General features: G+C 43.2%; 2 protein-coding genes and 1 non-coding gene across 6 annotated transcripts; 1 reads left to right on the plus strand and 2 right to left on the minus strand.

Moving 5' to 3' along the window:
• The first annotated feature begins 20,034 nt into the window (after positions 1-20,034).
• On the plus strand, positions 20,035-36,641 carry TADA1 (transcriptional adaptor 1). Its single transcript, XM_025430499.3, has 8 exons — positions 20,035-20,329; positions 24,560-24,651; positions 24,939-25,004; positions 29,307-29,404; positions 31,050-31,259; positions 32,730-32,881; positions 34,834-34,996; positions 35,441-36,641. Exons 1-8 carry the CDS (start codon positions 20,256-20,258, stop codon positions 35,591-35,593), a joined length of 1,008 nt encoding a protein of 335 aa, XP_025286284.1. The 5' UTR covers positions 20,035-20,255; the 3' UTR covers positions 35,594-36,641.
• A 1,741-nt stretch (positions 36,642-38,382) lies between these two features.
• Positions 38,383-53,300, minus strand: POGK (pogo transposable element derived with KRAB domain). Of its 4 annotated transcripts, none has more exons than XM_035719388.2 (6): positions 53,133-53,300; positions 51,908-51,974; positions 51,513-51,646; positions 44,753-44,851; positions 41,991-43,482; positions 38,383-40,252 (listed from the first exon to the last, which is right to left on the minus strand). In XM_035719388.2, exons 2-5 carry the CDS (start codon positions 51,970-51,972, stop codon positions 42,011-42,013), a joined length of 1,770 nt encoding a protein of 589 aa, XP_035575281.1. In that variant the 5' UTR covers positions 51,973-51,974; positions 53,133-53,300; the 3' UTR covers positions 38,383-40,252; positions 41,991-42,010. The 4 variants fall into 4 exon arrangements, with proteins under 4 accessions (XP_035575281.1, XP_025286281.1, XP_025286283.1 ...); XM_025430496.3 differs by lacking the exon at positions 51,908-51,974 and adding an exon at positions 45,805-45,931 and having other exon boundaries at positions 53,133-53,298; XM_025430498.3 differs by lacking the exons at positions 51,908-51,974; positions 53,133-53,300 and adding exons at positions 45,805-45,931; positions 52,951-53,006.
• Positions 50,367-50,501, minus strand: LOC112648986 (small nucleolar RNA SNORA52). The gene has a single exon (XR_003129421.1). It is a non-coding gene; the product is annotated as a small nucleolar RNA SNORA52 (small nucleolar RNA).
• Positions 53,301-71,448: the final 18,148 nt, after the last annotated feature.

Raw genomic sequence — 71,448 nt, forward strand, 5'->3', positions numbered from 1 at the left:
CTGAGCAGTGCTTCTCAAACTTTATTGTGCATTTGAATCACCTAGTGATCTTGTTAAAAATTCAGATCCTGGGGAATGCCTGGCTGGTTCAGTCAGTGGAGCCTGTGACTCTTGATCTCAGGGTTGTGAGTTTGAGCTCCATGTTGGGTGTAGAGATTACTTCAAAATAAAAGCTTTCAAAATTTTTTCAGATTCTGATTCAATAGGTCTTTATAGGACCTGAGGCCCCACATTTCTAACAAAGCTCCCAGGTAATGTTGATGCTTTGAAAGGTCCAAAGCAGCAAAGGAATAGAGCTAATTCTTGCATCATCCTTTGACTTAAGTGGTGAACTTTGAAACTCCTATAGATCTGTTTGGATTACACTTTTATGGAGTTGTCCCAAAATAACTCTTTCTCTTTCCCTAGACCACTTGTCAATATTCATAGTAGTGCCAGAGCAAGGAGAAAGGGGTATGAGTAGGGAAAAGCTAGTATAAGTGTAGATAGATAGGATGTGAAAAATGCTAACAAACAAAAGAAATAAATATTTGGCATCCACTGAAAAACCAAAAATGAAGAAATATTTAATTTTCTGAAATCCAGCTTCTTCTACAGACAAATGCTTGAGAAGACATCAAAAAGGTTCATGACTCATCTTGAACATACTAACTCCTGTCAGCTTATAAAATGAATTTTTTTTTTTTATTTATTTATGATAGTCACAGAGAGAGAGAGACAGAAAGAGAGAGAAGCAGGCTCCATGCACTGGGAGCCTGATGTGGGATTCGATCCCGGGTCTCCAGGATCACGCCCTGGGCCAAAGGCAGGCGCCAAACCGCTGCGCCACCCAGGGATCCCATAAAATGAATTTAAATTAGATAACCTCCTCAGTTACAATTTGTACATAATCACACGATCAAAAGAATTTGGTTAGCATATAAGTGTCTGAATTCCCTCAGACTGTAAATTCCTTGAAGATAGCAACCATGTCTTTTCATCTTTATATCTTTAACACTAAGCACCTATTAGGTGCTCAAATATTTGTTTGGAAAAAAATATAAATGCCTTTGGCGTTTAAAATAATGAACTATCTCATCATGTTATATAATGCACAAATGATGAGACAAGCTTAACCTTGGAAAGGTTCAAAGTTGTGCCCTCCCCACCTCAGCAAGAGTGAAAAGGGCAAGAGTCACGTAGGCAGATTATCAAATGAGAATCGGTGAGAGTAGAAGTGAACAGCACACATAGTGTGGAGGGTGTGTTTAGAGCCACCTGGTTATCTATCCTCTCTACATCATTGTCTTAACATTTGGGCAGGAAGACAGTTTTGGGATTACTTCAGGCCAAAGTGGGAAGAGGATGAAGAGGAAGGCATAACTTGGGCGGAGTTGTGAAAGGAAAGGCAAAGCACAGGATGATCTCTCTAGCCAGAGGACAGGAGATGGAAGGAGCAAGGGCTTTAAAGGACACGAAGGCAGGAAAAAAATCCTATTTCAACATCCTGAATATGGGGCACTCCTAAATCTTCTTCTGTAGCCCAGATTCTCTTCTGAACTCCAACTGTGTAGCTTCCTAGACATTGCAACCCTAAAGATAATAGACTCCTTAAAGTTGACAGGAATAGCACCCAATCCATCCTCCCCTGCTCTGACTCAGACCTGCATCTCCTATTGAGTTCCCTTTATTTTTAACTTAGAAACTGTACAGTCATCCTCAACCTGTTCTTTCACCCTGCAATGCAACCCTGACACTAGCTAGACAGAATTAGGTTAAATATCGCAGGTTAAGGGCACATCCCCTTATATGACTGCTCTCATTTCAGATGTCAACTACAACTGGCTAAAAATTGAGGGGTTTTCCAAAACCTTTTCAGGTTTGATAATTCACTAGAATGACTCACAGAACTCAGAAAGTGTTATATTTCTGATTAGAGTTCATTATAATAGGATACAAATCAGGACAAGTCCTCCAAATAGACCATAGTACAAGGTGTGGGGGGGTGTCCCACATGTAAAGTTTCTGTGTCCTTAGGACACAACACCCTTCCAGCCCACTAGTGTGAAGAAAACTCACTCAAGCCTCAGTGTCCAGAGTTTTTATTAGGGCTTTATTATATAGGCATGATTGCTTGAATCATTGGCCATGTGATTGACCTCTATCTCTAACCCTTCCATCCCTCCCCAAGGTTGGGAGGTCTGGCTGATAACACTTAGCTCAAAGTCCAACCCCCCAATCTTATGACTTCTTTCTGGCATGGCCAGCCCCATTCTGAATCTATCTAGGGGCTTACCATGAGCCACCTCCTTAGCATAACTCAGGTGTGGTCCAGGAGTCCACCATGAACAACAAAGACACTCCTATCACTTGGGAGATTTCCAGGATTTTGAGGTTACCTCCCAGGAACCAGGAACAAAATTAAATTTTTTATTGTACAACACACTCCCAGAGCCGTTACTAAGCCATGCCAACTTCCCTTCCCTTTTTTTTTTTTAAGATTTTATTTATTTATTCATGAGAGAGAGAGAGAGAGAGAGAGAGAGAGAGAGGCAGAGACACAGGCAGAGGGAGATGCAGGCTCCATGCAGGGAGCCTGACGTGGGACTCGATCCCGGGTCTCCAGGATCAGGCCCTGGGCTGAAGGCGGCGCTAAACCACTGAGCCACCCGGGCTGCCCCCCAACTTCCCTTCCTAAATATATTTTCAATATAGCCCCCTCCATTCCATCTCTACTACTACTTCAGTTAGGTCCTTATTGGCTCTTAAGTAAACTATATCAATAGCCTTCTAGTTGGTTAGTCACCTTCCTCCTGGGCGCACTCACCCATCAATCCATCTTTCACTCTATTTGTAGTTATAAAACCCCAATTGATCACATTCTTTCCTTTGCACAAAAACTCTCAATGGCTCCCAACCGCCTATAGCAGCACTGTCCAAAATAAATATTACATGAGCTAAATACGTAATTTTAAAGGTTCTCACAGCCTCATTTAAAAAAAAAAAGATCTATTTATTTGAGATGGGGCGGGGGGGGGGTGTGGTGGACAAAAGGAGAGGGAGAAAAGGTCCTAAGCAGACACTGCACTGAGCATGGAGATGGCTTGGGGCTCTGATCCCAGGGTACTGAGATCATGATCTGCGCTAAAATCATGAGTTGGAGGCTTAATCAACTGAGCTACCCAGGCGCTCCAGCCTCATTTTTTAAAAGTAAAAAGAAATAGGTGAAATTAATTTTAATAATGTATTTTTTAAAAGATTTTATTTATTTATTCATGAGAGATACAGAGAGAGAGAGAGAGAGAGAGAGGTAGAGACACAGGCAGAGGGAGAAGCAGACTCCATGCAGGGAGCCTGATGTGGGACTTGATCCCGGGTCTCCAGGATCACACCTTGGGCTGAAGGCAGCACTAAACTGCTGAGCCACCCGGGCTACCCCTTAATAATGTATTTTATTTAACCCAGCATACCTAAAATATTATCAACATGTTATCTACCTCTATTTATTTTAAACTATTTTCATTTTTAAATCTAAAAAAATTCTGTCCCTCAGTTGTTCTAGCCACATTTCACATACTCAAGAGCTATGTTTCATTAGTGGTTATCCTACTGGACAGCACAGGCCTACCGTACAAGGTCAATTTCCTGCCCATGATGTACAAGTCCTTGACATGCTGCCCCCTTTAATCTTTTCTCCTACCATCCCCATCCCTCTCCTGCCCGCCCCCAGCACAGACACCTCTTCTTCTGGCCACCCCAAACCACTTGTTCTTCTTCCAAACAAACCATACTCTTTCCCACTTCCACACTCATGCACACACTTGACCTGTCTGCCCTCAAAGCTCCCTGTGCCCCAAAAAGTCACATAATTGGTTGAATACTTTGCCTTCTGTGTGAAAACTTCTCAGACCCTCCAGGCTGAGTCAGTCATGGTCACCACTGAACTTTGGTGGTGTTTTTATTCATCTGTTAGTGCAAACCATATTTTCTGCATCCAAGATGGCAACACAGAATTTGACACGTCAACTGACAACTAAGCAGACTATCTGAAAATCAACCACATTGTTTTTCCAATTAGAGTACTTATTGTGTTATATGGAAATTGTTTGTACATGCCTGGGTGGTGAGCTCAAGGACACAGACTGCTCCTCTTCACAGCTGTACACCCCCAGGTCCCTGCCTGGTGACTGCTAGCCCCTTCCCACCTTATTCAACAGGACAGATATCTCTCCCTGGGTACAGCAAACACTCCTAGGAGAGGAAGAAAATGGACCGGTTATATACACTGCTCTTCCCCTTAGCCATCACTCCATTTTGCTTCATCAAATTGGAATGGAATTGGAATGTTTACTCCTATTCAAGGTGTACCTAATTGATGACAGTGGAAATTGTGACCAATCGTAGAGGGGTTTGCATTTTGACAGAGTTCAAAGAGTCAAACTAAGAAGATGAAACATAAGGGCAGAGGGAGAGACATCTTCAGTGAGAGAGGAAGCACTGATCACTCAGGAAAGTTCTGGAGTGTCTGTATACCTCATATACGTACAGCTTGGGACAAGACTAAGTCACTTCAAAAATACAGTGTGCTGTACCACTTTTAAGTTTGGTGGTTTCTGACAAAACTAAACATAATCTTACCATAAAACCCAGCAATTTTACCACTTGGTATTTACTCAAAGGAGGTGAAAACTTATGTTCACACAAAAATCTACACATGCATGTTTGTAGCAGCTTTATTCATAATTGTCAAAACTTGGAAACAACCAAGATGTCCTTCAGTAGGGGAACAGATATATAAATGGTGGCACATCAGACAATGGAACATTATTCAGCGCTACAAAGAAATGAGCTATCAAGCCATGAAAAGAGATATTTAGGGAACTTAAATGCATATTTCTAAATGAAAGAAGGCAATCTAAAAAGGCTACATACTGTATATTCCAATTATATAACCTTCTGGAAAAGGCAAAACTAAGGAGACAATAGAAAGATCAATGATTGCCATGTATTAAGAGGCAGGGCACAGAGGATTTTTAAGGCAGTGAGACTATTCCGTATGGTACCACAATGATGGATATGTGTCATTATGCATTTGTCAAAACCCACAGAATGTACACCACTAAGAGTGAAAGCTAATGTAACCTATGGACTTTGGCTGATAAGGACAAGTACAATGATTGTTACAAAGTACCTCTCCAATGTAGGATGTTGATGGGGAGTATATTATGTACATATAGGGGCAAGGGGTTTTTGGAAACAGTACATTCTGCTCAGTTTTGTTGTGAACCTAAAACTGCTATAAAAAGTAAAGTCTATTTAAATAAACAAACAAACAAACGCTGTAAAATGAAGCCAATTCTGTCCATGCACTTCTGTGGTACTTGAGGAAAAAGACTCTACACTCTCCCAGGTTCAGAAGTCCCGGGAATACCATGGTGAACTCACTCCACTGACCACCCCGACCAGGTGGATTTACTCATTCATCTCCTCAGCTAGGCTGGAGCCTCTTGAGGGCAGGGACTGCATTTTTTTCAATGTTGCCTCCTCGTTTGCCTGGCACAAGGCTTGGCATCTGTTTGGTGCTCAATCAATGAATCAGAGTGTGGGCAGCTACTTAGCTATGAGATTTTATGCAGTACATCTTTACATGGAAATATGTGAATGACATATAAATTAGGAAAAGCGAATTGCAGAACTATCTAAATCCCATTTTTGTAACAAGAGAATACTGTAATTGTGCATATGCACAGATGCATATTTGTACCTTCCTTGTCTACATATAGAAAAAAAAAAAACAATGAAAAAATATCTCTGGGCATTGCAGTTGGAGTAGAGAAAAGGAAACTCCTGATGTCAGTTTTTTAAAATGACATATACAAAACATGTATAAGATGGAAAATTTACCAAGTAAAAGATATAAAATGAAAGTAAAAATTTCTGCCCTTGGGACGCCTGGGTGGCTCAGTGGTTGAGCATCTGCCTTTGGCTCAGGTCATGATCTTGGGGTCCTAGGATCAAGTCCCACATCAGGATCCCTGCAGGGAGCCTGCTTCTCCCTCTGCCTAGGTCTCTGCTTCTCTCTTTGTGTCTCTCATGAATAAATAAATCTTTTTAAAAATTTTTATTTCCTTTTCTTCACACCAGGTCACGTCCACTAATAACTGTTTCCTGTAATTTATTGTCAAAAATATTTTAATGCATATATCCACATCATATATGGATCTTTTTGTCTATTCTTGTGAAAGTGTTACACATTGTCCTGCAACTTGGTCTTTTGAACCTTGAGCATATACAACTATTTTATTCTTTTCTCAGGGCGATCCTTATTCATCATATAGATTTACTGGAATTTAGTAAATTTGACCCCTATTTTTGAATGCTGAATGTTTCCATTTTTTTTGCTGCTTCACAATAATGTAGCAATAAATATTCTGGCACACACATTTTGCTAAACATCTGCAGCTATATATATTGGGCAAATTTAAGGCAGAGGGATTAGTAGTAAAAGGAGATGAGAATTTTGAGTGTTCTGATGGATATTGTCAAAGCATCCTCCAGAAAGAACACACCAACGTACATTTTCTCAACAATTTGAGAGTGCTCATTCTCTCCTCAGTCTTGCAGAAGCAGGCACCACTAAACATCAATATTTGCCAATTAGATCAGTGAACCAACAATCATATCTTTTTATTAACTGTAGCTTGTTTGCATTTATTTAATTATGAGTGAGGTTGTACATCTTGTCATTTGCTTTATGGACTATTGTTCCTTTTTTCTGCCAACAATTTCTTTTGGCCATTTTCCTCCTGGCTTGGTCATCTTTTTCATACTGATTCATATAAACTCTTTAATAATTAAAGAAGTTTAACTTTTTTAAAAGACTTTATTTATTTATTTGACAGAGAGTGCTTGTGCACAAGCAGGGGGAGCATTAGAGAGAGGGAGAGGCAGACCCCCTGCTGAGCAGGGAGCCAGATGTGGGACTTGATCCCAGGACCTGAGATCATGATCTGAACTGAAGGCAGATGCTTAACTGACTGAGCCACCCAGGCACCCCAGGAGGTTTAACTTTTTACCAGTTTTCTTTGTAAATACATTTCCCAGTTTTTCATTAGTCTTTTGGCTTTGTTTATGGCATTTTCCCCATGCAGCTTTAGAAATGTTTATATGGTCAAATACATTGTTTTTTGATGGCTTCTGGAATTTGTTCTTACTTAAAATGATCTTCCTTATCACAGATTATAAATTCTTCTAGGACTTTTATAATTTTTTATGTTTAAATCATTGATCCAGCCAGAATTTATTTTGGTAAGGAATGTTTACCTTAACTTTGTAGGCATCTGTATTATTTGAGTTGTCTAAAATGAGGATGTATTTGCTTTGGCAATTTAAAAATTCCACTTAAGGAAAAAAGAATATAAAGCATAAAAACACACAGGACAAAGCCTGGAGATAGAAATATCAGGTAAGAGCTATTTTAATACATTGACCACCTATTATTTGTCAGGCCCAGTGCTAGGTACTGAAGACATAATAAGGGCCTGGACTGCAGAACTGACAATGGTTATGGGAAGGAGGGGAAGGATTGATGGAAGTGTTTAGCTCAAGAATGATCACCATGGCAACAGGAGCCTGAATCATCACTATGGAGACAAAGTGCTTGAAATTATGACTAGAGGGATAGTGTGACTCTGTTGGTGAGGATTTTGAAAAAGGTAAATAGGTACATTACAGATGTTTCAAAATGACACTGTTTCTCTCAGTAGAGGTTATTGGCTTTTCCCCCAGTGTTTTACTTCAGGGAGGCTAGAGACAAAATAGTTCAAAGATGACATGGATTGAGACAAGCACAAGCTTTATTTGGTCATTGCTAGTCATGAATGTACCAGCCAGGGAACAGCCTTTTATTCAAAGAATTTAGTATCTAATATAACATGTATTACATATAAAGTGTCCTGATGTCTTAGAGCACTTATCCCCAGGATACCTTCCTTGCTGGGAGAGAATGCTCATATATTTTCTTCCCTGCAGCAACCAGAAAGATGTCCATCTAACACTAAAGGCCAAATAGAAACTTACATATGGTTGGGAGTGGGGCTTTGTTTTCATGGGAAATTTGAGTAGTGCTTGAGGTATACTCCTGAGCTATCAGATTATACCAATATGTGGTAGGCTTCACCGGTTCACCAGTATAGGTTATTATCAACGTCCAAATAATAATGCCTCTTTTCCCGTCTCTCCTACCCCTTCATATAGAACCTCCAGTCTCACTTTCAGTGGTGATGGGGACTCGGGAAGTCTCCGGGGCAGAAGGATCTGTACAGTGCCAGTCAATCTCTGACACCACTACATTACTGTCACTATTAGCTGTGGACACTGCTCCTTGCCTTGCCTGGGATCTCTGTTCATGCTATTGCTGACTCTTCTCCTGCAGTGCCCAGCCACCATGTTATCCTAAACAAGATTATCGCTCCTCTTTCACCAGTTCACCCTTAGACTACTTCAGGGAGGCTAGAGCACAGCTCAAACTAGACTTTCACTTTGGGTGTGTATTTTCATTAAGTTCAAGGATAACCAAAGGGCAGCTCAAAGTTAGTTGTCCAATGACACTACTTTTGGGGCCAAGGCTCAGTCTCAACTTCCACGATGTGACAAAGGCCAACTTACTTCCATCCTGGAATGCCCTCAACATGTCTATATTCCTTAGTATAAAATGATCCTATATAATTGATACCTGATTTGATCTGTAGCAAACATATTGGAACTTGCCTCTTTTAATTCAATCAGATCAGCATCCTCTCCCCAGGAACATTTGAGGTTCCAAGCCTACAGGCCTCTGCCCTAAGGTGCTGTAGGTACCCTGCACTGTAAGTCATGTTTAGGAGGGAAAGTATGAGGAATGGATGCACACTGACATCACTTGATTGGGGGATGGGGAGCTTTGAAAAATACTGGTACCTGGGTTTCATTTCCCAGACATTCTCATTTAATCAGTTTGGAGTGTGGCTTGTGTGTGGTTTTAACACCAAAGTTGAGAAACTATTTTTATCAAAGTTATATTGGGGGGCAAATTAAACAGAAATAATTCTCTGTTAGGGAAAGCAAATCTCAGTAATCTTTGGCCATATCAGGTCCCAGAAATGGAGGGTAGATACCCTTCCTGTCTTCCATAGGCCCCTTTGGGCTTCCCAAAGTAATCAACTGGAATTAACTCCATTGTCCTGGCCCAGTTGGTTCCTAGGTATCCCCTAATGACGTGGAAAACACTGGACTACATTAGACATTAGAGTGATTTGTGTGGACATATTAAGTGCTTGATAAATGTTTATTAGCAGTATTATCTGATCAGAAGCTGGCTGTGCTGGACATTAGAACACAACTGGCACAGGGAAGAAAAGGCTAAGGCCCCTTTTACTGGGATTCTACAAAACCCAGTCACCCCAGTGGCCCAGCGATGTAATAGGTACTTTGGGATGTGAGGCTGCTCAGCAGTCCCTCATAGCTAGTAAAGAAGTGACTTCCAGTTACTATCCATTTGGTATTAGACAGACATCCCTCAGTCACTTGTAACAGGAGCAGCCAAATTTCACTAATCTGTTTTTTTTTATTTTATTTATGATAGTCACAGAGAGAGAGGCAGAGACACAGGCAGAGGGAGAAGCAGGCTCCATGCACCCGGAGCCTGACGTGGGACTCGATCCCGGGTCTCCAGGATCGCGCCCTAGGCCAAAGGCAGGCGCTAAACCGCTGCGCCACCCAGGGATCCCCTCATTAATCTGGTTTACACTGTCTATAACCTTCTCCACACACCAATTTAATGTCATAGGGTCCCTACAGATCATAACGATGGAGAAGTAGCAAAAGGCAAACTTCTAACCTTTTTTATTTGCTTTTGTTTTTTTGTTTTGAAGTCCCAAGCCTGAAGAACCCTACTGGGGAACAGTAAGAGTAAAGCCAACTAGGTCATGCTCTACCATACAGATACAATACCAAAGTTTATTTCAAACAACACCTAGAAATGGTGGTAGTCCTACCTCCACATGGGAGAAGCCTGGGTGGGATCTGCCTCATGTTCCTGGACTGGAGTCAACCACTCAGATACTATTTTCTAGGTTTGGATTCTTCAGTACACTTGGTAATGGGGGCAGGGGGAGAGGCAATAAATCCAGGCCTCAGACATTTGTGCCAAAACAAAACAAAACAAAACAAAAGAAAAACAGAAAGAAAAGACTATTTTGCCCAAATCTCCTAACCTAGCTGATGTGCACAAGACGAGGTGCAGTGTGTAGAGGGGTCTCTCATAACATGGATGCAGGACATGCATGAACTCTGTCTCCACAGTACACAGGAATCATGGGGTTGCAAGGAGTTGTAATATGTGTAATGTAGATCATTGAAAGGATGGCATCAACTATAGTGGTTGGAAGGCATCAGGAATTTCACTCTTCCCTGGCTTGTCTCAGATGAAATCCTTGGGAAGAGGTGGCTGGAGGCACCTGTAATAGGGTGAGCACTAGAACATGGTAGCTAGTGTATGCACTTTGATGTGGGACTGTCTGGGCTCAACTCCAGCTATACCAGTGATCAGCCATATAACTGTAGGCAAGTTTCTTATCTCTTTATGACAGTTTATCTCCCTGTAAAATAGTGATGATAATAGTACCTACCTTGCTAGTATCCAAAATCTATAAACTCAACACTCAAAAAACAAAAAATCCAGTCAAGAAATGGGAAGAAGACTTGAACAGACATTTCTCCAAAGAAGACATACAAATGGAGGGACCCTGGGTGGCTCAGCAGTTTGACACCTGCCTGCGGGCCAGGGCATGATCCTGGAGTCCTGGGATCAAGTCCCACATCCCACGTTGGGCTCCCTGCATGGAGCCTGCTTCTCCCTCTGCCTGTGTCTCTGCCTCTCTCTCTCTCTATCTCTGTGTGTGTCTCATGAATAAATGAGTAAAATCTTAAAAAAAAAAGACATAAAAATGGGCAACAGACACATGAAAAAATGCTCAATATTACTCAGCATCAGGAATATACAAATCAAAACCACAGTGAGATATCACCTCACATCTGTCCGAATGGCTAAAATTAACAAGTCAGCAAACAGGTGTTGGCGAGGATACTGAGAAAGGGGAACCCTCTAACACTGTTGTGGGAATGTAAACTGGTGCAGTCACTCTGGAAAACAGTATGGAGGTTTCCTAAAAAGTTAAAAATAGAGCTACCCTACAACCCAGCAATTGCACTACTACTAGCCATTTATCCAAAGGATAAAAACATAGTGATTCGAAGGGGCACCTGCACCCCAGTGTTTATAGTAGCAATGTCCACAATGGCCTGGATAGAAACTATGTTAAGAGCCCAGATGTCCATGGATATGGATGAATGGATAAAGATGTGGTATATATATACAAGGATGTTACTCAGCCATCAAAAAGAATGAAATCTTGCCATTTGCAATGACATGGATAGAACTAGAGAGTATTACGCTAAGCAAAATAAGTCAATTAGAGAAAGACAAATACCATGACTTTACTCATGTGAAATTTAAGACACAAAACAGATGAACAAAGGGGAAGGGAAGAAAAAATCAGAAAAACAGAGAGAAAAGAGATTCCATAAGAGATGTTGAACTCTAGGAAACAAACTGAGGAGAGATGGGTGGGAGGAGATGGGGTAACTGGGTGATGAGCATTAGGAGGGCACTTAATGTAATGAGCATTGAGTGTTGTATGCAACTGATGAATCACCTCGTTCTACCCGATACTAATATTACACTGTATGTTAACTAAATTTAATTTAAATAAAAATATATTTTTTAAAGATTTTATTTATTTATTCATAGAGACACAGCTAGAGAGAGAGAGGCAGAGACACAGGCAGAGGGAGAAGCAGGCACCATGCAGGGAGCCTGATGTGGGACTCGATCCCGGGTCTCCAGGATCACACCCTGGGCTGCAGGCGGCGCTAAATCACTGCGCCACCGGGGCTGCCCTAAATAAAAATATTTAAAAATAATAGCACCTATCTTATAGGGTTGTGGTGACAATTAAAGAGAGTACTCTGGTAACAATAAGGTACTGTATGTGGGGTAACCCCCTTGGGTGGAGCTGGCAGTGTGGGTGGTGAAAGAATTCACCCAAGGCAAAGGACGAAGAGGATAGAAGTTTATTGAATACACTGCAAGGGAACAGCAGGCAGGACAGCAAAGAAGAGTGTCTGCCAAGAGGCAGAAGGAGGGGGCTGTGGCTAAAGGCCAAGTGAGGAGTTATGGGAATGTCTGGAACTATCCCTTTTTTGGTACTTTTTGGTACCTGTGCCTGGTTGCAAGTAGCCCATTGGCTAGTTAGGGCTTATGGCTACTTCCAAGTGGGTGGCTTAATGAGCCTATTTGCATTCAGCTCAGTGGGCCCTGTGGGCTGCTCTGCTTGCCCAGGAGTCCACGGCTCAGGTCTGTTGCTTAAAGGCAGCCTCTACATTATATAAAGTACTATGATAGTATAATAGTACTTTCCTCATAGGATTATTGTGAGAGTGAAATAAAGCATGGGAAGGGATGCCCAGGTGGCTCAGTCAGGTAAGCATCTGACTCTTGATTTCCACTCGGGTCTCAGGGAGGTGAGACCCAGCCCTCTCTGGCTCCGGGCTGGGCTGCCCTCTCTGGCTCCGGGCTCAGTGGGGAGTCTACCTGAGATTCTCTTTCTCCCTCTGTGCCCGCCCAATTAAATACATCTTTAAAAAAAAAAAAAGCATTACAAAACATTCTGTTCCATGCTTGGCAGACATTAAATGCTCTGGGGAATTAACTTTTGTCATTATGGTTATCACAGCAGAGGGGATAAGCACAAAAACTAGTACCAGACTTGGGTTCCAGACTTTACCACTTATTTTATATCGTGGGGCAACTTGACTTTCCTGGGCCTCAGTTTCCTCACCTATGGCATGGGGAGAGCAGGAGTTAGGACCTCACCGAGTTATGTCAATAGCTCAGCCTGGCTCCTGGTGGGAGCTAGCTATCATTACTGATTAGGGTCTGATGAGAAAGGCATTCCACAATGGACTTTCTGCTCTCTCTCTCCTCCCGGACCCAAGCTATCAGGGTTGGGTCAGCTCTGCAGGCCTTCACCACCCCCGCCACCCCCAGCTCTAAGCCTCCTTTGGTCTTCAGCTCCTAAATGTGGCAATTCCATTTCTTCCTCTAGGTGACTACCTTGCGTAGAATATGGCAAGGATTTTCCAGCCCATTGCTGGCAGGGGCTTTATGGTGGTCGAGTGCACACCGTCAACCAGTTAAACTTGAACGCTCCATGGGGCAATGTCCTGCAACATTCCTGGAGGCCACCTCTGACACCAAGATGTGAGTCGGAGGGCTTCTAATCCGTAGGAGGAGGGCGGCCACCTTTCAGAGGGCCACCCGAGCCCCGCTAGTGGCCGATGCAAGCTGCCGGGGGCGGCCCGGGGGTGCGGCGCTCGGGGCTGGGCTGCCTAAGACGCGGCATCCCCGCCAGCAGCCGCCCAACCCAGAGGCAGGATTAGGGCACATCACCCCCGTGTGGCCGTCGGCGGAAACCGGCCGCGGCCGCGGTCTCTCCCGGAGCGGCAGCGGGTCGCCTCGGCCACGGCGGCACTAGCTCCGAATCTCCGCTTTGCTTCTCAGGGACAGGCGCCCGCACAGTCGGGTCTCCGCGGGCCCCGCCGCCCCGCCGCCGCAGCAGGTGCGCTCTTGAACTGGACACAGCCCTGCACCCACCTGTGTCGCTGCCGGCGACATCCAACCTCGGCCAAGGGGACCAGGATGGCAGCCAGCAGGTAGGCCGGCCAGGGCGAAAGGCTGTTCACTGCCCTGGGCTACCCAGACCTGCGCGATGTCACCGCCCGTCCGCGCGCCGCTGGTCCCGGCTGGACCACCACCTCCTCGGGGAGAGGCAGGACCAGCCTGGACCCAGGGGGGAGGGGGGGAATCCGTTTTCTCCGCGCAGGAATTATTTGTGGCTGCTCCGAGAGGCCTTGGTGGGGTACCCTTGGGTGGGGCTGAACACAGACTTGCCAGGCCGGAGATCGCTCCAATGGCCCGAAGGAGACGGGGATCCAAATTGGATTTGCAAATCCAAGAGCCTCTTTATAAAAATGTTGTGGAAAAACTGGGACCCCAAAGTAGAGAACCCACAACCCCGGCTTTCCTTCATCATGTGACCCTCCTGAGTTTTCTTTGGAATAAAGTTTCCATGAATGAGGCCAGAGGTGGGGGCGATTCTTTGAAGTGTCAGGAAAATAGTGTTATCTCGCATCCACCAACATGCAAAGAAGGGGGATATGTTAATGGGATACTCATCCACCTTCGGCAGCCCATCCTGACCCCAGCAAAATAAGTACCTATCAACACAGAGCTCCTTTTAAAAACTTAGAGGAAATGGAAAAGTAGACAGAAAAACGCATCAATTAACAGAAGTAACTCGAGAAAAAAACAGGACACCCCAAAAATCAGAGAATGGAATTGGAAATTTTTAAAAACCTGCCCTCTTCTCCACCAGAGCGGGCTTGGATGATTTCACAGGGAAATTTTCTCAAACTTTAAAAGAACAGAGAAGCCCCTCTCCCTTTTTATGTTTTATTTTTTTTTCCCTCTCCCTTTTTAAACACTGTTTCAGAGACAGAAAAGCAGGCAAACTCCCCAACTCATTTATTGATGTAATGTTTATGCCCAAACAAGGACCATATTCAAAAGTTTTAGATTGATACTAATATTACTCAGAAGTATTATCAATAGATGCAAAAACTCCTAAACAAAATGTGATCAAATCAAATACGCTAGTGTATTTTAAAAATCTATCACAATCAAGGAGGATTTATTCCAGAAATATGAGTGGAGAAAAAAAATCAATCAGTGTAATTTACCACACCAAAAAAGTAAAGGAGAAAAAAACGGTACAATCCTTTGAATAGATGCAGAAGCACATTTATGCGTTCAATGATAATGCGTGGTAAAACTTTCAGTAAAGTAGAAATAAAGGGTATTTTTTCTAAATGTACAGCAAATATCATACCTACTGGTGAAATGTGAAAAGTGCCATAAAAACCAGGTGCAAGGCAAAGATACCCACTATGAACAGCCCTGTTCCACACAGTAATGGAGGGTCTGGCCTTGAGCTAGCTACTCAGTGACTGGAACTAGCCACAGGTGGTTTTTCAACTTTCAATGCAATAGATGAAAAAGATGTCTTTACAAAAGCAACAAAAATTTTTAAAGAAATCAGGCATAAATATAGAAAAGATATGTAAGACTAAGCTCCTTACTTTGGAGGAAGTGCTGACTCCCAGCGGGCTTACTGTTTCTGATAAGGATAGAGAGTGGACTCAGGGCTCCAGCAAGTGGATGGGATTGCAGCTATAACTCCAGGCAACAAATCACCTCCTGGATTTCAAACATTAAGCACGGGTCAAATCTTCAAAAATTTACGAATCAAGTTCGTTCCCTAGGGTCAGGCTTTTCAGGGCAACTGCAGGCAATTCACCTTTCTGGGTCAGCCCTGTGGCTTTCCCTCTGTCCGGAGGGTGAGGTGTGTAGTCTGGTCTCCATCCAGCACAGTCTGGATGTCATGAGCAACTCCAGTGCCAGTGTGTCAGGTGACATCTCCCCAAGTGGCCTCAAGTGCCAAAGATCTCTCTACTGCTTGACCTCCATCATCACTATACAAAAATATTTTTTAGCACCTGGAGAAACTCTTTAAAATTTTTTTTATTTATTTATGAGAGACACAGAGAGAAGCAGAGACATAGACAGAGGGAGAAGCAGGCTCCCTGCCAGGGAGCCTGATGGGGGACTAGATCCCAGTGCTGGGATCACACCCTGAGCCAAAGGCAACGGCTCAACCACTGAGCCACCCAGGTGTCCCAACACCCGGAGAAACTCTTGTCCACTTTCTGAGTAGTGGCCAAAGGCTTCAGCTAAGTTTTCCAAATTTCAGCTTGACAAGCTGCTTACAGAAGTTTGAAGGGGTTGTTTCCCAGTATATGCAGTTTAATAATTCATGTTTTCCGAAGTTTAAAGGATGGCTCCACAAATACCATTGTTATGCCCAAACTAACTACCTCCCTAATGGGAGCTCTTTGAGCCATCTCTGTTTCCCTACAGTCCGTCTGTAGTGTTCTTACTACCATCACAGAAACAGAACCAAGAGGGTCTTTCTGTTAGGCTGTCAGAGTGAGAAAGGGCAAAAGAATGAAGAGCTGCTTCTGAGATTCCCTCCAAGGCACAGAAATATTCTAGCGAGACCTAAGAGGCTGTGCCCAAGGTTGGCTGCCTCTCTGTGTCCTCAGAAGCTAATCTGTGGTCCAGTTCTGTCCCCTATTCTGCCCTTTTGGCTGAGTAACAAACTCTACTGGGTGTCTATTCTCTGTTGATTGTCCTACCTCTAGCCATTGCATCTAAAGTCCTCTGCTCTACCAACTGAGCTATGGAAGGGCTCTCTGATTGTCCTAATTCTAAGTTGTTGTTTTTTTTTTTTTTTTTTTTTTTTTTACAATACTTATATTTTTACTTACCCTCCCCTGAGAGGAAGGAAAATTGTTACAAAATAATTTTAAAAACAGATTTTAAAAACTAGACTAGCTAATGTTTGTAGAGTTATTTACATTTTATAATGTATAACATATGTACAGTTGACTATTTTTTTTAACATTTTTTAGAAATTTATTTATTCATAAGAGACACAGAGAAAGAGAGAGAGACAGAGAGAGACAGAGAGGCAGAGACATAGGCAGAGAGAGAAGCAGACTCCACACAGGGAGCGCGATGTGGGACTCAATCCTGGGACTTCAGGATTACACTCAGAGCCAAAGGCAGATGCTTAACCGCTGAGCCACCCAGGCGTCCCTACAGTTGACTCTCTTAATTATTGTCCATCTATATCACAGATCATGGTTCTTCCTTTCTATCCCTTATATTCTGAGACTATTTTAAAACTAACTCCAGCAAAAATGCTTTGATCAAGTCAACCATGACAGTATCAAAACATATGTAAAAACAGTGTTTACTTTTCAGTATTCTTAGGGTTGATTAGGTATCTTTCATTTACTAGAATCCCTAGATGTCTTCCATTTCTGAGAGTCCTAAAACTCTAATCTCCAAAAGATTAAGAAAGAATGGGAAACTCTTATTAACTTCCTGTAGTACTGTTTTGGACTGAATGTTTGCATCCCCCCCACCCCACCTCCAATTCATATTTTGAATCCCTAGCGCTCAGTGTGACCGTGTGTGGAGATGGGGCCTCTAAAGAAGTAATTAAGGTCAAATAAGGTCATAAGAGTGGGGCCCTGACCCAATAGGATTAGTGTCCTTACAAGCAGAGACCCCAGAGAGCTGCCATGCTTGTGCTCTCTCCCTCTTACCCTCCCTACACACACACATACACACTGAGGAAAGGCCTTGTGAAGCCATAGAAAGAGGATGGCCCTCTACAAGCCATGAACAGAGCTCTAACAAGAAACCAAACTTGATGGCATCTGAATCATGACTTCTAGCGTCCAGAACTAGGAGAAAATATATCTCGTTGTTTAAACCACTGTGGGGGATCCCTGAGTGACTCAGCGGCTTAGTGCCTGCCTTCGGCCCAGGGCATAATCCTGCAGTCTCCCGGGATCGAGTCCCGCATCGGGCTCCCTGCATGGAGCCTGCTTCTCCCTCTGTGTCTCTGCCCCTCTCTCTCTCTCTCTCTCTCTCTCTCTGTGTGTGTCTCTCATGAATAAATAAAATATTTAAAAATAAATAAAATATTACAAAAATAAAAATAAAAATAAACCACTGTGATATTTTGTTATAGCAGCCTGAGGAATCTAAGTACTTATAAAGCTTCAGAGGGCTTTAAGCTGGGACTCAAGGCTAGAAGAGTTTCAATAAAATTGTTTAAAATGTAACCCTACATAGTTTATTTAGAAAGATTATTCTGAGAAGAGAAGGGCTGCAGAGGCTTTTCCAGACTGGCATCGTGGCATAAAAAAAGATTTAGAGCCTCTTCACCTCCTTCTGGCAGACATAAAATAAATATATGTGGTGTCAGGGTGACATGCCTCTCTAATTGTCTTCAGCCATAAATTTAACTTGGACCTAATATATTCTAGTCTATAAACTTTAACTGTATTAAAATTTGTACCTCAATATAGATAGAGATTTAAGAAGACCATTACATAGAATTTTCTAAAATATTTTATGCTGACAGACACATATGTTGAGTGTGAGCCCCTGTGTACCACTGCGCATAACTATAAATATATACACACAAGTAGCCTAGTGTAGCACATAATAAGTATTACAAATTACAGTAAGCGTTATAGCGGTTAATTCAACAGGGCAACTAAAAATATTGTCAATAATATTTTAAAGCTGAATCAGAGTCTTTCCAAGTGAAGCAGAGCTGCTGATGTCTGAAATAGAACAACAGCTCACACATTTGCTGGCAGTGCTCTGGGAAAAAGCCTAATGAGCCAATGTTAATGAGTGGAGTAAGAAAGCCAATCAACAAGTATTTGTAAAGAGGGGGATGCCTGGGTGGCGCAGCGGTTTAGCGCCTGCCTTTGGCCCAGGGTGCGATCCTGGAGACCCGGGATCGAATCTCACATCGGGCTTCCGGTGCATGGAGCCTGCTTCTCCCGCTGCCTGTGTCTCTGCCTCTCTCTCTCTCTGTGACTATCATAAATAAATAAAAATTAAAAAAAAAATAAAAAGTCAAAATTTCGGGGCACCTGGGGAGCTCAGTCAGTTAAAGGTCTGCCTTCAGCTTGGGTCATGATCCCAGGGACCTTGGGACTTGGGATAGAGCCCTGCATAGAGCCCTTCATTGGGCTCCCTGCTCAGTGAGTTGCCTGCTTCTCCCTCTCCCTTTGCCCCTTCTCCCCTGCTCAGCTTCTCTCCTGTTTACTCTCTAAATAAATAAAATCTTTTTTTTAAAAAAAAAAAGGTCAAAAATTCTCTGGAGTTTTATGAACACAGATAGAAATACTTTACCTGGCTTGTTCATCTTTGTAAATCCAGCACATAAGAGTTCCCAGCACATAATAGGAGTGTATTTTGCTGAACAAATGAAGCAGCTTGAAGGGGCCTTCGTAGAGAAATTACACAAGATTTCAAAGCAATTAGGATTATTTTCCATCTTTGGAAGGCAATTTGACAATATACACCAAGATTCTTATAAATATTCCTATCATTTAAACCAGTAATTCTATTTGTGGGACTCTATCCTAAAGTGATAATCCTAAATGCAGAAAAGGTTTATGCAAAAAAGTTCATTACTTTACAAATTCCTTTTAATAGAGAAAAAAAAAACGGAAACAATCAGGCTAACAATTAGGAAACAAGTCACTGTGTACATTTTATCTGTGGGGTATTTGATAAGCTGTCATTAAAATGATTATAAAGACACTAAAATACCAGAGGAAAATATTTGTATTAGTATATTAAGCTTTAAAAACCCCCACCAAGATGCACAATAGAAGACAGAGCATGATTATAAATTATGGGGACTGTGGTGTGGGTAGAGGAGAAATCTCAGTTAAAGTTTGTCCGGAGGTAGTAAAACACATTTCTTTCTTTTTTCTTTTCTTTTCTTTTTTCTTTTTTTTTAATTTTTAGCCTTCTGTGTCTTTTCCTTATTTTCGACAATTACTTCATTCATTCCGCAAGTACTTACTGAGAGCCCAGTATGTGGGCAAACGGCAGCGAATAAAACACAATCCTGTCCACATGGAGCTTACAATTTAGCTGGAAGACGCAGAGAATTAAGACGAATCGCTTAAGTGGCATATTACACGATCGGTGCTTGGCGAAAAAATAAGTCGAAGGGAACCAAACAGATACTACACTTACTTTTTGACCTGCCGGGAAAGATAACTCCTGTAGGCGAGAGGACAGCGGGCCGAACCGGGAACTTGCCGGCGGGTCGCAGCCTGCAAGAGCCCAGAAGCACCAGCCCGGCAGGCGCCGCTGCAGCCCACGGCGGCCGCGGCGGCGGCGGCGGCGGCGGGGGGGCGGGGCCTCACGCGATCACGTGACCCCAGGGGGCGGGGGCAGGAGGACTGAGAGAACAGCGAATTTGCCGCCTCACTTTCTCTTCAGGAAGGCCGGCGGAGCCGAAAACCAAACAAACGTCTTCTGAGCGATTGGGGGCGGGGCAGACGCCGGCGGACTGAGCCTCCAGCGCCGAGACTCTCGCCGCGTTGGCTTTTCGGTTGTTGGTCACCGTGGCAGAGCCGTCTGCGGTCGGGCTGAGACGTGGGGAGCAATGGCGACCTTTGTGAGCGAGCTGGAAGCGGCCAAGAAGAACTTGAGCGAGGCCCTGGGGGACAACGTGAAACAGTAAGAGCGGTTGTGGCGCAGCTTCCAGGTCTCCGCGCCTGTGCTCCCCTGGCTTCGGGCTGCCCCTGCGCCCCCGGAGACGCCCCTCGCCGCCCCGAGGCCTGCGCAGCCTCGCGTCCCGCGCGGCGGGGCCTCCGGGTTTCTTGGGCCAGCGCGGGGCTGGAGGGCCGGGCCTCCCTGCCTCCTGCGGGCCGCGGGCCGCGGGCCTCGGGGGGCGCCTTCGCCCGGGACTCCCCGCCCTGCGCGGGCGGGAGAGGCACGTTCCGTGCCTAAACGGTTGCAGGCCCGCATGCAGAGTTCGAGACCGGTGAGGCCTGCCCCGGGCCGGGTGGCCGCGAACGCGACGCTCCCCGGCGGGAGCGGGCACCGCGTGGGGCGGCGCGCCCCTGGAGGGCTTCCTGGAGGCGGAGGCTTCCTGAGATCCGGGCCCTGCGTAGACCCTGCGTTTTAGAGCGTTGACAGCAGTTTGGGAAGGCAGACGGCCCCGCGGGTAGAATACCGAACATCACAGCAGTGATAGTGAGGATCTCAGTAGGGGACATTAATTGAACACTTTTTAAGCACTCTCCAATGTACTATCTCATCTAATTCTCACAGCAGGGATGTGAGGTAGGTACGGTTACCCTTCTCATTTGATGAGAAGACTGAGATCTAGAGAAGTTAAGTCTTCAAAAGTCACTGGGCTCCCCGTGCCTAATTCCTGGCCCTGATACCTTACAAGGGGTTCTTTTTTTTTTTTTTTTTTTTTTAAGATTTATTTATTTATTCATGATACAGAGCGAGAGAGAGGCAGAGACACAGGCAGAGGGAGAAGCAGGCTCCATGCAGGGAGCCCAACGTGAGACTCGATCCCTGGTCTCCAGGACCACGCCCTGGGCCAGAGGCAGGCGCCAAACGGCTGAGCCACCCAGGGATTCCCCCCTTACGGGGGGGTTCTAATTTTTTTTTTAATTTTTTTTATTTATTTGTGATAGTCACAGAGAGAGAGAGAGAGAGAGAGAGGCAGAGACACAGGCAGAGGGAGAAGCAGGCTCCATGCACCGGGAGCCCGACGTGGGATTCGATCCCGGGTCTCCAGGATCGCGCCCTGGGCCAAAGGCAGGCGCCAAACCGCTGCACCACCCAGGGATCCCTTACGGGGGGTTCTAAAGGAGCCTGCGCCCAGCCAGGCGGACACAAGCAGGTCCGATGCGGAATGGCGGGATGGAAGATCAATACTTCATCCAAGGCCGAAGCCAAATATATTTCTGAAATAACAAGGAGGTGTTTTAGAAATTGTTGGAACATCAATTGTTATTACAATTTTACTTTTTAAATTTTTATTATTTTTTAAAGATCTCATTCATTCATTCATTCATTCATTCAGAGAGACACAGAGAGGCAGAGACACAGGCAGCCCTCCCCCCACCCCCCACCCAGCCGAATTCGGGACTTGATCCCAGGACTCCGGGTTCATGACCTGAGCAGAAGGCAGACGCTCAACCACTGAGCCACCCGGGTGCCCCCTCTATTTGGTTAGTAAAGACCAATGCTGGCTATCAAATGTTGGTCAAATATAGATGCTAAAGCTAAATTTGGTGCATCTGTAGGGTGAATCACTATATTGCACTAATATTGCAATCAAAATATGCTTTTGTGCCAGGAATAGTTAGTGGCACAGGGTTGGTATTTGTTTTTCCATTCTCTCGCTTTTTCCCCTGCTCCTTAAAAAGTGCCTTTTGGTTAAACACTCTGTACTATTGCTATACAGTAATTTCTCACATTTCCTTCATGAGTAGTTTGCTTTGGTTTATATAACCTGGCAGTTTAAACATGGTCCTGGGTGGTAGGTAAAACACAGAGAGTGTATAAGGAACCCAGATAAGAGTTGCTTTCTATTTATCTAGTGGTCCACATGTCCTTTATGTCAGGTTGCATGCCCACATCAGCTTCTAGAAAGACATGGCCTTTGCTAGCTAATTCACTTTGTGTAGTACCCAGGAAGGTGTCCTATTTAAAGTGTTGAATTTTTTTGGTGACTTGATCATATGTTATTTAGTTTTCTCTAAGTATCTCCAGTGCTTCCTAGTTTGACCCACTCCCATTTCTCTCCTATCATCCTCATTTTCATAGATGTTGACTCTGGTATTGTTGAGGAAAACAGTCATTTGTCCATGGCTGTACAGCAAGGTAATATAGGGACCAGGTTTGGGGAGCAGGTCTCCCAGATCTTTTGGGCTAGGAAGTTTGCCATTGGAGAAGATAAGTAGTATGTTGGCAGAGCTTCCTGTTAGAGCCTTGTTTTACATATAAGTTCACACTCAAAATTTTTGCATCATTCTTGCCAAATAGTGACACAGGGCTTTTAAATAATGAAATTTGTCTCATGTTACTATCCTCTTTTGTTGGATAGAATGGGCCAGGAAGAAACTTGTTTTTTCTGTAGAGCTTTATTTCCTGTCCTAAAACAAAACAAAACAAAACAAAACAAAACAAAAAACACAAGCATTTAGGTGTCTGTTGTTGAGAAGTTATTATTGACTAATGAGCGTGTGTGAGTATCAGGTGAAATGTCCTGCCAAGCTCTGAAACTAAACATTTTGCTGTTGAAATGGGTCTTGGGCAACTTTGACCCCATTAAAACTATAGTTTTCTCCTGGGGGGGAAAAATGGATGTGAACCCAAAGCTTTGCATGCAGTTACATGCACACATATCCAGTTACATACAGAGGTACATACTAAGATGACTTGAAGGTAAGCTATGTGCAGGAGAAGCCCTGCCATGGGTATAATGCAGTGAGAGCATTAAACCATCTAATTTAGAAATCTTTCTTTTTTCTTTTCTGTTAGGAACTCAAATGAGAATTAGAAAATAGCTAAGTGTAAGTTGAAAGTGATAGTAAGACATGCACTGAGTAGTCAGTCTTTAATTCTGTTTGATGCACAAGGGCTGTGGATGTGAAAAGTCATGTTTTAGTGCTCTGATAATGTTGTTAAGGTCTAAGGGATCAAGTCTTTTTTTTTTTCCTCTCAGTTAACTGGTACCTTTTATGACTAGTGGTTGGTTTTCACTTTAAAAACCACTAAGTTTCTCATATCCACGGGTATTTTCTTTGTGGTGAGGTGTTTTAGAAACTCATTACTCCAGCCAGTTAGATTAAAACTTGAGTTCATTTGAAAGGAAAAAGTTTATCAGGATCAATATTAATGACTACTCCCCAACCCATAAAACACATACACCTTTTAAAATACAAATCTTTTTTTTTTAATTGAGGAATGATTGACATGTAACATTATATTAGTTTTGGGTGTGCAACAAGTATTCTATCTGTATACTGCAGAATTATCATGATGAGTCTAGTTCATATCTGTCATGACACATAGGTAAAAAAATTTTTAATGAACTTTTAAGATCTCTCAGCAAACTTCCAAATATACAATACAGTTTATTAACTATAGTTAATTATAAAAAATAATGTATTTGAAATTAATATTTAAAAGTTAATACTTTTAATAATAATACTTTTAAAATATATATCTCAAATGTAGGACTCTGGAGAGTAGGTCTTTTACAAAGGCAACAGAGAAGAAGGAAAGGTATGGCTGTGATTTTTGGCTAATTGACTCGTGAGTCCAATTGTGTGACTACCTATCAGTTCCTTTTTTGGAAGAACTTCTTCCTTTTCCTTCTGTTGGTTTTCTGATTCCTAAGTGTATTCATTTTCAAGGCTGCCATAACAAAATACCACAGATGGGGTGGCTCAAACAACATAGATTTGTTTTCTCCTAGTTCTGGAGGCCGGAAGTCTGACATCAGAGTATCCTCAGGATTGTTTTTTCTGAGGCCTCTCCCTTAGGCTTGTAGATGGCCACTGTCTGGGGTCACAGGTGTGTGTGTGTGTGTGTGTGTGTGTGTGTGTGTGTTCTTTCTGTCCTAATCTCTTTTACAAGGATACTCATCAAATTGGCTTAGGGCCCACCCCCACCCTGAAAAAAAAAAAAAAAAAAAACACGCCATTTTAATTTAATTACCTCTTTAAAAAGGTTTTGTCTCCAAATACAGTCACACCCTGGGTACTGGGGTAATGATTAGGGTTTCAACGTATGAATTTGGGGAGAAGTGTATGAACTCAGCTCACAATACAGTAGGAAATGCAAAATTTCCTTTCCTCGGTTTTGGAGCAGGTAAGGTGAATTTGGGAAGGAAAGAAGCAGACCCGTTGGTTCTTAATACTGCTTCTGCCTTTGCAGATACTGGGCTAATTTAAAGTTGTGGTTCAAGCAGAAGATCAGCAAAGAAGAGTTTGACCTTGAAGCCCATAGACTTCTCACGCAGGATAATGGTAAAATAATTATCTGGAGAGTTACTTTACTGTTCTGAAGTTTTCCCAGATTTGTAATAAATGACAAATAAATAATTGCATAAATAAATGGCAGTACATTTTGCAGTAAGTCTTTTAACTTAAAAAATAAAATTGGATTTAGTGTTGTGTAAGATTATTTTAATAATATGGATATTTGAAATAAAGTGTAAAGAATGGCAGGGTGGGGATAATCCAAAGTTAAATAATGGTTTCCTTACATTTTTAAATATTTCGTAATTTACTTGTGACAATCTTCCCTTTTTCAGTCCATTCTCACAACGATTTCCTCCTGGCTATTCTTACGCGTTGTCAGATTTTGGTGTCTACACCAGGTAAGGGAGTGGAAATACTTCCGGGGATGTCATTCAGCAGAGCCATGGAGCAGTGGGCTTTAGTTTCCTTTAACAGACACATCTGTTGTTTGCAAGTGAAATGTTCTTTGAACTGCTCAGAAGAAAACATTTATTATGTAGGTAAAGATGGTTTTATAGAACCTTTGTGAAGTAGATGATTTCCCTGTGTTTATATTGAATTTTGGTCTTTACTGTCCACTCAGCTTGATTTTATTTTATTTTATTATTATTATTTTTTAATAATAAATTTATTTTTTATTGGTGTTCAATTTGCCAACATACAGAATAACACCCAGTGCTCATCCCATCAAGTGCCCCCCTCAGTGCCCATCACCCATTCACTCCCAACCCCCGCCCTCCTCCCCTTCCACCACCCCTAGTTCGTTTCCCAGAGTTAGGAGTCTTTATGTTCTGTCTCTCTTTCTGATATTTCCCACACATTTCTTCTCCCTTCCCTTATATTCCCTTTTACTATTATTTATATTCCCCAAATGAATGAGAACATGTAATGTTTGTCCTTCTCCAATTGACTTATTTCACTCAGCTCAGCTTGATTTTAGATTGCATAAATGAGAGGCAAGAGGGTGAGCAATCAGGATGAAGAAGCCAAGGGCCGCTGGTGTTAGGAGAGGGTTTCTGTGATCTAGGGAAGATGAGTTAGGGTTAGGCGGAGGAGAAACCACAACGTGGCGAGAACCTGGACTTTGACTTGTATTCTCAGTAGGAGATTGGCACCTGGAAGGTTACAGCCTTAGCTTGTTGGGAAGGTAGGTAGGGGCTAATTCTGTCACTTTACCCGAAATAGATACAGATAAGAAACAGTGACTATTTTGCCCTAATTTTTTGGAGTTTAAGTGGTATAAGTCAGTTTTTTCAACCATCTTATTTTATTTTAATCAAGTGATCAAAAATAAATGCATTAAAATTTGCCTCACAATAAAACCTATACTGAGCTCTTGTTAGAAATTTGGATTTCTAGGTATCTCGTGCTGTAAATTAAGTTGAATATTTTTGTTTTTAAAGGACTTGTGGTGATTGTGATAATCTTTATGGAGAAATGGCTAGTACTTTCTGTCTTTTCTCTGCTAACCCTCTACTGTATAATAATGAACTCAGATGCAGTCTCCTAAAGTCCAAGTCCCCCACACTCAAAGAAGTTGTCATTGGTAAAGAGTAGTTAACAATGAGCATTTGTATATGGAGATTGGAGTTAATAGGGGCTGCTTCCCTTACCCCACACTGCCCTTTTCTGCACATTGTCACATGTATCTGATTTTGCATGTTCTGTTTTCTTTAAATAGAAGTGGACTTCAGCTAGTTAGATCATAGAGATGATCCAGTCCTTAGTGTAAAATTTAATTTGATCAGGAAAGACAGCATTGTGAGAACCAGATCTTGCTCTGTATATTCTAAAGTGGCATATGTGCAAAAGGTGAGTGGTATGTTTGGGGATAGAAACCCTGGTTGATTAGAGTCAAGAGACTTAGGTTCAAGTTTAGGTTTTGCCACTAGCTTAGGTAGTATAGTTAATTATTGGATGTTCTTAGCTTTTACATTACAGTAATATCTGCTCTACAGATATATATAGATAGACAGATAGATAATTATATTTATACATATATGGATGAAAGAACATATGAAAAAGTGCTCTTGAAAGTAAAAAAATGGCCAAACAAAATGAAGTGGTATTAGTTAGTGTAAGTGGCTGGTTTTAACTAAATAAAGCCTTTGATGTTCATGAACATTTGTTATTGATTATTTTAAAATAAATGACGAAATATTTGGAATTTGAGAGGTTATTTCTCTATCAAACACCAAAATATATTTCCTCAAAATGAAATTGATAGTTGCTAGCAACAAAGAGATGATTTCTATTAAAAGTGAAATAGAGGGCAACCCTGTTGGGACCTCTCTCACTTCTGAGAGCTTTCTCTGTATCTTTGCTTTACAAACTTCTATCCTTTTACTCAAAAAAAAAAAAAAGAAGAAGAAGAAGAAGAAAGAAAGAAATAGAGAAATAGTTCATTGTATGTATAATACTTAGGAGTGGGTTTTCTGTTTTTCTAAGTTAGGCAGGAAAGAGGATTTTAATTGAGTAACTGCAATGCAACACTTTCTGTGCATTCTTTTTAATTGTCACAACTCCTTAGGATAGGTCTTAACCTCCTCTTACGGATTAGGAAACAAACTTTAGAGAAAACAAAAAGAAAAGCAAAACTTACCTGACACTTTATCCAACTAGTAAGTGGAAGTGTTGGATCCACACTGAAATCTGCTTAGCGCTGGAAAGCTGTCCTCATTGTCAGTGAGTCCATACTCACCATGCTGTGCTTCCTTGCTTGGAGTATGCTCACACATCAGCAGTGTCATGGAACACTCAGGCCGACCAGCAGGAATAGGTTTCTCTGGGAGTCTTCTGGGATTGGCTGACCTCATCAGTGAGACCTGGGTATACCAAAGACATTTAAAGTGGTGGAGAGGAGGAACTTGATTTCCCAAACAGTTTTTTCCCCCCTAACTCTAGTCTAGTTAACATGCAGTGTTATATTAGTTTCAGGTGTACAATATAGTGATTCAACGATTCTGTACAGTATCTAGTGCTCATCATCATAAGTGTCCAAACAGCTCCTTTTTAACTGGCAAACTTGGAGTATTTTTTTTTTAAAGCTTTAAAAACTACTTAAAAAAACATCAAAATGGAAATAATATTTTTTGCTTAGATGATGAGTGGGGTTTTTCTTCTGTCTTACAAAAATTTGGGGGAGTAATTTTTTTAAGTGTACTATAATGAGCTTAGATTACTTCAGTTTTTTTTTTTTTTTCTTTAAACTATATATGCATACACTCATGGTTAGAAATAATACAGAAGCTTTATAGTGAAATACTTCTTCCCCCTCCTGGACTTTTTCTCAAAGACACCTACTTTGTCTCTTGTTCCAGTAGGACTTCAGTAGCTCCTTACTGGAGCTTAAGTCTCTTTCTGCATTTACTGATTTTGGACATCTGTCTTCATGCTTTGTGTTTGTGAGATTTCCTCAGCTGTTTCAACCTTCCTGCCCAATGCGTTCTTTAATTCAGCAATTTTTATAATATCTTCTTTTTGTTTTATGGCTATATATCTTTCAGACTTCTGAAGGTACCAGTTAGAAATTACTTGAAGTCCTTTGTGTTGCCTGAATTCTTTAATCTGGGACCTTTATTTTCTGTTTGTTTAGCTTGGTCTTCTGATCATGTTACAGACTATTGTCAAATGTCTGGTGATTCATATTTAAGAATGAAGCATACAATGCTTGGGGCTCCTTAAATGGCAGCATACAGAGAGCTGTGCTCTAGAATGCCAACATCTATACCAACTACCTGAATAGATGCCAGAAATTTTGTTCAGCTTAAGTAGAGGAGAGTCGTCCATTCACTTGTCCCCTTCCCCTCTCTCCCCTGCTGTTGTAGTTACTGTTCTATGTATGGGCATGAGCCGGGCTGGCTTCAAGGCCTGTGAACTGCGCAGGAACTCAGATGGGCCCCATCCTTGGCTTAGTGCTCTAATGTGGTTGCCTTGAAATGGTAAATGTTTGCACAAGGGACCTGCATTTTTATTTTGTACTGTGCCCACTACTGGTGGTGATGATTTTTGAATATAGACCTTCCATTAATCTTACTTTTAGCTTTAATGATCCCTCCCTGGTTTCCACTGCACTTACCTCCTCCAAATCCAGAGTCTTTATAGATTTCTGCTATGCAGGTAGACTGGTTTCTGTATGTCCCAACCTTGCCTCGCCTAGGTTATAGCTTCCATATGTCTGCTTGTAAGTCAGACAGTTTTAGACCGTTGTTGAAATTTGTTGAGATATCATCTTGTTTCACTCATTTTCCTTTTTGTCGCTGTTGTGCATATGTGCTGTTTACTTTCCACTGTTATCATTTTTAGTAGGGTCTTAGAGAAATTCATGTGCTCTGTTCACCATCAACTAGAAAATTCTCGCTTACTTTTTTGATATTACTGCTACTTATAAGCAAGCAAAACACCCAATAAACATTAGAGTTGAAAATATGAAAAACAAATTGTCTTCATAAAGGAATAATTTTGGCTACAGCTGGAAAAAACATGCTTTGAGATGATTCATAATTTTGTTTAGAGAAAAAAGAGAAGATCTGAATTTAAGCATTTATTATTTATTTTCATTACTTGAGCATTCCATAATTTTTTAGCCCAAAATGAAAACAAACTTAGCAGTTGACACCTATCATTATTTTCTCTATGGTTATTATTTTTCTGTCTCACAGAGGGTGCTGGATCTTTGCACTGGACCGGGGGTTCTGCAGCTAAACCTGGAAAACCAAAGGGAAAGAAAAAACTTTCTTCTGTTCGTCAGAAATTTGATGTAGGTTGTTATTCAATAGATCTTGGTAACAACTGATTTAAATGCTGATGTGATGAAACTGGCCTTAGTTTTTAAATACATCTTAAAATACTAGTAGTAGAGTTGGAAAAAAGGGGGGCATGATTTGAGAAGGAATGTTACTGTATTTGAAGTTGATGAGAGTTTCAAAGATTGCGAGTCCCAGGTATCTGAATTTTTATAATTCTAGTTTGTTATCGCATACATATTAATATATTTTTGTTAATACCTAATGATTTTTTAATGATTCAAAAAATATACCTGTATTCTTTCTCCTCTTAAGTATTTTTCTGGAATGAATAATGTTTCTTATATTGAAGATTTGTGTTCCATGGCTCTAGGACGCTTGCCTCTGGCAGGATCCTGATGTTGCCCAACTAGGCCCTGAGCCTTTGGGGATCAGCAGAGAAGTCATGAAGGCATTTGGCTATAAAATTTGTAAACATTGTAGAATAACTTGCTTTTTTGTTTGTATTTGGAGAAGAAAGTTTCTCAAAAATACTCCTTTTATAGATTTGACTGGGTGTTAATAGCTTTATTGATTAACCTCAACAAATACTTATTGCTACCTTTGTTTTCTATGTATTCTATAAATAATACTCAATCTGGAAGGCATTGGTACCCCCAGAGAGGCATTCCTTGGTTTGAAAAGGGATATTTGATATAAAATACAGTTTTGTACTTGGAAAATGGAAAAACAACCAGTGTTTCCTTTTGCGATACAAACTTCAAACAGGGACAGGTCATGTTCGCTACTGTGGGTGTGTCTCACACTGACGATGGAGTATACAGATGGGCTTTCAGAGTCCACCAGAGGAAGGCAGAGGTTTTATGAGTGGGAAAAGGTTAAGAAACACTATGTTATTTTTTAAAGATTTATTTATTTTAGAGAGATAGAGTGCATGTGTGCACTCCTATGAATGGGGAGAGGGGCAGAGGGCCAAAGAATCTCAAGCAGACTCCCCACTGAGCGTAGAGCCCTATTTGGGGCTTGATCTCATGACCTGGAGATCATGACCTGAGCTGAAATCAAGAGTTGGATGCTTAACCAACTGAGCCACCCAGGTGCCCAAGAAAAATTATTTTAAATAATTAGAATGACTATGTTAGCAAGATTCTGTGTTGAGGATTGTAAGTAAAAGATTATATAAAATAGTTATACCATCTGGTGTTCTTTTAGAATACCTGTTATTAAATCTGTTATGTCAGTTGGCTAGGCTTTTTACAGCATAATTGGAGTATTACTATATATTTCTACTTTCAGAACTTGCTTACTTACAAGTATATTTAAAATGCTCTGACTTGTTTGAAAATAATTTTATATCTTCTCCTTCCCCCTAATTGTTATTTTTAGCACAGAGCCATATATTCTGTGGTTACCAAGGTATTAATTGAATAGAATAAGCTGCTGTGCATACTACCATTATTCCCCTTAATTCATGTCTTCATTATGTAATGGATGTGAATCTGTGATTATTTGTACACAAGTTACTTTTTTTTTTTAAACCCCTCCGGTATGGTTTGGTGACAATTTGTGGGATCTCCAGTCCAATAAATTGGTTACTTTTGTTGTGTCTCATTACTTGCCACTGTGATGAATAATTTTGAAAAGTTTTCTTACCCATAGCATAGATTCCAGCCTCAAAATCCCCTCTCGGGAGCCCAGCAGTTTGTGGCAAAGGATCCCCAAGATGATGATGACTTGAAACTTTGTTCCCACACAATGATGCTTCCCACTCGGGGTCAGCTGGAAGGGAGAATGATAGTGACTGCTTATGAGCACGGGTTGGACAACGTCACCGAGGAGGCAGTCTCAGCTGTTGTCTATGCGGTGGAGGTTGGTTTGCTGGTGGCAGAAAGAGTTTTACAGGTTGAATGTAACAAGCTTGTGTGTGTTGTTAATTTGATCCTGCAAGAAAAGAACCAAAATGTCATGATCTGAGAATTGTTGTCTTGAAATGGTTTTCTTTTGAGGGGAGAAACACCTCATAGTCCAAGCAGTTGCCTTTAGTTAATAGACTAAGCTTTTCAGAAAACTTACTTATGGCCTAACACTTCAGCTTAATTTGGTGTTTAATTTGTTAATAAGGGAGCAGTTTTTGCCTTTTTTTTTTTAAGATTTTATTTATTTATTCATAAGAGACACACAGAGAGAGAGAGAGGCAGAGACACAGGCAGAGGGAGAAGCAGGCTCCATGCAGGGAGCCCGATGTGGGACTGGATCCTGGGTCTCCAGGATCATGCCCTGGGCTGAAGGCGGCACCAAACCACTCAGCCACCCGGGCTGCCCCAATAAGGGAGCAGGTTTTAAGGAAAAAATTGAGATGTAGAATCCTAAAGATTAAAATCACTGATTTTTGCTGTAGCACAGCATTTAAAGAGTCTAAACAGTGAGATTCTTGTCTCAGCACACTCTTTCACTGATCCATTCACTTTATTCATTTAATTATTTGACAAAATATATTGGGATCTATAGTGTGTAGGTATGCCAGATGATACTGGGTAATTCCCGATACTTGGGGCCTCCATTTGCTCTCATGTACTCCAGAGATTATAATAGCTGTCTCATCAAGTTGTACACATTAAATGAATTTGGTATGTGGAAATGACAAATTGTATCATGAAAGCCTGGATATGAAATTATTTTACTGGTATAGTTGAAACACCAGGCCTAATACTGACTCCCCTGTTATTAATAGTAGACTGGGACCAGCTCTGCCTCTTTATTTTCACATTTTCCATTCCTCTCTAATGTACTTGGCTCTCCTTAAGAGATATTAAATACCTAATTTTTGTTTCTTTTCTATATATCTGTTATGTATGTGGCTTTATGGGGAGAGCCAAGGTTCTTTAACGCAAGAATTTTAGTAGATTGGGCATTGTAACCAATAAATTTTAGATCTTGAAACTTTCTGTCCTATTTTAAAACAGGTTTCAAATTAATTTGCCTCCTTTTTAAAATTTTATGTATTTGTTTTTGTACTTTAAGGCTATCTGAAAATCCTTTTCTGAGAGGAGCCAATTTGGAGATATAAATAACTTCTTTAATAAATTTCATGTAGAGTAAGCCCATGTTAAATTGAACTAAATAAAAATAGCACATCTCCCTCTTTCCTTTACCCTCCTACTCTGGTGTGGCTTTGTGGCTCTTTGGTAAATAAATATTCATTTGGTTCCAACATATGCTAGCTTGTCTCATATCTCCATCCACTAAATGCTAGTAAACATTTTTTGGTCAATGGAAGTTCTATGATTTGCTTTTAAACAAGAGTTCATGCTATTTTTCTTTTCTTTTTTGTTTTTACAGAATCACCTTAAAGATATATTGACATCAGTTGTGTCAAGAAGGAAAGCTTATCGGTTACGTGATGGTCACTTTAAGTATGCCTTTGGTAGTAATGTAACCCCACAGCCATACCTGAAGAATAGTGTAGTAGCTTACAACAACTTAATAGAAAGGTATATGAAGTTTCTTGTGATTTTTGCATCCATCCTTTCCTTTCTGGTTGGTATACTACTGTTACGCATTAGACCACTGTTAAATAATTGTTTATTATGTTTCTGTAAGTCTCAGGTACCTTTGAGGACAGTGCAGTTTTATTTTTTTTGGTGCATCCTTGGTGATAACTAATTAATTGTTTGGTACTGTGTATCAGAAGGGAAGTTGCAGAGTTTGGCTGCCACAAGTAGTTTACTGTGAGTGTGCCCCACTTTCTGAGGTGGATGGAGTGGTTCCCTGGGGTGGTGCATTCTGATGGCTCTTAACGGGCCAGCATCTGCCTGGTGGTAGAAGTGGGCCTGCTCTGGGTCAGAAGTGAAGCCTGAGATTGTTGGCTCAGGGTTGGGTATCGAAGATGGGAGGAGGGCTGGGAGGCATTTCTCTATAGCTTCTGTAGCTATAGCTCAAGGGAGTGGCCTATGCTGGGTGTCATCAGATTGTTCTCGGCATGCCATTGTGCAGACCTGGTCTCTCAGCCCCACACCTGGGATTCCTCTGTCCGCCCTCCACAGAGGGGGCTCCCAAGACGTCTAAGGTCCTCCTGAGTCATCACTTTATGAGACAGCCTGGATCACCTTTCATCTCATCCGTGTGTTGTCTGATTTCACCTCTCCACCTTTCTTCCTTTTCCACAGATAATTTAGTCCACATATTGTAAGCCTTTGGGAAAGAAAAAGGAATGATGTGATTTTTCTTGTGGTAACTGAAGTGACTGAATTTCCTTGGGCGCCAGTTATCTGGTTGTTTAGGGAGATGACAGGAGGTCCAAGTTCAGAGCAAAAAAAGTGTGACTGGAAGGACTGGCAGGAGTGATGATGGTGAAGAAGGAATAGGAAGGGAACGTAGGAGACGTGGTAGGAAAGCTGAGAAGAGAGTTGGACACAACAGGGAGGGGGTTGTACCTACTTCATGGCTGAAGACCTTTAGGTGGCTCACAAGACCCATTTTGAAGAGCCCCATCTTAAATTAGGTTCACTATTTTTATTTAGATTGCCAAATGTGAAGATTTACATTCTCAGTCTCATTCAGGCCTATCCTGTGTGGGAGTATTCTCTTTGTAAGTCATTCTTTTCTGGAAAAAAAACAAACCAAAAACAGGGAGAGGGGGCTCCTTTTAGTGGCCGAATGCTGGGAGCAGCCTATCTGACCCTGCTAGGCCTCCCGAGCTGCCTCTCTCCCCCGCTGGCGGGCCCACAGGGCGTCACCTCAGTGTCGGGGCATCACCTCACTGTCGGCGCTTGTTTCTCCAACAGGGCTGCCTTTGTCTCATGCCCATACCCACGCACATACGCGCTTGTGCTTTGGTCTGAGTTACCTCCTCGTTGTTTTACCTCCTAGATGTTCTTGAGAACTGTAAAGGTCATCTCCTACAGTATTATGATACAAAAATTATGCCTGACTTCCCTGCTGATACTATATCTGGATCCTGTTTTCGGAAATTGGCAAGATTTGGGTTTTCTCCGTCCCCCGTTTTTGCCTGCTGCTTATTGTGTGCTGTATCTTCTTTTCTTACATGTTAATTTTCAATCCTGTCGCCTCCAGTTACATTTTATCTTCCTTTCCCAAGTCAGTTTTTCAATTTCATTCTCCTTTAATTAAGGTCTGTTTTTCTTCCCCCTGACTAGAAGCACTTTAAGGGCAGGAAACAATTTTGGTTCAGTATCTTGAGCTCAGTAAATATTTTATGTGTTTATGTTTTGTTTCCAGCCTGACGGATGGGCTGCCTATGATAATTAAAATTAGAGGCTACTCATGTATATGCTAGCTAAAAAAATAATTAGATTTGTAATTGGGTTTTTTTGTTCCTTTTAAGATATTTTTAATAAGCTGTATTAAAGCCCATTTCTACTCTAGCTGTTCAGTTGTCTCCTTCCTAGTTACTGGGAATGTTTTTAAAATACTTTGTCTTCAGCCCTCCAGCCTTCTCTGCTCCTTGTGCTGGTCAGAACCCAGCTTCCCACCCGCCCCCTGATGACGCGGAGCAGCAAGCTGCACTCCTCCTGGCATGCTCTGGGGATACCCTCCCTGCGTCTTTGCCTCCGGTCAACATGTACGACCTTTTTGAAGCTTTGCAGGTAACTCTTGGCCCCTTGAGGTTTATCTAGATTTATGGTTCAAAGTTCACTTGAGTTTACAAAGATAATTTGGTAGCTTTTCCTCCTCCTGGTTTTGGTTTTCAGTTTCTATTGTTTGTTATTAAAGCCATTAATACTATCCTCACTTTTCAAATCCAGGGCCCAGGCCTCCTTCCTAAAACTTACCTCTTCCAGCCCCCATGTCCCCAGTGAAAGAAAGAAAAGAAAAAAAAAATTTATTCCCTTACTCCTATTTCAGAAGCTTGTTATTTCTTTGTTTTCTTGCGATCTAGTTTGAGCTTTATCATTAGGCATTGGCTTATAGTTTATAGGTATGTGCATCTTTTGTGTGTTTTGTTGACATAAACCTTACTTTTTAATTTATAAAATGTTGGAAAAATATACTGAAACGTAATTGGAGTCATGCTAATATTTTAATCACAGGTACACAGGGAAGTCATTCCTACACATACTGTATACGCTCTCAACATTGAAAGGATCATCATGAAACTCTGGCATCCAAATCATGAAGAACTGCAGCAAGACAAAGTCCACCGCCAGCGCCTGGCAGCCAAGGAAGGGCTTTTGCTCTGCTGAATTAAGGTGATTTGAGGGCATGGGACCCTCAGCAAATTCATTGGTTAGAGAATTGAATGTTTTTTGGGTCCACACTTCAAAACTGAAGTGTATAGTGTAAATATAAACTTTCCTATGGAAATGTGACACTGAGTACATTTTGCGTTGCTACTGTGAAGCCATTAATATAAATCTGACTTTGATAATGACCCATATCTCTGTATGTATGTATGTATGTACGTGTGTGTGTGTTCCCAGTTATGGGAGTAAGCACTGATAAAATCCTGTGCCTAGAATGGAGATGTTTTTAGGCATCTGAGGCTTAGTATCCTGTGGTCTGTTTATGAGGTAGATGACATTCTAGAACAAAGAAGCTTTTATAACTTAGTTCCCATGATCAGCAGGACATCTGTGTGTTCAATGACAGCATATATTCTGTTATCTGGCAAGCCTAAAATTTTTGCCTTTTCCTAAAGAACTGTGCTCTTGGATTTGGGTTGAAATAATCCACAGTGTTAAAAATCATATACCTCCTTTAGTGAGCAGATATAGGTATATCCCCCCAAATTCATTACAACTCTATAGAAAATAGGACTTAGAAATACTATACTGTTAGACAAAATAAAGTCCTTTCTTTGCATTAAAAACCAAAATAAAAACTATGGAATGTAACAAAGTTTTTTCTCATAACTTACGTTTCTTTTATACTTAATATGCCCAAAGACTGGCAAAATTCATCTCTTGATTATTCCTATAGAATAGGTTTTAAGAAGCCCATGTAGACATACTGGATTTATACTTAGAAATTCCCCACTTCCTGTGCAGTATCTGTTCTGTCCTTCCAAATGATAAAGTGCAAATAATTTACATTTAGCAGTGTTACTAATAATAAAGTTTGTTTTTTTAGAGGTGATGCTTTTTACTCAGAAGATAGTGTTGGTGACTAGATTAGAAGGTACAGATGGGTTGTGTAGGTCTAAGTAATATGTATAGATATGTATACATGGTTCAATATTTGTGTATTTGATTTTGTACTTCAAATGTGACAAATAAACCTTTTGGGAGAAAACTTTCCTCTTGTGTACTTATTAAACATATAAGGAATACTGCCGCCTTTCGAAGTTTGAAAAGCCCTGCTCTGTGAGATTTAGAAGACTGTTCAGAGAGGGATGTGGTGGATTTGAAAGATTAAAAAACAGGTTCCAACTTAGGTATGTAGGTCATTTCTTCCTTTTGTGATGTGTGGACTGAAAAGAAAAATTAAACACCTTAGTTTCAGTTCTTGGTGCAAGTCTGAAAAGTCCTTTAGAGTTTTAGATAATTTTTCAGGTTTAGAAGAATTTGGACGGATACTCAGCTGTATGTAATGATTTGGTTTGGGGCTATTCGTAGATCTGGGGCCTTACTGCTGAGTATGTGTTAAATTCCATGCAGTCCTTCGATGGAAAGCAGCCAGGAGCCTCAGCTGGCTGCCTGTTGCAATGGCAGCTCCCATGGAAGTCCTGCTGCTCCCTAGTGTGTGGTCCACATCCTCAGCCACCTACCCTGGTGGGACCACAGGACACCAGAGGACTCTGTTTGCCTCATGTCTCTTGTGCCTACATGAAAATCTACTTTCTGTGCCAGTTTTCCTCCGGAATCATTTTGTAAAGTGAAAGATGGTGTTGAAGGTAGAGGGATACTTAGGCTTTTTCAAGAGATGCCCTGAAAGATGTGAACACCTGTGTTCCACCGAAGGTTGGTTCCAACTCCCAACTGTTGCCAACTGTGGGATCCAAAGTGAAATCGTGACTGCTTATTACCAAGCATTTAAAAAAGTAACTCTCCCAGTGAGGAAAAAGCTGTTAGAAACTAGGTAATTTCGAAATTAGAATAAAGCTTATTTTTCCTGCAGGAATGTAATGGCCTTTTAGCTACAGGTGTGTCACTATGTAAACCAGGTTGGATAAGGCCCACCTTACATTATACCAGGCATCCCATGCTGGATTTGCACATATTCTCATTGCCTTGATCACCCCCTGCTGGGACCAAGTACAGGTTCCTCAGACACTACCCACCCTGACCCCCCACCATTGCCTGAAGCGATCTGGATGTTTCTGACTGCACCTCACAATTAACTTCTAAAGGATTACTGTTTGACCATTAGATAAATGCCTGTGTTCCATCATATTTTGGCTCCTGCCAAAATGCCTTTAGGATGCAGAATAAGGGTAAGGAAGCTTGGTTTTAGGAGTCAGACTTAGGTGCTGTGGCCAACAGATTGGTTCAGTGCTGGATTCTGATGGCTTAAACAAAGGAAAAATGTCTGGATTGTTCTTAGATAGTAGACTACTAATTTCATTGAATCTGTGGGTATGGTAGATCATCAGGACTTATTTGATTTAAAGCACACCATGAAAAGGGATGTAGGTTCTTCATGCTTTCGTTTTTTCAAGAAATTTATGAAAACAGGATACTGAGTTTTCTTCTCTGTTCATCAACTTCCTAGCATGCCCTCACTGAGATTAATATCCCTTTATGGATTTCCTCCATGTGATTTGGTAACGTACCATCCCTGAGAGCATCTGAGATGTGACTGAGGAAAAAAGCTATTCATGCCAGGCATCCCAACACCTCCTGCCTTTTAATTCAGTTTGAAACCATATATACCATTTTCCTTTGTCTTCAGACACCAACATTTATGTTACCATCCCAGGATATTACATACACAAACATACCCCAAACTGAATGGAGAATAAAGCGTAAATGATTGTTTGAAGTGTGACCTTTCACAATGCTAGCAGGTAAATAAATAAAACCACCATAGCCCATTGTCTTTATTATCAAAGTTTATTGTTGGGGTCGATTTCTATCTACTGGGGAGTACAACTATGTCTCAATATGTGCTATAGTAATTCTAGGGTAATAGCCATTCTGCAAAATAGTTGTACTGGGACTCTGTTAAGCATAGATCATAATTAAGTCTGGAAGAATGAGCCCAGAAAAACCCTGACAGTAGAGCCATTACTCTAGGAAAGTTCCAGTGCTATGCAACCTGTAAGGCATCATCTATCAGCTGATGATGAGACTCAAGAAGGTGTTGGTGGAATGAAATAGGACTTGAGCCCATTTTCTACTCTTTTCCGTAAGAAAACTATGGCTCCAGTACAGGAACCCAAAATTAGGTCTTATAAAATCATTTAAGCTCCCAAAGCAAGTAAAACAGGACGTAAGAGGAAGGGCCAGGAACCAGGACAGTGGAGGAGAAATTAAGTGGAAGTGGAGGGGATGGAAACTTCTGGAATGCAAAGTAGTGGGATTTGGATGCCATTTGTGGTAACACAATTCAGTATTGGTGAAAGCAAATGGGGAGACAATTCAAACACTGAAAGTTATTCAGATACCAGAAACTAAGTGAAAGTATCTCCCCCATCCCCACAACTCCCTTGGAGGAAAACTGGTTTTAAAAAAATGAGAAAGGTGAATCACTAATAGGAAAATGAGTACCTGAGTAGAAATAGGTGTTTCAAGATGCCAAGAACAGTATGATCTATAAATGAGCTGAGTCTACAAGGAAAAGTGGTTACTGTTACTCAGATCTGACATTGGAATGACATTTCTAGCAGTGGCTTTGTCTATAAGGTCCTGGCATATTTTTTGTAGCACAGATAAGCTTAGAAGGAATGTTCTCATGACAACTTATGTGGGAATGCAAATTTCTATAATGTAAAAATTCAAAGACCTCCCATCTATTCCTGCAGGGTAGAGATTTAAAGTACTGAAACAGCTTGTGGCTAAAGGCCCATGTCCTCTCATACCCTTGTGATAAAAATATTAAAGAAATGAACAAAACAAGTATCAGATGAGTCAATGAGCCTTGTACCATGTAGACAGCAGATAATTTATGGTGACTTCTTCTGCAGGCAGCCTGAGAAACAGAAGAGCTTGTGTACTAAATGCTGCCCTATCATTAAGTATAATGACAAACAGAGCCATTAAAGAAGACCCTAAAAAATTCTAGCTGCCGACCAGATTAGGAAGATAAATAAAACAGCACAGTTTATTTTAACCTGTATCTTCCACACTAACCTAATTTGTCTGTAGAAAAGCCATCTGCTGGCACCAGGCCAGTATGTCTGAATTTTGCTATCATTAGTATTTTCATTTTTCCAAAAGAGGAAATGTATAAGTAGCAGGTATACATAAAAGACTCATTTCCATAAAGCCTTTTCTGTAGTTTTAACCTGTGTGGGGACAGGTTCTACTCTTGGAAGCATTTTTAAAGGCAAAAGAAAACATTTACTTGAGGTTTGCTCCACAGAAAGGACACCAGTGGAGTTGGGCCCATATGAGTCTCTTGTTGGTGTTGAACAAATGGTCTCTTCTCCAGGAAATACCTTTGTTCATTCATATTTACAGGGTTTTTTAGTGGACACATGGATTAATCTCTAAACAAAAAATGGGGCAGAAGCAGTTTCTCCCTAATCATGTCTCTGCTGAAATCGAGGGTCCCAGACACCTTTTCTGACACCTTGTGGATGTGGGGCGGGGTTAGGCTGTATCACAGGATGGGGTACACAGGCTGCTGTCCAGACGGGCTTGTTCCGAGCCCTGTGGCCTTTTGCTGTTCCCTGTGCATCCACACTTTGAGGAATCTTCTTGAGGATTTTCCTCCTCACCTGTTTCAAATAGTTCCATTTGCTGGAAAACAGAGAGAACCTAAGTATGAATTAACCCTTAGATTTTGGATTTTAGAAATCATATACATTTTAACAAACACAATTATTCCATTAGTCAGACTTCCAAAGACATGAGTAGAGGCAGTTTTATGGCCGTCTATCCCCTCCTAAAACTCCTGCTTCCTGAGAATCCCTACTTCTATCACTTCTTCAGCTCACAAAAGTGCAGCTGTAGAGAGAAGTGGTGGTCATGATGGGCAAAAAAGGTCACATTTGGTATCGGACGTACATGCCTACCTTCACAGCTGCAGCCTAGCCCTGTCTCTTCCCTCTCCTCTTTTGGTAGTAAAGAGCTTAGAAAAGAAAAAAATGTTATCTAACAAGGAAGGGGGTGCAGAAAAAAGTAAAATGAGAAAATTAAAAATTCACTATAACTCAAAGTTTGATATCCAGCGGAGGTTGGTTAGCAGAAAAGGAGGTGGAATTCATGAAGAGAGAGGGAAGGGACGTGAGGGGGGAGAAAGCAGTTTCGGTGATATGAATGGAACAGTAAGAACACTCTGCTGGAGGACTGACAGAACTCCCAGTGGAGACAGCATCTAGGGGTCTCAGAATCACAGTGGGGTTCAGTAGTATGCGTACGATTCGATCTGAGGGCAGGGACAGAGACAGAAGTCACTCTTGCACTTATACAGCAAGGAGTGGGATGAAAGATTTGAGTTAGCACTTCCCTTGAAGAAAACAGCAAGTAGGATGGAACGTGGAGTTACGCCACAAAAGAAATGTCAAGGTAGTTTTGGGTCCTCTGTAGAAAATGGAATGACCCTTCATATTAAATAGGGAAATAAATTGACCATCAGGGAGACAAGAGCAAGAGGGTAAAATGAATTGTATGTTCTTTCCACATGTTCCCTCAGTGTACCTGGTTGGCCGCTCTCTCATCTCAAGGTGTGTGTGTGTGTGTGTGTGTGTGTGTGTGTGGTGTAGACTTGCCTCCACCAGTGGTGTGTTCATCTGCACTCCCCGATTCCTCTTAAAGCTGCTCCCCTTCTATATTCAACTCTGAAAATTCCAGGCCTTGGACTTTATTCACTGTAGTCCCAGATATGTGCCCTGTTTTCTTTTCTTTTTTTGGTGCAAAGATTCAATTTAGAAATATCTCCCTTCAGACATCAGTGGGCTATAAGAAATTATTGCAATTGCTCATTCCATCCATGTGAAGGTCATGATGAGACTAAGAGATGTTTTAAAAACACTTTTGAACTTCATGGGAAAAGCAAGTCTAAGCTACCGTTTTCACACCCCCGTGGGCTTCTGCAGACCACTCAAGCATGGAGGTGAGGCCCACAGCACACAGTGCTCTCCCCTACACCAGAGTGTTCTCCCTACATCATGGTCCTACAGGCCAGTCGGCTTTCTGGCAAAACCTCTTGCTAACTATGCTCTTTCAGGCCCAAATCATTTCTTTGAGCACGATGGCTCTCAGATGAAATGTTCCGGTAACTCTCTCTTGGCTCATGTTATGTACTATACAAGTGCTCCCAGGTCCGGGCCTCAGAGCAAAACACCCACAGAGTAAGCCACGCAACACAAGACTGACATAAAGGAGAGGCTGCTGGCCTGTTACATAGGGTACTATACCATAGGCTTGAGAGTTCTCGGAAGCACAAGAAAGTAACGGCAAGAGGAAGGGTATCTGTGGACCACAAACCGGGCCGTCAGTGCGGGCGCCAGGTATGTGCCGATGGCTGCCTGGTTACCTTAGCTCTCCCCTCGGCTGTCAGTTGCCCTCCGGCGCACTCTCCGTATCGCATTCTTTGGGCGCCTCCCCTCCTCCTGGAAGCTCACTCTCAATCTCCCACAGGACGTCATCTTCATCTTCCAAATTGCTGGAGATGTGGCACTTCTTGAACCCCTGGACGATGGATTCACTGGAGATGCTATTCCACGCCACCATGACCCACTCGAGGAAGAGCCCCAGGGGCGGCTTCTTGGCATTGCCAGTGGGGCTCAGTGCCAGGTTCCCTGCCAGAAGCCAGTTGGAGTACTGGGCCCGGACGCTGTCATTTAGCGGCTTGTAGACCACTACATCCAACACCTGCAGCTGCGAGGTCAGGCCCCCAGGGATGATAACCATGTCGGTGTTCATGCTCTCCATGGAGCTCTTCACAGAATCAGTGGCGTGGCCACGGAAGCCGTTCAGGATCAGCATCCCACGCTGTTTGGGTGCTGCACCCGTCCTCCGCCGCCACACTACCTCCAACCAGTCCTGCATCAAGTCCTCTGTCATCCACCCGTACCGGTGGCAGCGGATTTCCATCCCACTGGGGAACTTCCCGGGGGGGATGTACGTGCCCCTCAAAATGATGTACGGAGGCAGCTTCCTCCCATCTGCCAAGACACCGAGCATCGCTGTGATTTTTAGTTTCTCCCTGCCAGGCGTCTTGACCAAGACAGGCTTTTCGCCCTGGTTGTCCACAGTCACCCGCGACGGCACCTCTAGACAAATGGGCGTCTCGTCGGCATTGCCCATCTGAGCCACCTGGTAGTCGTGCGCCCTGCGCAGCGCCAGGACACTCCGCTGGTATGTGACAAGCTTCTCGGTCAGGTCTTCGGGCAGCTGCTGGGGCACAGGCACTTTATGCCTCAGGGACAAGTCATACCTTCGCATCATTCTTCGACACCAGCCCAAGCTAGCCTTGAACCCCTTCTCCGGAATGTTCATTTCTTGGGCGATCTCGAGAGCTTTCAGCTGCATCGCTTCCCTGGTGATTGGGTCCCCTTTGGCCTGCATGTACCTGACATACTCGGCCACACGCTGGTCCACCAGGGCGAAGCGACCGTTTTTGGGACCGCGGAAGGCCCGCCGCATGGCATGGGCGTTCTGGAGCTGCGGCTTCACTTTGCGCCAGTCTCGCACATTCTTTTCCAGCACTCCAAACTGCTTGGCCGCCTGGCAGTTGTTGGTGCTCTCGGCATACTCCACCACCATTAACTTGAATCCCGCGTCGTAACTGCGCCGCATGCCCCTGCTGAACTGGAGCTTCCCGGCAATCTCGTCCGCCGAGAGGTCATACCCTGGGAAGCCCATGGCCATGTAGAAGGGGTACCCCTCACTCCACTCGGGCAGATCCGTGAGGTCTCGAGGCAGGCGGAGGCCAAACCCGTCTAGGTGCTGGGGCTGAGCAAACTGTGGGGTGGCATGCATCTGGCCGGCCCAGTCTGGGGGCTTGACATCAGACTCCTCATTTTCTGGGAGACAAACGGGGAGGGGCAAAGATAATGACAGTACTTATAATAGTTTCTGGCCAGTTCCCTGATTTTTTGGATTCAAATACTAAGAATATCTTAATCTGAAGTTTACCCAAAGCAGTAACTTTAATAACAGATAGCATTTCCTAAGTCCTTACTCACATGCCAATTCTTACGGACTGCTACATCCAATTCCAATAATACCTATATATCATCATTACTCCTGCTTTGCAGATGAAGCTGAAGTGATAAATCCAGGTAGGTGAGCTAGAAAGTGCCAGAGTGGGGAACTGAACACAGGTAAAACCTGGATCACATGGTTGCTCTGTGGGCCATGTTTGGGTCAAAATATTTTTATGTGGGGGAGAAGTCAAATAAAACCCATACTACCATATAAGAGTCCAGAATTTAGATGCATCATGGCCTGCATCATATTCCTTAAACCAAAAAAATCTATGGCAAAACCATACTTAGCACAGCTAAGCTTTTAAGGCAGAAAACTAGTTCCTTCTACTAATGTCAGAACTGGGTTTCATTGTATACATGTATTTAGAAGGTGGTCACAGAAACTGAATAGGACTTGGAAAATTATCCTATCTCACCAAAACTAAGATGCCATCAGTTGTAAGATATACCACTAAAAAAGGAAAAAATGCCATTAATTCTAAGAGGCATTCTTAATTTCAGAGATGTTAACAAGATGGGGTGGGGGGGAAAGCACGTCTTAGAATCAATGAAATGTGGCATTTTAAACTCTTAGCTATAGAGAAGGTGAATAAAACCAGTGGCTGCTTGAAAGCTGTATTTATCCAACTGTTGTCCTAACTATGATGCCTGATAAAGGACCATGTGCTTCTCAGATATATTTGCTCACATATGTACTACATTTGCTCTTGCTGGCCACATGCTTCGTCATGTGATTTTCCTTGGCTTTCAGAGGTACTTGGTGTACTACTGAGGTGGCCTCCTTCCCCTAGGATGTGCGCTGGACCAGATGCCATACAAGCTTCAGTATGCTGCATGCACATACAACACTGCACATTGAGACATATCACCCACAGCTGACAGAGGAAGGAATGGAGGCTCAGAGAGGTGAATGAAATGGCCTAAAGTCACACAGCACTGGAAAGATTTTGAAACTCCAAAGCCCATAATCATTCTGCCTCATAACCCTGCCTTACTGTTAAATACACCACACAACGTATATGGAAGATCCAGCCTCACAATGCTCCCCTATTGGATGGATGCTGGAGTGGTTTAATTGTAGTACCTGCAAAGGTTCCTCCATGGAGCTGCCATTCATCAGAATTCTGAGACTCCTCGTCCCCTTCCAATCGAGTGATCATGTCTGGCTTAGGGAATGGGAATTCTGTTTATAGGAAATAAAACAGGTAACAGCTGTGTGTTACTGTCTTGAAACACTGCCAAAAGTAGTACTTTATAATACTTAAGAAATACCCTCCCATGCACATGCTATTCTCAATGTGGAGATACACAAAAGATGGGGGAAAGGGCTCAGGGGTACTTAAAGAAAAAATATAATAGGAAGTTAGTCTGTCCAAGGGAATTTATGGATCTTTGCTAAGGAGGGCTGGTACTAGCAACAACAAAAAAAGAGCTGCATTTAGCAGGGACTTGGTGGATCCAGTGACATTCTGGTACATGTATGAGCAACTCAGGAAATGCTTCCAACTGGTTACACTCTAACTATGTAGATTATCAATGCTGGGAGGGGAACCAGGATTCTCTGGTGGTATGTTCCCACGCAACTGAGGCTGGACAGGGCAAGAATGAGGCTTCCTAAGGAATATATGGAACACAGGTCCAGACTTGTGGTGACATTTCTTAGGTTATGTCTTTTTTTTTTTTTTTAAGATTTATTTATTTATTTGAGAGAGAAAGAGAATGCGTGCACGAGCATGTGGTGGGTAGGGGGCAGAGGGAGAGGGAGAGAAAGTTTTAAGCAGACACCACACAGAGCCCGATGCAGGGCTCTGATCTCACGACCCTGATCTCATGACCTGAGATGAAATCAAGAGGCGGACCCTTAACCGACTGAGCCACCCAGATGCCCCAGGTTATGACTCTATGTGAACACCTGGGTTGAATGAGGATGGTTCAGAGAGCTGGCACAAGTTGCTGAGTAGGAGGACACAATATTTATATCCTGCCTAAAGCAAAAACAGGAAATTAAACGGGCACAGGCATCAAGGGGACAGAATCCAAGTTCAGGAGAAAGGGATGTTGGACACCAGAGAAGAGACATGGAAACAATTCTCTGGGCTCAGGGCTTCCAGGAGACAAAGGAAAACAAAGCTTTACCCAGGGACAGGACAGTTTCATAATTCATCCTCATGACTTCCCGGTAGAGGGCCTTTTGTTGCTCCGTCAAAACTTCCCACTCCTCGTCGGAAAAATATATGGCCACCTCATCGAATAGGGCGGGCACCTGAAATAGCGAACAGGCCTTTCTCAACGACTAACAGGCACACGCAGACACAGACTCACACCCTTTCATCCTAGAAGGGAGGGGCCTCGACATGCTCCATCACATTCACCACAGCTCCTAGAGGCACCCTAGGACACAGCACAGGCCCCGCCTGCCCTGCTGAGTACCCATCACTGCCTTGGCCCACAGACAGGCAGAGCAGCACCCCGAGGAGAAAAACTCCCCAGCACAGATCACCAGGTCACCAGGCGGGGACATCCACTGCGGGGACAGCTGGTCTTGGCTTAGCCCCCCCACTCTGGAGCCAGGAGCACCCACACCCAAGCAGACACCCTGGGGCAGTTCCCCCACCAAGACAACACGTCCCCTGCCTTTTCTCATCTGCAGATCCCTAGCCCAGTGGGGGCGGGGGAGGGGGGACGGGGGGGGGGGGCCGGGGGGGGTCCTGGGTACTGTTTCCTTTTCCAGGGGCACCAGCCTTAGCGTTTGACTCAGAACCCAAAGCCCGGGGAGGAACCAGTGAGGGGGCCTCATTTGGCCTTTTCCAACCTACGATCTGAGAGGAGAGCTAATTAGAGCTTAAATTTATGTAATGAGACACCAGAGCAAACTAGTTTGCTTTCATGCCTAGACCTTCTGCAGAAAGCCCTAAGGGCAGAGAAGGCAGCTCCAAGGCTCTCCCCACTGTTCCCCCTCCCCCAGCACTGTGGGAGGGGACACAGTGGGAGGGGGCACCGGCAGCTAGGCCACCCACACCAACCTCCTCTTGCTCATCCAACTACATATCTTTTTTTTTTAACCATGATGTTTCTTTCAGTCACTAAAAAGCCTCCAAAGTTCATCATATTCAGTGATCGGAGATCACTGGGCCAGGGTTTTGGGCTGGTTTCTTTGCATTACTGCATTCAAAGCTATTCTCCAAGGCTGAATCCAGAGCCTGGGTGATGATGAACCCAGTTTTCATCAGCTTAGAAAATTCATGTCTGCACTGTCTGTAGCTTCTTCAGGTGTCCAGCCATCAGTCATGTGACTGGCATGACATACTGGCATTTCCCCTTATTCCCAAAGTCCACATCCTCCCTTCCCACTCTCAGCACCCTATATGCAGGGAGCACTTCTTAGGGAAAGGCCCCTGTAACTGCTTTATCTGTTTTTTCCAACAACCCCATTTAATCAAGAAGGAAATGGGCTCGGAGAGGCCTTGCTGCTGGTCAAAGTCACACGGCCAATAAATGGCAGGGTGGAGATTTGGACCTGGCACTCTCTGGGTTCAAGGCTCCAGCCCCTACAAAGTAAACTGTCCTCCCTGATGGCCAGCCGCCCCCTCTCCCCCACCTCCGTGCACAGCTATACTCCATGCTTACTCTTTGACCTTTCACGTCCCTGCACATTGCTCTCCCACTGCCTCAGAGCTCCTCCTCATTCTTGATCCGGCTAACACCCACACATCCCCCCCGTCCCACCCATCTTCCAAGACTTAGCCTAGATGTCCTGTTCCCTGGGAAGCCCACCCTGACCTGGGCTGTGTGCCCACCTACACGTTCCCATGATACCTGGGCTCAACACTACGGTGGCACTTATCACAACGCAGTATTCTTTTGGTTTCCTTGTCAGCTTCTTCTTCTGCAGTACAAGCTCACTGAGTGCAAAACCTATGGTTATTCCATTTCCCTCAGCCTAACACACTTCTCGTAGACAGTAATCACTTAAAAATGTCCTTTTGATTTAAGCAAACAATATCCGAATTTCCCTTCCCTTATTCCACTTAGAACGGCTTCAAATGATCATTAAATTTTATCTGTCACAGAAGTAAGCCTCCCCTTTGGAGTATGTGTGAGACACTAGGAGGTAAAAGTGGACGGATCTCTAGGCCTTCCGCAGGCTTCATCAATCTGGAAAGCCAGGCAGCCAGGGATTCTCTACCCCACCCCTGCCCACTTCCCAGACTTTTGAACAACCCTCCCTCTGGCCTTTTCTCTCCCTAGGAAATTCCAGATCTAGGCCAGACCTATTTATAGTCCCTTTCCCTTTGCTGATAAAATGGGACACAGGACTAGCCATGCCTGTCATTTCAGAGGGGCTATCGATACTCAGAAAGGTAACACATCCTTGGCCTGGTAAAAACACCAGGAGCCCTGATGTTGTGAGAAGGTGGCTAGAGGCTGGCTGGGGCCAGATTCGTCTCCTCATACACTTATGACTGATCCACAGAGGATCTTCAAACAAGCCCACATTATGCTCTGGAGACACACAGTACAGTGGCTTAGAAATTCCCCTCACAGCAACCCTCTGTGAGAATTGAGCAAGCCTTCAGCCAGGCCCTGTGGTGCATGCCTCCCCTCTCTCCACAGAGGCTTTTCATCTGGCTAAGCACAGCAGAAGGTAAACAGGGCCAGCCCTGGGCCACACTCAGAAGTCAGGCAGCCTGTGTTCAATCCCCAGATACCCTTTCTTGGCCCCCGTCCCCTTTCCTTTCCTCAGAAGATCCAGGACACATCAGATAGGCACTCCTGCCTCTAGCCGTGTACTGCCTTGCTCTGCTGGCAAGCTGGCGTTCTAATGCTCATCTCCAAGGGTAACACTGCACAGCCTCACTGATGAAGTGGCCTAACTACCCAATGAGGGTGGCAGGGATCTCAGGGCAAGGGGTTGTTACCAGTGCACCAAGATGGTGCCTGCTGGATGTCAGACACCGGGCAGGGCGCTCCTTCTTACACGCTTAAATAGATTACCTTGTTGAACCCTTTATCTTATTGAATCCTTTAAATAATATTAAGATATGAGAATCACTACCCACTATTTATTATGAGTGAGGAAACAGCTGCTAAGTAACTTGCCTGCAGTCAGAGTTAGAGAGTCTGACTTCCAAAGCCCATGCTTTTTCAGCAGGCCACTTAGCTACAGGGGCTGCTCCTAACTGCACACAGCTTTCCTCTCCGATGCTTTTGCATATGCTTTCGGGAGTCTGGAGTGCAGGCCCTGTCCCTCCCCCTGGCCAGTGCCACTCGTAAGATTCAGTTCAAGGCGTGTTTTTCCTTTTCTCTACTTGAAACTCTATTTCTACTCCAACTCTCCTATGGAATATTATCCTAATACGTAGCAAGGTTCTTATGTTGGAAGGGCTTTTATTGATCACCCTAACACAATTCTCTACAACCAAAATATCTATTTAAGGAACAGATTCATTTCTTTTCTTCCCCTAGCGTAATGTCCTAAAGAAGGGTTTTTCAACCTTGGCATGAATGACATTTTGAGCCAGATAATTCTTTGTGGTGGGGGCTGTCCTGGGTACTATAGATGGATTAGCAGTGTTCTGGGGAGAGGCCTAGTAGGATCTTCCACTCCCCAACCCCTATCCAAATCATGAGAGCCAAAAATGTCTCCAGATATTGCCAAATGTCCCCAGGAGGGGATGGGCCTGGGAGTCAACCTGCCTACTGCTCAAGACTAGGTAGGTCCATGCTTCCCTTCTGCCAAGAGTCTCTTGAGTTCTCCAGTCTGAATGACACCCCACACCTGAGCCAACTTCCCCCACTACACTCTGAATACCATACTATGAATTGCATTCACTTCCCTACCTTCCTCACAAGAGTGGCAACTGCAGGAGACTAGAGATCTTGTCCTAAGAACATCACCACTGTGCTCAGTAACTACAGATGGCCTGGAGGCCCCAAAAGCCAGGCCCCTGCCTCCTTTCTCAGCCAAGCATGGTCTTCACCTTGATCTCTTCTCGCTGTCCTGCCATACTTCAATGTCCACCATCCCTGTACTCATTTTCTAAGGTTTTCCATGCTATCAAGATGTTCTGGGATAGCCAATTTAGCCTTAAAGTCCGAGGTCTCTACTGCCGGGAAGTCTTGCTCCATGCTACATGGGAGGGACTCCTGTCTTCAAGGTCTCCCCAGCTGCAAGGGATCAGGCCAGGGAGAAGGATGGGATAGGGAGAGAACACAAAAAGACAAGGGCAATGCAGCCTACAGAGCCAGGCTGCAAGCCCAGGGGCTGGTAGTGTATTATTATTTTTTCTTTTTTTAAATTGAGGTATAACATACAACAAAATGCACTACTCTTAAGAGTCCAGCTCAACAGGCATTTTTAAGAACAAATGTCAGTGTGCATGCGTATCCTTGGGGCAAAGTAGATAACTCATCTGCTCCCCAATTCCCTCGTGTGGGAGGGGAGCTGGGCGGGACATTTGGGAGTACCAGGATTCTATGAATACACATCTCCTATTGGAAACAAAGAATATAACGGATACTGATAATGTTCACACATAGAACTAAGCAGAGAAAAGAAATGTCAATTTGTTGCATGTTTAAGATTTTCACCATTCATGCCCAAATGTCAGGGTGTCCAGTATGTACTATGAATAATCATACGCAATTATAACAATAATTCTCTATTACACCACCACCACCACCAGCCACCCGCCCCGGTGTTTCCTGAAGCGCCCCTGGCACAAGCCCACTGCAGCCCTGCTCACTTCTTTGGGTGAGGCTTCCAGAGTGCTCCGTGCCCACAGGTGCAACCTGGTGGGCCACAGCAGACAGGCAGAGATCGGGACGGACAATGCTGCGTCTACATGTTCATGAATGTACTCTGCTTCTATCAACTTTTCTGTTTGAGTATGTTCCAGATTCTCTGCTGCCCATCACCCCAACCCTTCAATTCAGGCCTGCTGGATGTGCAGCTCTCCTGAGTGTGCTAACACAAGAGATGTTCGCACAGAACCAATTGTCCTCACCTCCTGCAGCTCTCATGTCAGCTCAACGCCCCAAGTCTTATTTAAAATGGTTCCCTTCAAGCAGCAGCAGACTCTCTCCTTCCCCAACTTTAGTCTGAACCCTCTTCTCCACCAGGCTACCATGTGGGCGCCCCTCCTGTCCTCAGCTAGCCCAGCCCAATCTTAGTAAGAATCCTGCTAAGTCACTTTAGAAAGAGTCCCCCACCCCCTGACATGTGATCAACCTAGCCTGCCTTTAGCAAGAATCTTGTTAAGTCAGTTTAGCAAGAATCCCCCCATTCTTGAAGTTTCCTCTTAGTAATTTTCTGTCCCCTGACCCCTCCACTCTGGAGGATTTTCTGGTTAGAAATCCCCGCTCGCCTCACTGTATTCAGTGTTGACCCCAGCTCCCCAGCTCCCTCCTCTACTGCAACAGTCCTGACACCTGACTCAACAGTCCTGAACAGAATTTTTCTTACCATCTTCACAAACGTCAGAATATTTTTTTCTTGAACATAGGTCAGCAAACATTTAGTTGGTGTCTGCAGCATGCCTGGCACTGAGCAGGATGTAGGGGATTCAGGGGTAGGACAGAGAGATAAGCTCTCTCTGCCTCTCGGATTTCCACCCCGAAGGATGATAAGCTACATGGCTGGAGACTGTTCCCATAACCAGCTCCTCCATTCTTCACAGTGCCTTTTAAAGCCACAGGACTGTTTTCTCAGGAATGCAAACATACCGGGCTGGGCTGGGCTATTTTTACTTCCTATGTCTGCCTGAGGAGGAGACTTAACACAAGCCTGGCTCAGGCCTGCTTCTCTCCTCAGAGCTGTGTGGACCTCACACCTTCTTACTTACCCATCCACCCTCTGAGCAGATCCGGACTTTCTGCATATCTGTGGGGCCATCCTCCAGCTCCCGGCTCTGAATCTCTTCTTCCTCTTCTTCTTCTTTTAGGGTCAGGTTGAGAGTGTAGGCTGTGGACTCCATCTCTGCAAGCAAGATTCAGTTGAGAAAAATCAGGTACGAGTGTACACTCTTCAAAGGCTAGGATGGGGGCAGCGTGCACAAACCGCTTAGCCTTGACCACTCTTCAGGCTGGAGTAAGGGAAGGAAACAGAGTCAGGTCAGGTCTGGGGAGGAATAGATTCAGGAAAAGCACTAGGAAGCTGGAAGGTGACGTATTTAATTATGAGAAGAGGGGCTGCAGGCAGACAGCATACCTGACTGTCTTCAAATATTTAAAAAGCTACCTGTGGAAGAGACCAGACTGGTTCTGTAGAGACCCAGCAGCGGAACAGGCCTGGTGGGTAAACATTCCTGGAAGAGGTTTTAAAGAGCACTGCAAGCCAGAACTTTCTCACAGCCAGTGCCACCCAAACGCGAAATAAGTGGCGGGAAAGGGGTGTTGGCTTCCTATCGATGAAGGTGCTGGAATACAGACAGGGCGGACACTTGCTCAACGGGGTTGTCTCCACGGCCCGGTTCGGCACTGGGGGGTTGGTAGGCCCGGCCCGGAACACCCATCACCCGGATTTTCCAAAGTCAAAGATTCTGTCCATGAGCTGGTCCAGGACACAGAGCCGCTCTGCCTGCCTTCAGGGATCTTCCGAGCCCGAGCCTCAGGGGCACCTAGTGAGGCGCGCCCCGAGCGCCCGCGGAGAGGCAGAGGCAGCCACGGCCGGGGCCCACCCGCGCCGGGCAGCGCCTCGGGGCCGCGGACGCCCTCCCGGCCGGGCCGAGCCGCGGGCGCGTACAAAGGGCCGAGCTCCTGCCCTCTAGGGGCGCGGGCAACTCCTGGGGGCGGGCGGGCGCGTCTCGGGGCCGCCGCGGCGAAGACCCCCGCAGAGCGCAAAGTGGCCTTTCTTCGAGATTTCCAGAAAGGACGGGCGAAGGCGGCGGGTCTGGGGAAGAGCGGGCCGGGCTTCGGGGCCCCGGGGCCCGGGCCCCAACTTGGCCGCGGCCTGCCCCGCCCGCTCCGGCGCGCGAGGCGGGGGCGGGGGCGAGGGAGGCGACAGCGCCCCGCAGCGACAGTGCCCCCGGCGCGGTGCCCTCTGCCGCCCGCCGCCCGCCGCCCCCGGCCCCGCGCCCCCGGCCCCGCGCCCCCGGCCCCGCGCCCCCGGCCCCGCCTGCGGCCGCCGCGCCCCCGGGCGCGCTCGGGTTTCTCGGGTTTCTCCAGCCATCTTGTCCCATTTCCCTTTCTCCGCGGCCCCGCGCCCGCAGCGCTCCCGCCGCCCCCGGCCCCCACCCGGCTCGGCCCTTCTCGCCGCCCGGCCCCCTCCCCGGCCCCGCGCACCTGCCGGGCGGCGGGAGCCGGCGCCGCCTGCCACCCGGGCGGGCCCGCAACAAAGGCGGCGGCGCCCGCCGCGGCTCCAGCCCCGCGCCCCCGCCCCCGCCGGCGCCGGAACGCCCCGGAGCCGCGGGAAGGGCCGCGCCGCCCCGCGCCCGCCGCCCGCCGCCCGCCGCCCGCGCACTCACCGAGCGGCCGGGCGCCGGCCGGGGCCGCGGGGGGACGCCGAGGGCTCCGAGCCGGCTGTCACAGCGCCATCCCGGCCGCCTCTCCGGCTTCCCGTGCGCGCGGCCCCTCGGGAGGGAGCGGGGAGGACACGTGGTGGGAGGAGGAGGGTCCGGCCGCGAGCTGAGGGTGTTGGGAGGCGAGGGGAGGAGCGCGGCTGATGTCAGCGGGCTCGGCGGCGCCGGCTCCGGACACTCCTCCCCGCGCGGTTTCCGGCAGTCGCCGCCGCACGGTCCTCCCTGCCGAGCCCGGGACCGTCCTCGGGTCCCCCGGCCGGCCTGGCCGCCGCGCCCCCGCGCCCCCGCGCCCCCCGGCTCTCCCCGGCCCCGGCCCCCGCCCCCACCCCCGCCCCGGGGACCGTCGGCTTCGAGCGCTCAGGGCGCCCTCCGCGGGCAGCAGGCGGGAAGGGCCCGGCTCTGCTTTAACCGCGCGTGACCCGGGGTGCGCCGTCCCGACGCTTATTTGCATTCTGCGGGGGTTTGCATTTGCTTAGCTGAGCCCTCGAGGCGCTCTCCCCACGCTTCAAGGAATGCATTGCGAAGAGTAGACCGGCAGGGGTCCGGCGGGGACTAAGGAGGGGTCCAGGGTCTTTGGGGAAGCATGCTTGCATGCTGGCAAGCCCACGCGCAGAACTTCCATCGCTGTCTACGTGGGCAAGGAACTTCCTGGCATGTGCAGTTGTTACCTGTTAAATAAAGCAAGCCCTACCCCCCTCCCCCACCTCCCCTCCAACAATCCGCAGTTTGTTTCCTATAGTCAAGAGCTTCTTTCTCATGGTTTGTCTCCTCTCTCATCACAAGTGATCTCGTGGAAGTAGCTCTATATAGAAGGATCTTCTCCGAAACGTTCAAAGGACAGCTCTGTGGACCATGAGCACACAAGCCCCGCCCGTGCCGTTCTCGTTCCAGAAAAAAAGATTCTGGGTTTGGGTTTTTGTTGGGAAGTCGTTAAAGAAAGAAAGAAAGAAAAATTACTCTGGCACTTGTTAAAATGGAAAGGAAGACTATATTCAGAAATATGGAAGTAGGTGTCAAGACTGTCACACGAGGAGAGAGCTGTAGACTGGACTCTCGATACAGCAAAGACGAGTTGGGGAAGTATAGCCCACGGACCGAGTGAGGGAGTCGGGTGGAAATTTATTCAGAGGTGACAGTAAAGGGAGAGGATTCTTGCTGAAGGCAGGCCAGGCCGATGAGCTATCCAGGGTGGGGCGAGTTCTCCCTAAACTGACTCAGGAGGGTTCTTGCTAAAAGTTGGCTAAGGCGGGAGGCTGGAGGGGGTTGTGCCCGGGCTAGAGAGAGAGGCCTCGCAGAGAAGAGGGCTCGGATGAGGCTAAAATTTGGTCAAGGAGAGAGTTTTCTCAAACTTCGTAGAGTGTTCTGAGATCTCAGTAGCTGCTAGGAAAAATCTCTCCAGGTTTTTTTGTGGCCATTTCTATTTATTTATATATCACCTAATCACCCTATCCCTCCCGCCTCCCCTCCAAAAATCCTCAGTTTGTTTCCTATAGTTAGGAGTTTCTCATGGTTTGTCTCCTCTCTGATCACTTCCCATTCAGTTTCCCCTCCCTTCTCTTTGATCCTCTATGCTGGTTCTTATATTCCATTTATGAGTGAAACCATATGATAATTCTTTCTCGGACTGACTTACTTACTCATTTCACTCAGCACAATACCCTCCAGTTCTACTCATGTCGATGTAAATGGTATTTGTCTTTTCTGATGGCTGAGTAATATTCCGTCATATGATATGATATATGATGGTATATATATATATATATATATATATATATATATATACCACATTTTCTTTATCCAGTTATCTGTAGATGGACATCTGGGATCCTTCCATAGATTGGCTGTTGTGGACATTGCTGCTATAAACATTGGGGTGCATGTACCCCTTCAGATCATTACATTTCTATCTTAGGGTTAAAAACCTAATAGTGTAATTGCTGGTAAGAGAGTAGTTCTATTTTTAACTTTTTGATGGACTTCCATACTGTTTTCCAGAGTGGCTGTACCAGCTTGCATTCCCAACATCAGTGTAAGAGGGTTCCCCTTTCTCAGTATCCTCGCCAACATTTGTCATTTGCTGACTTGTTAAATTTAGCCATTCTGACTGGTGTAAGGTGGTATCTCATTGTGACTTTCATTTCTTTTTCCCTGATGCCGAGTGATGTTGGGCATTTTTTTCACATGTCTGCTGGCTATTTGTATGTCTTTTTTAGAGAAATGTCTGTTCACGTTTTCTGCCCACTTCTTGACTGGATTATTTATTTTTGGGGTGTTCAGTTTTATAAGTTCATTACACATCTTGGATGTTAGCCCTTTATCTGATATGTCATTTGCAAATATATTTTCCCATTCCATGGATTGCCTTTAGTTTTGTTGACTGTTTCTTTGCTGTGCAGAAGCTTTTTACCCTGATGAAGTCCCAATAGTTCATTTTTGCTTTTGTTTCCCTTGCCTTTGGAGACTTAACTAGCAGTTGCTATGCGCAAGGTCAAAGGGGTTGCTGTCTGTGTTCTCCTCTGGGAGTTTTATGGATTCCTGTCTTACATTTAGGTCTTTCATCCATTTTGAGTTTATTTTTGTGTATGGTATAAGAGAATGGTCTAGTTTCATTCTTCTTCATGTTGCTGTCCAATTTTCCCAAACCATTTGTTGAAGAGACTGTCTTTTTTCATTGGATATTCTCCCCTGCTTTGTCAAAGATGGGTTGACCACAGAGTTGAGGGTCCATTTCTGGGTTTCCTATTCTGTTCCATTGATCTGTGTGTCTGTTTTTGTGCAGGTTTCATGCTGTCTTGATGATCACAGCTTTGTAATATAGCTTGAAGTTAGGCATTTTGATGCCCCAGCTTTTCAATATTCCTCTGACTATTTATTTGTGGTCTTTTCTGGTTCTGGACAAATCTTAGGATTATTTGTTCCAGCTCTGAGAAGAATGTTGATGGTATTTTGTTGGGGATTGCATTGAATGTGTAGATTGCTCTGGGTAGCATAGACATTTTAGTTCTTCCAATCCATGAGTGTGGAATGTTTTTCCATTTCTATGTGTCTTCCTCAATTTTTTAAGTATTCTATAGTTTTCAGTGTACAGATGCTTTACCTCTTTGGTGAGATTTATTCCTAGGTATCTTATTGGTTTTGGTGTAATTGTGAATGGGATCAATTCTTTAATTTCTCTTTCTTCCATCTCATTGTTTGAGTATAGAAATGCAACTGATTTCTGAGCATTGGTTTTGTATCCTGCCACGTTGTTGAATTCCTGTATGAGTTCTAGCAATTTGGCTAGAGTCTTTTGGCTTTTCCACATACAGTATCATGTCATCTGCAAAGAGTGAGAGTTTGACTTCTTCTTTGCCAATTTGAATTCCTTTTTATTTATTTTTGTTGTTTGATTACTGAGGCTAGTTCTAGTACTATGTTGAAAAGCAGAGGTGAGAATGGACATCCTTGTCATGCTCCTGACCTTAGGGGAAAAGCTCTCAGTTTTTCCCCATTGAGAATGATATTCGCTATGGGATTTTCATAGATGGCTTTTATGATATTGAGGTATGTTCCCTCTATCCTTACACTATGAAGAGTTTTAATCAAGAAAGGATGCCATGAATGCAAAAATTCTCAACAAGATACTAGCCAATATGATCCAACAATACATTAAGAAGATTATTCACCATGACCAAGTGGGATTTATCCCCGGGATGCAAGCCTGGTCCAACACTCATAAAACAATCAATGTGATTCATCATATCAGCAAGAGAAAAAACAAGAACCGTATGATCCTCTCAATAGATGCAGAGAAAGCATTTGACAAAATACAGCATCCATTCCTGATCAAAACTCTTCAGAGTGTAGAGATAGAGGGAACATTCCTCAACATCTTAAAAGCCATCTATGTAAAGCCCACAGCAAATATCATTCTCAATGGGGAAACACTGGGACCCTTTCCCCTAAGATCAGGAACAAGACAGGGATGTCCACTCTCCCTCTTCGCAGATGACATGATACTCTACATAGAAAACCCAAAAGACTCCACCCCAAGATTGCTAGAATTCATACAGCAATTTGGCAGCGTGGCAGGATACAAAATCAATGCCCAGAAGTCAGTGGCATTTCTATACACTAACACTGAGACCGAAGAAAGATAAATTAAGGAGTCAATCCCATTTACAATTGCACCCAAAAGCATAAGATACCTAGGAATAAACCTAACCAAAGAAGTAAAGGATCTATACCCTAAAAACTACAGAACACTTCTGAAAGAAATTGAGGAAGACACAAAGAGATGGAAAAATATTCCATGCTCATGGATTGGAAGAATTAATATTGTGAAAATGTCAGTTACCCAGGGCAATTTACACATTTAATGCAATCCCTATCAAAATACCATGGACTTGCTTCAGAGAGTTGGAACAAATTATTTTAAGATTTGTGTGGAATCAGAAAAGACCCCAAATAGCCAGGGGAATATTAAAAAAGAAAACCATAGCTGGGGGCATCATAATGCCAGATTTCAGGTTGTACTACAAAGCTGTGGTCATGAAGACAGTGTGATACTGGCACAAAAACAGACACATAGATCAATGGAACAGAATAGAGAATCCAGATGGACCCTCAACTTTATGGTCAACTAATATTTGACAAAGGAGGAAAGACTATCCACTGGAAAAAAGACAGTCTCTTCAATAAATGGTGCTGAGAAAATTGGACAGCCACATGCAGAAGAATGAAACTAGACCACTCTCTTGCACCATACACAAAGATAAACTCAAAATGGATGAAAGATCTTAATATGACACAAGATTCCATCAAAATCCTAGAGAAGAACACAGGCAACACCCTTTTTGAACTTGGCCACAGTAACTTCTTGCAAGATACATCCATGAAGGCAAGAGAAACAAGAGCAAAAATGAACTATTGGGATTTTATCAAGATAAGAAGCTTTTGCACAGCAAAGGATACAGTCAACAAAACTAAAAGACAACCTACAGAATGGGAGAAGATATTTGCAAATGACGTATCAGATGAAGGGCTAGTATCCAAGATCTATAAAGGACTTTATAAACTCAACGGCAAAGAAACAAACAATCCATTCATGAAATGGTGGGCAAAAGACATGAACAGAAATCTCACAGAGGAAGACATAGACATGGCCAACAAGCACATGAGAAAATGCTCCGCATCACTTGCCATCAGGGAAATACAAATCAAAATCACAATGAGATACCACCTCACACCAGTGAGAATGGGGCAAATTAACAAGGCAGGAAACCACAAATGTTGGAGAGGATGCGGAGAAAAGGGAACCCTCTTACACTGTTGGTGGGAATGTGAACTGGTGCAGCCACTCTGGAAAACAGTGTGGAGGTTCCTCAAAGAGTTAAAAATAGACCTGCCCTACGACCCAGCAATTGCACTGCTGGGTATTTACCCCAAAGATACAGATGCAGTGAAAGACCGAGACACCTGCACCTGCTGTTTATAGCAGCAATGTCCACAATAGCCAAACTGTGGAAGGAGCCTCGGTGTCCATCGAAAGATGAATGGATAAAGAAGATGTGGTTTATGTATACAATGGAATATCACTCAGCCATTAGAAACGACAAATACCCACCATTTGCTTCGACATGGATGGAGCTGGAGGGTATTATGCTGAGTGAAATAAGTCAATCAGAGAAGGACAAACATTATATGGTCTCATTCATTTGGGGAATATAAAAAATAGTGAAAGGGAATAGAGGGGAAAGGAGAAAAAATGAGTGGGAAATATCAGAAAGGGAGACAGAACATGAGAGACTCCTAACTCTGGGAAACGAACTAGGGGTGGTGGAAGGGGAGGAGGGTGGGGGGTGGGTGTGAATGGGTGACGGGCACTGAGGGGGGCACTTGATGGGATGATCCCTGGGTGTTATTCTACATGTTGGCAAATTGAACACCAATAAAAAATAAATTAAAAAAAAAAAGAAAGAAAGGCTGCCATAGGATGCCTGGGTGGCTCAGCAGTTGAGCATCTGCCTTCAGCTAAAGGCATGATCCCGTGATCCCGGGATATGAGATCGAGTCTCACATCGGGCTCCTTGCATGAAGCCTGCTTCTCCCTCTGCCTGTGTCTCTGCCTCTCTCTCTCTCTCTGTCTCTCATGAATAAATAAATAAAATCTTAAAAAAAAAAAAGAAAGGATGCTATATGTTGTCAAATGCTTTTTCTGCCTCTATTGGGAGAATCATATGGTTCTTGTTCTTTTGTTTATTAATGTCATGTATCACATTAATTGCTCTGCGAATGTTGTACCATCTCGAAGCCCAGGAATAAACCACACTTGGTTATGGTGAATAATCCTTTTAGTGCACTGTTACATCCTATTGGCTATAATTTTGGTGAGAATTTTGGCATCCATGTTCATCAGGGATATTGGTCTGTAATACTCCTTTTTGGTGGGGTCTTTATCTGGTTTGAGGATCAAGGTAATGCTGGCCTCATAGAACGAGTTTGGAAGTTTTCTTTCCACTTCTATTTTTTTTGAAACAGCTCAGAAGAATAGGTGTTATTTCTTCTTTAAATGTTTGGTAGAATTTCCCTGAGAAGCCATCTGGCCCTGAACTCTTGTTTCTTGGGAGATTTTTGATGACTGCTTCAATTTCCTTATTGGTTATTTGTGTATTCAGATTTTCTATTTCTCACTGTTTCAGATTTGGTAGTTTATTGGTTTCTAGGAATGCATCTATTTCTTCCAGATTGCCTGATACGTTGGCATATCGTTGCTCATAATATGCTTTTTAAATTGTATTTTCTTAGTGTTGGTTGTGATCTCTCTTCTTTCATCATGATTTTATTAATTTTTGTCTTTTTTCTTTTTGATAAGTCTGGCTACAGATTTCAATCTTATTAATTCTTTCTTAAACCAGCTTCTAGATCTATTGATCTGTTCTACTCTTCTTTCAGTTTCTATTTCATTGATTTCTGCTCTAATCTTTATTAATTTTTTATCTCTGGTTGGCTTAGGCTTTATTTGCTATTTTTGCTCCAACTCCTTTAGGTGTGAGGTTAGGTTGTGTATTTGAGACGTTTCTTGTTTCTTGAGAAAGGCCTGTATTGCTATGTACTTGCCTTTTAGGACCACCTCTGCTGCATTCTAAAGGTTTTGAACTGTTATATTTTCATTTTAATTGTTTCTTTTTTTTTAAAGATTTTATTTATTTATTCATGAGACACACACACACAGAGAGAGAGAGAGAGAGAGAGAGAGAGAGAGGCAGAGACACAGGCAGAGTGAGAAGCAGGCTCCTTACAGGAGCCCGATGTGGGACTTGATCCTGAGTCTCCAAGATCATGCCCTGGGCTGAAGGCAGCACTAAACCACTGAGCCACTTGGGCTGCCCCAATTTTCATATGTTTCTTTGTTTTTCTCAAATTCTTCTTTATTTTTCTCGTTGACCCATTCGTTCTTGATGGGTAGGATGCTCATTAACCTCCATGTATTTAAGTTCCTTCCAAATTTTCTCTTATGATTGAGTTCAAGTTTTAAAGCATTGTGGTCTGAAAATATGCAGAGAATAATCTCAATCTTTTGGTATCGGTTGAGACCTGACTTGGGACCCAATATGTGATATATTCTGGAGATTGTTCCATGTGCACTCAAGAAGAATGTGTATTCTTTTGCTTTAGGATGATATGCTCTGAATATATCAGTGAAGTCCATCTGGTCCAATGTGTCATTCAAAGCCCTTGTTTCCTTGTTGATCCTCTGCTTTGATTATCTGTCCACAGCTGTGCATGGGGTGTTAAAATGCTCTACTATTACTTTATTATTATCAATGTGTTTCTTTAACTTTGTCATTAATTGATTTATATAATTGGCTGCTCCCAAGTTAGAGGCATGAGTATGTACAGTTGTTAGATCTTCCTGTTGGATGGACCCTTTCATTATCCTTCCTATCCTTCTTCATCTCTTATTTCAATCTTGGTTTAAAATCTAATTTATCTGATATAAGGATGGCCACTAAGCTTTCTTTTGATGTTCTTTAGCATGATAAATAGTTAAATAAATAGATAAATAGTTCTCCACCCCTGACTTTCATTCTAAAGATGGCTTTGTGTCCAAAATGAGTCTCTTGTAAGCAGCATCTCAATTTTTTTTAAATCAATTCTGATACCCTATGTCTTTTGATTGGAGCATTTAGTCCATTTACATTCAGAGTAATTACTGAAAGATATTAATTTAGTGCCATTGTATTACCTGCAATATTGCTGTTCTGGTAGATTGTCTCTGTTCTTTTCTAGTTTTTGTTACTTTTGGTCTCTCTTTCCACTCAAAGCATCCCCTTTAGATTTCTTGCAGGGCTTAGTTTTCATGAATTCTTTTAGTTTTTGTTTTTCCTGGAAACTCTTTATCCCTCCTTCTATTCTGAATGACGCCTTGGTGGATAAAGTATTCTTGGCTGCATATTTTCCCCATATATCACATTGAATTTATCATGCCAGTCCTTTGTGGCCTGCCAGGTCTCTGTGGACAGGTCTGCTGCCAGCCTTATGTTTCTATCCTTATAGGTTGAGGACCTCTTGTCCCAACCTGCTTTCAGGTTTTTCCTCTATATCTTTGGCATTTGCAAGTTTCACTATAATATATTGAGGTATTCACCTATTTTTATTGATTTTGAGGGGGGTATTCTCTGCCTCCTAGACTTGAATGCCTGTTTCCTTCCCCAGATTAGGGAAATTCTCAGCTATAATTTGTTCAAATAAACCTTCTGCCCCTTTCTCCCATTCTTCATGTTCTAAGACCCCTAATATACAGTTATTATTTTGCTCTGTGGAATTTCTGAGTTCTCTGCCTCCTTTCATAATCTAATAGTTTTCTTTCTCCTTTTCAGCTTCCTTATTTTCCATCATTTTATCTTCTGTATGACAGATTCTTTCTTTGTATCATTCACTCTCATTTTCATGGCCTCCATTTGGGACTGCATCTTGGAAGTAGCATTTTTTTTAAGGTTTTATTTATTTATTCATGAAAGACACAGAGAGGCAGAGACATAGGTAGAGGGAGAAGCAGGCTCCTTATGGGGAGCCTGATGTGGACTCTATGCCAGGACTCCGGGGATCACACCCTGAGCTGAAGGCAACCACTGAGCTGCTCAGGCATCCTGGAAGTAGCATTTCAAATTTTGTTTGACTAGATTTTAGTTCTTTTATCTCTACACTAAGGGATTCTCTAGTGTTTCCTTTTTTTTTTTTTTTTTTTTTTGAGCCCAGCTAGTATCTTTATAATCATTATTTTAAATTCTAGTTCCAACATCTTACTTATATTGATTAAATCCCTGGCAATGAGTACTATGTGCTGTTCTTTCTTTTGCAGTGAATTTCTCTGTCTCATCATTATGTCTGGAAAAGAAAGAAAAAGAAAAAAGACAACAATAACAACAACAGGAAAAAAAAACTCAGAGGAAAACAAAACTGAATGAATTAAGAAAAAAAATCAAACCAGAAACGAAATAGAGCAAGACAGAAAACTAGATCCTCGTTGTATTTTGGCTGTCTGTTATAGGAAACTAGATCCCAAAATAGGAAACAATGAAATATATATATATATATATATATTTTTTACACATAGTATGTGTATATTACAATGAAAGGAAACAAAAAATAAAATATGCATATATTGTATATATAAAAATAAAAATTAAAAAAGAAGAAAGAATTGAACAAATAAGAAAATATCTGCAAAAGACCTGAAAGACTGAAGAATAAGAAAAAAAAGAAAAGAAAATCACAAATGCTACATACTGTTTTCCCAAAGAGCTGAAGGTTAGCAGTTTTCTGATTGGCAACCTTGGTGCTAGCCAGTTGTTCCTGCAGGTATCCTGGGGAAGGGACCTGCCGTACTAATTCTCAGGAGCCCTTGCATTTGTGGAAATGTACCTCCCTTGCCAGGAGGTCAGGCTCAGTGAGAGAGGCTCTGGAGTGCACTATGTGGCACTCTTTTGCTCCTTGAAGTCTTTCAGCATCAGTGAGGGGGATGACAATGGTGGTGCCCCACTCTCTAGCCCCAGAGCTGAGAGTTCATGCCCCTCCCTCTTCAGTATGCCCTCAGAGAAAAAAAAAAAAGGCAATCACTTTTGTCTCCCCGGCTTCCATCTGAATTCTGTGTTCACCCAGCATGTCACTGAACATTTTTATCTCAGGTACTCAACTGAGTTTCAAGTCTCCAAATTTTATGGACTCCTGTGGTGTGGACCTGCACTGTTCCTCCTGGGGGAGGGAGGAGGTTCTCCCCATGCTTCTGCCTTCAAAACTCCAAGTTTAAAAGGACCTGGTCAGGTTCTCATCCACTCCTGTCCCCCAAAAGGAACAGCACAGGTCTGTTCCACAGCAAGTGTTCTGTGCACAGCACAGAGGTTTAAGCCTTTTGTGGTTCACAGCATAAAGTTGTTAAGAGGTTTTCTGCCCTCTGTGCACATCTCTGACCCTGCTACTGAGCACTGCTCAATGACCCCCAGCTGGCCTTTTGTCTTTGGAAAGGCAAAATATACTCTTCCAAATGTACTCTGGGAAGGGGAGTGATCTCTCCTTGTGTGACCCAGGGGATCTCCTCACCATGGCTTATTGTGCAGTCCCTACCTGCTGCTTTCTCTCCCACTTTGTCCCGCTTCCTGACTTTGCTCCACAAAAAGGGTTCCCTCCTGTTTGACACCCCTTGGGACCTCTAATTCTCAGTTCTCCCCTAATTCTCAGCTCTGAACCTTGCATCTGCCATGTTCTCTCCTCAGATTATCTTCCTAGTTATTCAAAGTAGTTGAATGTTGATGTGGCTGTATTTGAAGGATGCAGCAAATTTATGGGCCCCCTTCTACTGTGCCATCTTCCCACTCTTCCATAATATTCATTTGTTGCTCCTAGGCTCAGCCTGAGATGACACAAAACAAATCTAACATAACAACCTGGTCAATATTTAAACACTTCTGTTTTGTCTTTTCAAGTCTTCTCTAACTATTTCTGTTTTCTAGTTCCTCATAGGGCATGGTTTCAAGTTTCTTGTCACGGAGATTACTTATGATATAATTCAGAGTTTTCCTCAGATTTTAGTAATACCATAATCCTTAAAGTAATTTTTCCACATCTATTTCCCCCTTATTCCTGTTTTCCTCAGCCATATTCTTTTTATTTCCTTACTTCCTAATTCAGATACTCTGTACTTGTAGATTCATTCAGTTATCGAGTGTCCCCCATATTGTTAAATACAATATCCCCTTCTCACATCTATTTTTGAAGTTTTTTTAATTTTTAAAATTTATTTTTAAAATTGAATTCAATTAGCCAACATATAGTGCATCATTAGTTTCAGATGTAGAGCTTAATAATTCATCAGTTGCATATAACACCCAGTGCTCATCACATTAATGCCCATCACCCAGTTACCCCATCCCCCCCACCCACCTCCCCTTCAGTAACCCTCAGTTTGTTTCTCAGAGTTAAGAGTCTCTCATGATTTGTCTCCCTTTCTGACTTTTTCCCATTCAGTTTTCCCTCCCTTCCCTTATGGTCCTCTGCACTATTTTTTTATTTTCCACATATGAGTGAAACCATATGATAATTTTCTTTCTTTGATTGACTTATTTCACTCTGCATAGTACCCTTCAGTTCCATCCACATTGATGCATATAGTAATTATTCATCCTTTCTGATTGCTGAACAATATTCTATTGTGTATGTGCATGTATACACACATATATACCATATCTTCTTTATCCATTCATCTGTCAAAGGGCATCTCCGCTCCTGCCACAGTTTGGCTATTTTTGAATGTGCTTTTTCCTCTCTTCTTTTTACAGAGAAGCCTCTTTATTGAAAAGGAAAAAACAAACTAGTTCTTCAGCAGAAAAAGTCTTCTCTAGCAGTGAATGCTAGATCAAATTTCTCATGTGTCTTATATAAGGAACACTGAATGATATAATACAGAATGTCCTCAACAACACTTTGAAAAAATATAGTCCCAAAATTAAAATAGTGTAGTAGTCCACTTTTGCTGCACAACAATGGGATGTTGGTGGACATACTGTGAGCAGAGAATTGACCTGTGCTTGCACAGTGGGACTTGCCTTGGATGCTCTGGTGAGTGGCAATGAAGTTTCCCCTGGGTAGCTGCTTCTTGAACCTGGTCTCCAGACAACAGCATATGCAGCAGACCTTAGGCCAACCCATAGTCTGGAACCCACTGTGCAAGTACATGTCAATCCTCTGCTCATATTATGTTCACTAACATCTTATAGGTCAAAACAAATCACATGGCCAAGCTCAACCTTAATACACTCTGTCCACCATGAGGTGATGGTAAAGGTATTGTCTCCGTCTGCTCGGGTTGCCTTAACAAATACCATAGCTTGGGTGGCTTAAATAACAGACATTTATTTCTCACAGTTTGGAGGCTGGAAAATCCAAGATCAAGATACTGGCAAGATAGATTTCATTCCAAGGCCTTTTCTCTTGGCCTGTAGGTAACTGTATCTTGTGTGCTTACATGTACTTCTGTTAGTGCTGCATGTAGAAAGAGTGTGAGATCTTTCTCTCATCCTCTTTTAAGGCTACTAGTCTTATTGGATTAGGGAGCCACCTTTATGACCTCATTTAACTTTAACTCTCAAAGACCCTTTTCCAAATATAATCACATTGCAGGATATAACTTCAACATATGAATTTTGAGAGGCCACAATTCAGCCCATAGTGTCAATGTATACAACTATGACAAGGGAGTAAATAGTTAGAACCAATAATTTAGCCAACAAAATTATTCACAACCCTCCCTCATGCACAATACACTCACACCCATTCTAAGATCCTGCAAATTTTATGTGATCATGGCATCAGCTCAATGTCCAGACTTTTTTTAAGATTTTATTTATTTATTCATGAGAGACCCAGAGAGAGAGGCAGAGACACAGACAGAGGGAAAAGCAGGCTCCATGCAGGGAGCCTGATGTGGGACCCCATCCTGGGATTCCAGGATCATGCCCTAGGCCAAAGGCAGGCCCTTAACCACTGGGCCACCCAGGTTTTCCAATGTCCAGACTTTTATGACTTCCATCAGATCTGCTTGGTCAGGAGACCTATGAACTAAGAAGGCAAGTTATCTCTTCTCCACCCAGCATCCTCCATATAGAGTGGTGGTGCAGAGATGGGATGACCACAATCAACATTTTGATGTGAAAAGGGGGAAGAATGAGAGGCTGAGAGGTCATATTCATAGCAATTCTGAAAGCCCACTGGGCAAATGTCAGGTCCTCCTGTACTAAGGGTAGGGGATATATAACCCTTGGTTAGGCCCTGGGCCTGTTTCTAGGAGTGGTTCCAAGGGTCGTGTTCTTCACCACTATGGCTCTATATTCTGGGAGGTCTTTCATTTTCCATCATTTTCCTTACCCTCTCCTGAAGAAACCATAGGAGAAGAGGCCTTTCTTGGGGGCAGAGTAGCTTTCTCAGTCTGCTCCTTGCTTTTATTTTATTATTTTTTTATTTATTTTTATTTTTTAAAGATATTATTTATTTATTCATGAGAGACAGAGAGAGAGGCAGAGACACAGGCAGAGGGAGAAGCAGGCTCCATGCAGGGAGCCCGACGTGGGACTTGATCTGGGGTCTCCAGGATCACGCCCTGGACCGAAGGCAGCACTAAACCGCTGAGCTACCCAGGCAGCCCTGCCTCTTGCTTCTAAAAAATAGAAGCCCAGAGATCCTTTTGTGTCTTGAACAGAATCAGGTATTTTTGCTTTGTTTTAATAGCCCAGGTCTGACCTGTGTGGGGCACTTTTTGCCAATGTAGCCCTCTTAACAATGTTGTAAGTTTTCTAAGCATTTGATTACAGTTTATATCACATGCCCAGAAAGTCATGTTTACTAGTCTTTTGGGATATGGCTTTCTCACTAGGCACAATTAAGGAAACTTTGGGCAACTCAGGCTTTGGGCAAAGCTTTTAACATTTTTTTTTAGCAGTCCTTTTGTGCAGCTGAAAAGATCTCTATTTTACCTTTATTTTACTTCACTTTACTTTATCCTAGTCCTTTTCAAGGTCTTAACAAAGAGTCATACATCTGATTTGGTCTTTTTCTTGAGGCTGTATTTAAATGTGATTTCATGAGAAATACTTTCATTTTTACAACTCTGCAATTTTTGTGACCTCTATATTCCCTCTAAGTTCTGCTTGAGACTGGTCAGTTCTCTTCTCAGCTCATTTCTTAGCTCTCTTTAGTACTTTATCAAATGCACCTAGTGGTAACTAGTTTACAGCTAACATGTGCCTTTAAACTTAATTCCTCAACCATTTCATTAGGTACATTATTTGCTTTCAAGTAACTGCAGATCTGGTTTTACCAAATGTTTTACAACTACATAATATGCAAACACACTTTAAGTCTCTGGGCCACCTTCTTCCCAGTCTGAAATATACTTTTACATTTTTGTTACAGCTGCAGCCCACTTCTAGTTACAATCTTCTGTATTAATTAGATTTTCCTGTATAACTACTTTAAAACTCAGTGTCTTGGGATGCCTGGGTGGCTCAGCAGTTGAGCTTCTGCCTTTGGCTCAGGACATGGTCCCAGAGTCCCAGAATCAAGACCCACATTGGGCTTCCTGCACGGGGCCTTCGTCTCCCTCTGCCTGTGTCTCTGTCTCTTTCTGTCTCTCATGAATAAATAAAAATAAAATCTTAAAAAAAAACCCTCCGTGTCTAACAAAAATAATTATTTCTTTTTATGCTCACTGGCCTGCATGTCAACTATTGTTTAGCTGATCTTAGCTTGGTAGCTATGCTTCAGTCAGTGGGCTGACTGCACATGGCTCCAGCTTGTAGGCTGGGTTCAGTCACGCTCATGTGTACTCCAGATTAACACAGTAGCAGCAACTAGATGGAAATTCTTCTCATGGTGGATTACTGGAACATGAGAGAGGAAGACTTTCTGTAAGAGCACTTTTCAAGTCTTCACTTACTTACTAATATTATTGTCCAAACAAGTCACAAGGCAAAGCCCAAAGTCAAGGGGCTTACCATGAGGCCATAGCAGGGGACTCTTAACTTAAAACCCTGAGATCAAGAGTCACATGCTCCACTGACTTAGCCAGCCAGGCACCTCTAGGTGTCTAAAGCTTGATCTAAGGAGTGAATTTAGAAGTTTTGGAGGAGTAGATGGATGCTCATTTGTTGGTCTCTTTTCTGAATATTATTGTTCCCAGCCTAGCTTTCGCTGGGAGCTAGAAAGGACACAATTTGCTAATGATAGATGGAAATGCTGCTGCCTTATATTGCTCACTGGAAATTTCTTTCTTTTTTCTTTCTTTTTTGGAAGTTTCTATATGCTTTTGAATTCACATCAGCAGAGGGAGAGTTGATATCCAATTATAAAATACCAAAAAAAAAAAAAAAAAAAGCTCTAAAGAGAAGAGCACCTGTAGACAAAGCCAAACTTTTCTTAAATTTTATTTTTAATTTAAATTTGATTAATTAACATATAATATACTATTAGTTTCAGAGGTAGAGTTTAGTGATTCATCAGTTATATATAATACCCAGTGCTCATCACATCAAGTGCCCTCCTTAATGCCCATCACCCAGTTATTCCATCCTCCCACCCATTTCCCATCCAGCAACCCTCAGTTTGTCTCCGATAGTTAAGAATCTCTTATCATGGGCAGCCCGGGTGGCTCAGAGATTTAGCGCCACTTTTGGCCCAGGCTGTGATCCTGGGGACCCGATATCAAGTCCCAAGTCAGGCTCCCTGCATGGAGCCTGCTTCTCCCTCTGCCTGTGTTTCTGCGCCTCTCTCTCTCTCTCTCTCTCTCTCTGTCTTTCATGAATAAATAAATAAAATTTTAAAAAATACTGTTTTAAAAAAAGAATCTCTTATGATTTGTCTCTCTCTCTGACAGTGTCTTATTTTAATTTTCCCTCCATTTCCCTATGATCCTGTCTTGTTTCTTAAATTCACCATAAGAATGAGATCATATGATAATTGTCTTTCTCTGATTGACTTATTTTGCTCATCATAATACTCTCTAGTTCCATCTTTGTCTTTGCAAATGATAAGATATCGTCTTTCTGATGGCTGAGTAACACTCCATTGTACATATATATCACATCTTCTTTATTCATTCATCTGTAGATGGACATCTTAGCTCTTTCCATAGTTTGGCTATTGTGGACATTGCTGCTATGAACATGGGGATGCATGTGCCCCTTCAAATCACTAGTTTGTATCTTTAGGATAAATGCCTAGTAGTGCAATTGTTGGGTGGGGTAGGTCTATTTTTAACTTCTTGAGGAACCTCCATACTGTTTTCCAGAGTGGCTGTACCAGTTTGTATTCCCACCAACAGTGCACGAGGGTCCCTTTTAAAATACTTTACCTCTTTGGTAAGATTTATTCCTTGGTATCTTATGGTTTTTGGTGCAATTGTGAATGGGATTGATTCCTTAATTTCTCTTTCTTCTGTCTCATTGTTAGTTATAGAAATGCAACTGATTTTTATGCATTGATTTTATACCCTGCCATGTTGCTGAATTCCTGTATGAATTCTAGCAATTTTGAGGTGGAGTCTTTGGCTTTTCCACATACAGTATTATGTCATCTGCAAAGAGTGAAAGTTTGACTTCTTTGCCGATTTGGATGCCTTTTATTTATTTTTTTTTCTTGTATGATTGCTGAGGCTAGGACTTCTAGTTGAACAACAGTGCTGAGAGTGGGCATCCCTGTTATGTTCCTGACCTCAGTTTTTCCCGGTTGATGATGATACTTGCTGTGGGCTTTTTATATATGGCTTTTATGATATTGAAATATAGTTCCCTCTATCCCTACACTCTGGAGAGTTTTAATCAAAAAAGAATGCTGTATTTTGTCAAATGCTTTTTCTGCATCTATTGAGAGGGTCATATGGTTCTTGGACTTCTCTTAAATTTTAGATGAGTTTCAGCACATGCTTGGTGGGATCCTTAAAAGTTCTAAACCTCAAGCATGGTGAAATAATTTTGGCCACGAACAACTTTAAAGAAGATGTTAACAGTTGTCTTACAAAGGTTATAGAGAAATAATGGTCACATGAATCATCTATTGGATAATTTCTACCAGTATAGAAGTATGTTGCAAAATTTCTCATTAAATACAACCAAAACTTTCTACATCATGTCTCCCACCATGTACTTTTTCTTTGCTCTCTTGCCACAAAATCCCTTGAGCTGTCTGTTCTATTTCCCATCTCAATCTCTCTCTCCATCTTCCTCTTGGACACTCTCCAGACATGTTTTCTCCCCTATGACAGAACTTGTCAAGGTCATCAGTGAAGTCTACGTTGCTAACTTGAATGACCAGTTATCAATCTGCATCTTACATATCTATGATAGAATGTTACATTACTGCCCTCTCCCCACCAAATCATGGCTCTCAGGATTCATCCATGTGTCCCCTTCCACACCAGCTCTGGACTTGGACATGGAGCTTATTTTGACCCACAGGACATCAGCAAGTCTGAAGCAAGCAGAAGATTGATAAGCACACAGGCTCCAGCTGCCAAGGAACAAATCTGTGCTGCTTTGCTAGAGAGATGATGTGGAGGAGAATCAAGGTGTACAACCCAAATGGACAATCAGATCTGTGGATGAAGCCATCAGAAAAGTGCCAGCTCCTAGCCAAACTGTTGTCTGACTACAGCTGCTTAAGTGATCCCAAAGAAGTCTATCAGGTGTGCTGCCTAGGAGACAGACATCTATCCATGAACAAAAATACTTTTGTGGGTGTTGTGGGATTTAGCACCATATGCTAAGGGACCTGGAAGGAAACCTGTACACCTATGTATCTAGTAATGGAAGAACACACCTTAGTATGGGCTTAGTATGGGCTGCCAAACCAGGGCAGCCAGTCAATCTGCTCAGACCCTTCTCAGCCTAGTTGGGAAAAAGCCTGGAGAATACTGTACTGGCCTGGGTAGATACTCATGCATGGGAAAGAATTTGCAGAAGTCCAGCCTTCCCGAGATAGGATTTTAGCACACCAATCTAGAAAAAAAAAATAGGAGTTGGGTCACAGTGGAGGTGGTAGTATAAGAAATACCCAGTGTGCCCACTCAAGATCCCCAGGAAATACTTCACCCAGGCTGATGTATCTAGCAGCTGTGACCTCTCTTAAGGGAACAAGATAGCAGTAAGTGAGTGCCTGTACTGTAGCTATCAAGAAGTGACTGGAGAAACTTGTCATTTTTTTTCCCAGCAACACCCAGAGTACTGATGTGGGACAC

The sequence above is a fragment of the Canis lupus genome, chromosome 7 (assembly GCF_003254725.2).
Source record: "Canis lupus dingo isolate Sandy chromosome 7, ASM325472v2, whole genome shotgun sequence".
In the NCBI taxonomy this organism is placed as follows: domain Eukaryota; kingdom Metazoa; phylum Chordata; class Mammalia; order Carnivora; family Canidae; genus Canis; species Canis lupus.

Bases quoted from the DNA above. Each gene is read 5' to 3' on its own strand.
- TADA1 (XM_025430499.3), top strand. From the start codon at position 20,256: ATGGCGACCTTTGTGAGCGAGCTGGAAGCGGCCAAGAAGAACTTGAGC. The intron at 25,005-29,306 runs GTAAGGGAGTGG...TCTGTCTCACAG, and splicing joins GATTTTGGTGTCTACACCAG to AGGGTGCTGGATCTTTGCAC. The intron at 31,260-32,729 runs GTTGGTTTGCTG...TTGTTTTTACAG, and splicing joins CTGTTGTCTATGCGGTGGAG to AATCACCTTAAAGATATATT.
- POGK (XM_025430496.3), bottom strand. From the start codon at position 51,644: ATGGAGTCCACAGCCTACACTCTCAACCTGACCCTAAAAGAAGAAGAA. The intron at 45,932-51,512 runs GTAAGTAAGAAG...TCGCTATTTCAG, and splicing joins TCTGCTCAGAGGGTGGATGG to GTGCCCGCCCTATTCGATGA. The intron at 44,852-45,804 runs GTAAAGCTTTGT...TCCTATAAACAG, and splicing joins TGAAACTGTCCTGTCCCTGG to AATTCCCATTCCCTAAGCCA.